The sequence below is a fragment of the Ptychodera flava genome, chromosome 13 (assembly GCF_041260155.1).
Source record: "Ptychodera flava strain L36383 chromosome 13, AS_Pfla_20210202, whole genome shotgun sequence".
Classification (NCBI taxonomy): domain Eukaryota; kingdom Metazoa; phylum Hemichordata; class Enteropneusta; family Ptychoderidae; genus Ptychodera; species Ptychodera flava.
The window spans coordinates 9,478,835-9,550,923 of NC_091940.1; the positions used below are offsets into that span (position 1 = coordinate 9,478,835).

Genomic DNA, 72,089 nt, shown 5'->3' on the forward strand with positions numbered 1-72,089 from the left:
TCTGTAGACCTTCCCACTAAATCTTCGACGAATACTTCTACTTGTAGACCAAACGCAGGCTCTGCATCGACCAAATCTTTTCAGCAGTCTTCAACCATGCTCTGCTACCAAAATGGCGTGAATAACTCTTCAAAACGACGATAATTTCTTCTAACAGCGTTAATGCCAACACGGACAGAGTATTTTATACAGACAAACTTAAGAAATACAGAGTAGCATAAAGCTATACAGAACGTAAATCTGTCAACGGTTTTGTGCTTAATTTGCATATACGTTGTGCTTAATTTGCATATACGTTCATTGTACGTTTTAAACATTCATACCAAGTTAAGGATCTCTGTTATTTAAATATATTCAAAGTGTATAATTCATTCATTTGCTAAAGGGTCTCTTTCCATACACTACATTACATCAAAAACTTTTGTATCACGCTTTTCATCCATTATTCATGTCTAGTTAGAGCTCATCGGTCGTCCTATGGTGACATATCATGTTTTGCTTGTTAGAAATAACAAGCAAACATGGCCCCGAAGGAAAAAAATGTATGAATGACGTTTGAGCCAAAGTGTATGTTCGTACATTATGCACGGATCTATTCTGCCGTTGTAATGTATTTACGTGACTGAACGTCAAGCCTGCGTAAGGTATATACCGAGTTCAGTAAGTTATTATGCTCTTTTCAATATTCTTTGGTCTCATAGAAAAAACGGAGGTTCACGACAGGACTTGTAAAGCATCGTGCAATTATCACATTTCTAAATGCTTTGAAATCCGGGTTATGTCTATCAAAAGATATATATGCGCAGTGAAAACGGGAAAAAGCAGGTAGTGTTTATGATTTATGTGTCAACATTCTTGGACATAAACATAATGTGACGGGCGCGGTGTTTGTTCATTTTGCATATAGATATTTCAACATCACTTCAGCTCGTCTTTTCTTGTTATTTCCGTCTTTAATTTGATATTATCACAGAAATACTTCATCAATAATTATTCGACGTAATCTCAAGTATACTGCCTACCCGATAAACAGTAATTGCTTCGTGAAAATTTAGCAAAAACAAGTTCACACACGTGAAAATGTGATGAAGAAAGTATTTTCTCAGAAGACTTTAGAAATACTGCAGATAATATCTATGAAACATCACATTTTTTTACATTTTAGCTGCTTTATTGACGTTTGTTCATGTTAAATTTCGCAGCAAAAGTTGTTTAGATTCTTACACCTGTATGCTGTTCCCTATATGCTTGCCTGTCCCAAGGTATCACAAGTTACATAAACTTTGTGGTTTTTAGTCAATTCTTGCAATGATAAAGCTGTAACTTCGAACGTTATCGCATTGTTATCAAGTGCCGCCAGTCTATGTTGAGTTAAGACGACAAAAATTCACTGAGTTTCTACTGAAGATACATGGATTGTATGACGAACAACCAACAAGTTCTATAGATTAGTGCATTCAGTAAATGTACACAATAATCGTCTAAGGTTTAGCACATTCGTATGATGCACGTTTAAGATTGGTAATCCATACAAAATGGTGTGACCATGCAAAATATCAAAGTACTGTTGAGATCGGTATTTTATATTTGAATAGTAAACGTATCGATGAAATGAGACGTTAATAACAATAATGCGTGACAAGTAAAGCCTAGTTTAACTCGATTAACAAACTCTCAGTGAAGAGTGTAGAGGCAATTGTCACCCGTTCTTGGTCAAACCCGGCTACAGTTGCATGCAAGAAACGGAGCAAAATGATTTCTTTCAAAGGGCCTCTGAACAGCATTGGCATAGACAGTCTGGGCTAGTCTGGGGAGCAACACATCACACACGCCGGTAGAACTTAATTAACAAAATAATAAATGTAATGAACAAAAATAAATTTCAACTAAGTGGTTGATCTCCTATACTCTGTCAACACACTTTCAGGTATCGGACCTCAAGAGGGCGCCGTAAACTCTGATAACCCAACGCTCATCAACAGATACAATCTCCAAAATGCATGTGTAAATACACCCGGATAATAGTAGCTCTCTGATCTTGAAAATTATAGACACTGAAACATGATATCTAACAATTATGAGTATCATCAACGTATGTGTAGTTTTATCTTTGCTGTAGAGAATATCGTTGACTTAAATCCTCCACAATGAATTAAAACAGTTGCAAAATGTGTTGATTCTACATTAACATGAATTTCTCCGTACATTCTAGACGAGGTCTTTGGCATATGGTTTAGACAAAGTACTCCAAGTGTTGACAAAAGTGGTGAAACTAGAACATTGTTCTTAAGTTTGGTCTCCTCAACAAAGGTACTTGATTGTGAAACGGGAGAGGGTACAGAAATATGGATAACACATCTTTGCTATCGATTCTCATAACCATATCCTAATGAAATGTATAACAGCCTTTGTAAAAATTTTCAGCTGCCCACCTTGAAGAGCAGACGGGCATTTTAAGATATTACATTCCTGCACAAAATTGTAAATTCTTATTACAACATATCTGATGTACTTGCACAGATTAATATTTATACTCCCCCTATAGCTCTGCGTCATACACCTCTTTTTAGACCTGCTTCTTATCGTTCGAATATTTTAAAAATTTTCTTTTTTATCGCCGAACCAAAACTTTTTTGAACAAAATTTAGACATTTTAGGTAATTTTATTACTTTTTAGATGCAATTTACATCAGCTATTGATTGATTTATACACGCTGTTATCTGTTTTTACTTGTTTGTTTCTTGTCTTAGTTTATATTTTGTTTTCATTGTCCATTTTTGTCATGTTTGGTTTTGTTTTTCATTGTCATTTTTATATTTTCTCTTTTCTTCAGGAAATGAACCTGTAATTTGGGCAACCTGTTGGTTCATAAATAAATTAATGAATCAATCAATCAATCAATCAATCAATATGAATTTAGACTCCAGTCAAAATATTATTTCCTATTAATGTTAACCGTTCCAAGACAGAATTTTTGCTTATATATCCGGTTCTTGAGGTAGCTGTGCATTACTGCAGGGCACTATCTCATGCAGCCTTTGGTAGATTAGAGAATAAGTCTTGAATATTCCAGTCGCACGCTCTAGTCATTCAGATCATTCAGCTCATCCATGCTACTATATTGGTCACTCGTCCTATTGCTAAATCTCTCTTTAAATGCTTCAGTGAAGAATCTCTGCAAATGATGAAAAATATGAAATGCTTTGAAACATAAATAAGCTTACACAAATTATGGCAGTACATATCTTCTACTCTCACACAATTTGCGATTGTTTTAAGTGTTTAAAATGACAAAGACATCTTGGAGAAGCAAAGTGGTGACGTACTTGAGATATGTTCACTTGTGTTCTTAACATATATTCGAACTCAGCTATTAGTTGGTCTGGTGTTGGGCGCTTGTACCTGTCTTCATGCCAACAGCGCTGCATGATTTGATATCTACAAAAGACGAAATATAACAGTCTACAATGATAAACATTCTTATACCGCCTCTAGACATACTTAGTACACTATTGGTACTCTTAAATCATGATAATTTAATGTTGGTACGGGCTGGAAGCTAGAAAATATGTGGACTGTTAATTGCTAGCTTTAGTGCTATTGGCTTAACTTTGTCGGCGAGTGGTATTGGCAGAAGGATATAACAAAGCCACATTGTGATTCAAGACATAAAAATTATCATAAATTATGGTTCTATGGAAAAGAATAAAAAATGCCCACCTATTAGTTGAGTTTAAGAAAAAAACTTTCTAAACCTACATGTACCGGACCAAATATTTGATTACTTACGCTCTGTGCGTACACCCCTCTGGTTTTATTGGTCTATTGCCTTGTTGTAGATACTCAAGTAAATTTTCAACTGCAACATCCATCATAGGAGAACCGCCTTTTCAAAAGACAAGTATGTAATATTAGACTTAAAGCTTATGTGAGATAAAATTTGTGCAAATGTTTTATAACGGAAAAATATCAATGTCTATTGTGTGAGCGCATAATTCTGTTTTCAACATGGTGATCGTTTGCACTTACCAAGCGAACCTATTTCCCAGAGTAGTATTCCGTATGACCATCTATAAAAAACGAAAAATCAGACACTTAATTGCCTGGTTGCAAGATATCAGAGCATTGCTTAATATATGACAAATGCAGCAATGAGTGAAAATTAAGCCCTTCATTTCCTTTAACTTTTATACGAGAAAATAAATCTATATATATAGTCATCGACAACTTGTTTTTACTTGTTATATTGAATGTGCCTTGACACACTGATATTTCATTTGGAAAAAAGTGAAATAGTTTTTGAAAGGTTTCATTGATAATATACAGAGGAAACAGTATCAGCGTTCCATTCATTTAGCTAAAATAATATGCTTCGTTATTAATCACATAATTTGTAAACGATATACATCTTACCGGTCTCCTTCAAGTGAAAACCTTCCCTCGACGAGAAACTCTGGAGGCATCCATCGTACAGGAAATCGACAATTTTGATTTACCTGTGTAGAGATATATCAGGAAGGTTGTTTTGAGTACGAATGAAATGTAATCCATGTAACCTAAGGAGAACCCTCTTTCCGCCAAGAGACCTCTGTAATGTTGCAAATACACTGTTACCATGGAGGAAGATGGAAATGGATAAATAGAAAATGGCTTGGGCATATTGGCAGATTATCAGACAACAGAACATAGAAACGATCAAGACAATACAAAAGAATACAGCAAATGAGATGTAGAAAGCTTATAACAGCATGAATCCTAAACATGTATGAAAGAAATAATAGAGTCTCATTAAACATGTTATCTACTTGCATGCATACACCATAATATAACCTTTATGTCTTTGCAGTGGAACATTAAGAATTATTGCCTCTGCCAGTTTTTCAAAGATTGGAAATCTTTTACTAGTTTTTTAAAAGAACATAAAAAGAACAAAAATATCATCATACACCCACCCAGATAAGTGAATGATAATCACTCCCAAGTCTTTCGTAAACATCTCGTCCAAGTCCAAAATCTCCAATCTTGGCTGTGAAATCTTTCGTCAGGAACACATTACGAGCAGCGATATCTTTGTGCATTACACCTTTGGTGAACATGAATGACAGTGCCTTGGCAATGTCTCTGGCAACTTTTATCAATACTGTTTCACTTCCTGTGCTGAGTAATGTCAGCGATATAAGGTAATTCTTCAGATCCCCATTGGATGCATATTCTGTCAGTATGTATTTTGGCTCTTGGAGTTAAGAAAAGACCTTGTGTTAGTTACATAGGATTTGATTTCATCATTGATAATATGTTGCGAACAGTTTTTTTCAAAGGAACATTTCTCATCTCAGATGACAGGGAAACCCTCATACTATATATTTTCAAAAAGCAGAGAATCTAAAGTTTAATATGGTTGTAACAGTTTACTCGAAGGATGAAGTAGGTGTATATTTGGGGTAAAAAACCTCAATTTTGGTATCGATGATAAAAATTGAAGTCAAAAAGTTGACACTATTCTCTGAAATGTAATATTTCATTCGGAAGAAGAGCATATGTACAAAACACGACTATTTAGTTTTGCATTATCTATGCTCATTCTAAAATGGCATGGGTTGAAAGACTGACACTCCAAAAAAGTTATTAAAACATGAGCAAACTTAAAATGCCCCTTATTCAAAATGTAAGAACTTTATTGCCAAATAAAATAGTCGTTTTGTTACATAGCATTTAAAGAACATAATGTGAAAATTTCAGAAAATTTGACCCAGCCAGAAAAGAGTTAAATTCTTTGGAAATATTGGAATTGAGAGAAAAGAGAAGCTCGGAAATATGGTGATTTGCATAAATTTCCATAAATTAACACTTCTTCATCCCGTAACTTACGACTGTTTGATAATCTAAAAGGTGAACCCATCCAATACTTTTTATCTTGGGTAAACAAATTAATTAAAATTGAATGAATATTTGCAAAAAAAATGATTTTGGAGCAAAATGCACTGTGCTTGGTGCAGCGCCCCCTTAATTCTCACAACAAGGCATTAATACAGAACAAATGTTCACTGGAAAATCAAAACTGGAAAATTAAAAACCATGCCCGTAACGACCGTATGTTTATCAGTCACATTCATTTTCACTCAATTGCTACTTAGTTATATGCGAGTGAAAACCAGCGCAAGTGATGTTACCAACTTGCTTGTCAGCTTGAAGCAGTTAACGCATTCCAAAGCTACATGACCCGTTGACGTAGCTCAGGCATGTTCAACTCTGAGGTTAGCGGCCTGGGTGTCAAAACAACGTTGGCCGAGATTCTGGCAAAAGTTTTTTTAAAATACTTTGTTCCTGTGAAAATTGCTTTTTAACATATTTATTATTTTTGGGAGCTCTACATTTCATGGAGGTAGAAGCAATCAATGTCACATGGTTGACTTCCGAGACCGGTAGCTCGACTTTGATGAGGCTCATCCGATAAAAAATTGGCCAATGTATACCTTTTTCTTTAATTAACGTGTACATGTAAAAATGTGCTCTAATTGTCATGGCCAGCCGAAAAATAATAATGCTGTGACCTCGTTTTGAACTCTGTTAGCTGACGTTGTCACAAGGCGATTACGTCACTTCCTCGTTTTCATGGCGCCTGCAGCTCAACAGCGAGAAAGTGAAAATGAATGTAACCAACAAGACAGGATATTTTAGGGAAAAACAAAGAAAAAAATAATGTAAAATCAGCTCGGTAACTTTACTCGTTCATCTCCTTAATTGATTGTGATCCTTCACTGTATCTAATTTAAGTTATTTGTTTAAATATTTGGAATACATTTTCTCCTATTGTAGCAGTAAGCGTAAATGTGAAGGTATATAATATAGTCTTACCTCCAGTATGTGAATGCAAGAAAGGAGATAACATTAGGGTGACATGCTAATTCTAGCAGACACCGGACTTCGTTTACGAAATTTTTTCGGCTTGTTGCATCTGAACGAGCTGAATTGAAATGAAAGAAAATTACACTCATGGTAAAAACATGATAATGAGATTGCACATGAAATGGTGCCCCTACTCTAATGCGTCACGAAGATCTCGTCTAAGTTCAAAAACTTTCGGTTAACGATCAACCAAAGAACTCACTTTTATAAAAATATTATGGACGGAAAGGTTTTCTTATGATAAATCTTTAAAAAAAATATTTCACAGTATGTATACAGATTATCATACTGTACAGTGATTGTGAGAGTTCCTATCTTTTGAATATTTACTGTCGAAAATGTTATTTTTTATGAGAAACTTCTCTGGCACAAATTTAGGTGAAGATGGAAAAATGCAAGCATGACACATTACAAAGAACTATATTAACTGTGAACATTCAGTTATCGTAATACGTATATTAGGAGAATTTTGACCCACTTTCGCAGAGAGTTTTAGCGGCGACTACTCGTTCTCTTCCATTTATTCTCAATCTAGCTTTGTAGACTCGTCCATACTCCCCGACGCCAATGGGTTCGTCCTCTAGTATCTTCAAGGCTTTTCTCTCAACATTCCAAGCAAACGCTTCTTTTGGTAAATGTTCCTAGTCAGAAAGAATAAATATAAAACAGTCTTACCGAAAGCAAAGTGAATAAAAATTAACTTTTAAAGAAATCGGGTTCTCAATAGCTTTTCATAATCCACAGTCATATATATAATTCTTGTTTTATAATTTAGATACCGTAACTCGAAAAATTTATGTGTTAAAATATTTGCTATAGACAAATGCCGCCCAATTTTTTTGCTTAGTCTTAGCGAAAGTACTACATATGAAAGAAAATAAACTTCAAACATGTGTAATTAGGTGCTTAGTAACGCAAAAGGTCATCACTTTATGTGCACCTATGGTGTACTGCTTTTATTCACCACTTGCCTGAAGATAATCTTCAAACTCTCGGTCGTTTCCATCTACAGATACGTAAGGCCATTGCTTTTTCGCAATATACACCAGCAGGATTAGAATAATGACAACCATACTCGTTAGTATCATTGACCATACATAGACTGGTAAATATTTTGTTCCACCTGGAGATGACAAGTTTGCAGGAAAAAGTTTCAGTTTTTGCCCAATCACAAGTACTGATCAGTCATGCACTAAGTTCAGCATTCTTTCTGAATTCTTTACATCATTCTGCTAATTTGCCATCGTATTACAGTACGGGACGGATGATTATTATCGGCACTGATACATGGCTGTTATGTCTTGTTGTGTTTCTGTGGAGAAAACACAGCCTACACTGGGAGCCAGACATTAAGGCAACTCAAGATAAATGTTGTTCAAATGCCGTGTATGATATCTCTCCAATACAAATGATTTGGGGTTGAAAATGTCACCAAATAATGTTATTTCATATGATGATGTTCTAAAAATTAATTTTAAAATTAAGGGTTTACGGATGGATATAATAGATTCTTCAATCAAATAAATGTACAAATTGTAGTTCAATCAACAATAGAACATTATCTTTATCTTAAAGTGTTATAAGTTTCATTATACAGTGTAATTATAGAACTTGTAAAACATCATACCGTTTTCTTCGAGTCCAGCAACAATTACCGAAAAATTGCAAAGCGCTGTATTATTGGACTGATCCCAAGCCCACATGAAGATGTCATAATTTCCAATGCTAAATCTCTCCCCTGATTCTCGAGTTGATTCTAAAAGAACTGGTTGACCTGAATTGTCAATTATTGTTGGGTTCGTCCAGCTGACTATGGCGGAGTTGCTATCAACTTCTGCCAACACTGTTTGGTCCATCGGGCAGTTAGTTATATTTGGTGCCTGGATGTCTGTTGGGTAAAATTTGAGGCTTAGTCAAGCGTGTTCCAATTTCAAAATGTCAAAAATTCTGATAGTCCATTTCAAAATTAGTGTGGAGTGAGGGCGAAAAATGAGAACAAATGAAAAATAATCTGAATCAACAATTTAGATAATTAATACTTAGTATGCATGAAGGAACGAATATTTTGAATTTGTATAAATCAAGAAATCTCACCAAAGGCGCACGTTTTCCCAGTCCATCCATCTAGGCAAATACAGCCTAATGATCGATCACATCGTAAGGCGTGCTTGCAATCGCATGTGCTGTTGCAGAAATCACCAAATAAGTTTTCTGCACAACCTATCAAAAGCATAGCCACCATTCATTAATTTATAAGGCACCGTACAGTGTTCAGTAAACTACATTCAGTTAATATGATCAACAGCAGACATAAATACCAAGTTCTATAAAGATAAGACTGATATGGAAACCTTGCGATCAATATGGCTTATCAAATATTCAAAGGTACATCAGCCATACGGTGCATTGTGATATATTTTCCCGAGTTCCTTTGTCAAAAACAGTTTAAGTACGGTTTCTTGACCAGCTACAATGTCAAATGGAAATATACAGTGTTAAACTCAACATCGCTGTCTGTATATGTTCAATAATGATTTGGAAGGCTACCAACTTTGTATTCAACCCAAAGTTCAGTGAGAAGGATAGGAAAATGCAATGGTTTAAATTGTTTTTCCTTTAAGAATACAATACTAAAAAAACTACAAAACACAGTGCTCCTGTGAACAAGAGGAAACGGTACAATGCATTTGACGTTGTTCATGTTTACGATCAGGTGTTAAATTATCAGGTACATTTTATCAGGTACAACAATAGAGACTAGTTACCTGCATACGTAACAGTAGCTTCAGCAGTGTATTCTGCTCCATCTTGATCGGTAACTGAACATTTGTAAGAACCGACTCGCTCCTCGTTGAAGTGCAAAATTTTTAGTCGACTGAAATATAACAAAGGGAATTAAATGTGAAGTCCCTAGGTGACGATACAATTCGGAGCTGTTTGAAACTTTGAAAATTCTAAATTATACTGTGTAATAGTTATATTTTGTAGCACATGACTTCCTCCTGCCATAAAGGACTTGTCTATTGACCTCTCATTTCTTAATCCATAAGTATTCTTCCCTACGCACTTAATGTAATCTCTCGAAATTTTACGCTTATGGAAGATTCTTCAGAGCTGTTCTAAAACTCCCGCGACATAAGGAATGGTGATGTTGTAGCGATGCTGCCGGTGTCCTCAAAAACTTTCGCATATGCACATGTAGACTTTGTTTGAGGCCTCAGAAAGAAAGAAAACTTTGTGAAAAGTTCAATTACAGTACTTGCAATGGTGAAGGATGATGTTCTTTATTACCAGAACATTTTAATGACTTATTATCAAATTATCCGAGGAATATGTCTAATATTAACAAACTGTTGTTGATTACATGGCCATGTCGATTAAAGATATATTTCTGTCTCTATTATTCTTGTTCAAAACAAAGTAAAACGTTATATTTAATTTTTGTAAGTTTCAAATTCTACTCAAATATCGAAACACTGCACTGGCAAATTCATTAAATAATAACTATGGTTCGATGTAGTTCGATGCAAAATAAAACAAACAGTGTCAAAATCTTCAAAGCTGAGCTTCTCAACTTCACAATCAAATAATTGTTCTAAAATTATTTCATTAGTCTGTTCCATACAAAAGGAACAGACCTCTTTTATAGTTATCCCGGCTTATATGTCAGACAACAGGCTTTTATATCAGACAACATCGCCCTATTTGAAATATACTAACCTGCTATGCGGTTCATTAGATATATGCTCTCTCGGACCCTGTAGTATTCTGCTAGATGAACCATTAAAAAACGTCCAGATTGTCCCGTATGCAGAGTTGATTTCAAAGTTGTAGTGACAGGAAAGATCAAAACCTTGACCATAGATCGGCTCACCATCTGTATGTAGTATCCATATCTCTTTTGATGCTGCAATGAAAGAAATATGCGTGGTATAACATGGAGAGTATCCAAAGATTTGTTTACTACATTGCACCATGCTCTTTGCATTAAGATGGGTAAGCGTTTTTTCCTGTTATTTCTTGGATCAATTGTGTTCTTCGTACGGACATGCAACGAACGTTTATAAACAAAATAATGAAGCGTTACGTACTGCAAGCATGGGGCTGTAACCTTTATAGTTATTATTCCCAGCATATGACGATGTCATATTTTTAACGCTGAGCATTATGTTGTCTTTGTATTGCGTCTATATTTGAACATGGAATTCAGAAAATTGTATCTGTCGGATTCGAAATCAGAACAAAAAATACTTACTCATCCAGCAAAGACGTCGGTGACTAGTACATCCAATAAGGCGATTAAATATTCAAGGTATGTATTTGCAGTCTAAACATTTTGTTTTTTGTGATTTGGGTTGGCTCACGGGTTAATCGATACTATGAATCCGGACCCGCATAGGAATCAAATTTACTTACCTATATCGCAGGCTGGTCCTGTCCATCCTTTAGAGCATTTACACGCACCATTGAACCCATGACAAGTAGCACCATTCTGACATATGCAATCTTTATCACATAGAAAACCGTATCTACCTTGTGGGCAGCCTATAAAACACAATGCCAGAAAAATGCATAAATAAAGAGTTTGATAGATTTCAAAAACGTATTCAAATTTTCAACTAATTCGGCAAACGGATCTGTGTTTGGTGGCAAGCAGACGGCCTTACATTTAGTTGGTTGGAAGTTTCATAAAAGTAGGACCAGCTTTTCTCTGCCCTGTATCTGTACATGGTCTCAAGTAATTAAAGTGGATAGTTCGTGATATCTTACAATGCCCCTCATATATACCTTTTGAGCTTTAAAGTTAACACTTTCGTACCTAGATGCTTTATCTTTAATATGAGGGTTGTATGCCCCGCGAAATGTGCTCAGGGTACTATATGAGGGCCAATTTAACAAACTTAGTTCCAGTCAATTGCTCTTCCATGCAGTACTTGAACAAATACCAGCTTACACTGTTAATACTCTACTGTTGTCAAAAAACACTTTATAATAAAGACATGTATCATTAAGAAAGCCAGTCGCCAAGTTCATAATCATTTTGAACTCTTACTCCGTTAACGGCATTACAGGTGCATTAGGACTATATGCGAGCACCACTGCATGAGTTGTTTATCCACAATCCATTCGAACTCCATGAATGAATAAAGGGCGACACGTGGATCATTATCGCCTATTACATGGCTTGGTATGGGCGAGTGGAAAACCAAACGTTAACGGGCGAAGGAACACCTAGCCTGTTCAGCACTACTAAATACAATTCTATCAAATTAAATTTCGTTCAGCATTTTGTACTTCTTATTGGGACAAAGCTCTTGGACAATGAAACAGTCATTAAAAAGTATTCGTTCGTCATTACTCACACATGCCGTAATTTATCCTCAAATATGGTGCGAGTAATACATTGTAACAACCAATTTGTATCCACCCATTTTCTTAAATGACATTATGTCATTTAACTGTAACCCAACAACTACTTGAATGAAGAAGTCCATGTGACATTACTTTACAAAGCATCTGTATAGTACATACAAGGATGACATTAAAAGAAAGTAATAAAATGCCCTCGATTTTTCTAATGTTTGCAGCTCACCTTGACTGATAAGTAATACCTGAACTGTGTAAACAATTACATCATCGTTTCAGGAACAACAGATATGAGCCAACCCACAGGTGCGCTGGTAGAATAATGCTGAAGATGAAGCTCTCCGATACAATCACCGAGTAACGATGGATCGTTGGAAAAGTTCCTGGGAAAAGTATTCTAGAGGAAAGCGAGCATTCGTAAGTGATTCCTTGTACCATCCTCTCTCTCTCTCTCTCTCTCTCTTCTCTCTCCTCTCTTCCTCTCTCTTACGCTCTCTCTTCTCTCTCTCTCTCTCTCTCTAATACATATGTTTTGAATTTCTGATATCTTGTTATAGTTTATTACTTGAAAAGCAGTGAAATGAACACTGAACTCGAAAATATCTAATACTGTAAGACAATGCGCTGTTTCAGTGATATCATTGGTTATGCCAGTATCCCTTGCCCTTTTCATGGGGGAAATACAGTTCACTTATTGCCCTCTTGCACATATGTGTACAAATGTTTTTGCCATTATTATGTGGAAACAAATCATTTTTTTCTCAAAATACATGATGGTACGTACCCTGTCATTGTAGATCTTGACTTTAGGTTGTGGAATTGGTGGTCCTTCTAGTTGTTTGAATTTGTAGTTTAAATCACAAAGAATATCGAATGGGTCAAATAAATCTAAAAAAAGATCTCCGCCACCTAGTTAGTTAAAAGATATGTGAAAATAGTCATAAGCAGAGTTACCTTGTAGGTTAAAAGAAGTGTTCAAAATGATCATTTAAAGAGTTACATTACACCATGGGCTTCGAGCACGGTCGGGGTTGCAGATGTGACGTAATGGAATGGAAACCTTTGTAGACTTGTGTACAGCAATACTGTGGCTATACGGCAATACTGTGGATCTGCTGTCACTGCCATCATTGCCATTACTTTTTACGTGGCTATCAGTTGCTGTACATTACACGTCTTCAGCTGTACTGCTGTTACCACTGGCACTGCGCTTAAGAAATTATATATTTCTATGGATCTGTAATTAGTGTGCCAGCTATAGCTTTTAATCTATGAACTAGAGCAATTTCACAGCTACTACGCGTTGTTTTCAGGAGGATGTTCAAAGCAAGTAGAAAGACTCGCCGTTCAGAACTTGCATTTACAGTCGTCTTGACATATTTGCCATGCAGAGAAGGGAAAGGAACAAAAGTTTGTGAAAGTGAATGTCGCTTACAATTTGCCGTGGTTGACCCATTATCTCTCAGTGAATTTTGGCCCTATTGCTTGCTGCACAAATTGAGTTTATTCACTGAGAGTTCTTCAACTAGCTGTACTCATGAAATAATTGACTAAAAATACACCGCCAAGAATATTGAGTGCAAGAGTTGATTTGTGACACAGAAAATATGTTCAAAAGAGATGAAAACGTTCGTATGAAATGCGACTGTGAACATGCTGAGTAGCCGCATGCGCAATCATTGTGTGGCAGCCATTTGCAATTGATCAGCCCTCTTAAGGTATCCAAAGAAGTACCTAACTTTATACTATAGAAATAACGGGCGACACGATGACCATTAACGTTTATTTATGGGCAAGGGCGAGAGGAAAGCCAAAAATTAACGGGCGAGGCTTGCCGAGCCCGTTAATTTGGCTTTCCTCGAGCCCGCGCCCACAAATAAACGTTAATGGTCAGAGCGGAGTCTGTTATTTCCATTATATTAACAGCGAACCCAAGAAAACCGTCAAAATTTCCGAAAATTTCAGGAGCGAACGACAACTGGGCCCCAGAAACTGAGCAATACGCGACGCACTGTCACGCGCGCTGTAAAAAATTGGCAAATCCGGAGATGTTTTCAGAAAAAAGTATCTCAACTTGACCTACAAGTGCTCCATTTTATTTTGTGATTGATCATGATTTACGTTTGAGCTGTAAAGTTACGATACTTTGAGTTGCTAATCTTATTATTCATATTCACGGGCCTGTAAACAAACCATTACTGTGTATTTGTGGTCAGTCACGTGGTTCAGCTCGACCAATCAAAATGCGACGGGCAGGGCATGGTAATATAATGACAGATATACAAATGTAACTACAAGCCTTTTAATTTTTACGTTAATAAATACCAAAAACAGATTCAACTAGAAATGGGCCAGCATTCTTTGACATTGACAAAATGCTGATATCTGATGTTAACGAATGGATGTCAGCAATACAATATTTGCGTAGAACAATGTTCTGCAGTACCATTTGTTGATATTTGTGGCTTCGATTAGGCCAAAAATATAATGCTTGCTATTCACCAAAAGTGATGCGATGGTGTGATTTTCTTTTTTGTCTTTTTTTTATTCCTAACAATGCTGGTTTGCATCATTGTTGTCTTTTATCATTGGCTACAAAATACTTCCGTTTTCTCTTTAGCTTTTTGGACATGCAAACAGGGATATCAAGAATAGCTGTACTGATGAGTATGTAACCCCCAACAAGGACATGACGGGCAGTTCCTGAAATGACTATCTAAGCATTCAAAATCTAGCCAGCGATGTTCATAAGTCCAAGAAGTCTGGGGGACTTGTCATTGATTTAAGATTTTTGTGTTCAAAATAATTGTTAAGTCACTTACAATGGCCGTTGTTGGTGTCCGCTGCAAAGATTATATCCAAAAATTCAAAATCGTACGTACGAAGTTTCGCTTCGCCAATGATACAATCGAACAAGAGATAACCGGCCTGAAAAAGAAAAAAGTGAAAACTTAAATGTTATAGATTATTGGCCGCCCTCCCCTCTCTGAAGTATTAACTTAACAGGTTACATACAAATTGTTTAATAAATCGAGATTGCATCAAACAAATATCAAGAATATAGTGGCTTTTGTCGAATTTATCCTATTTGAGTTCCAATTTTAAGACCTAATTGGTAATTATAATATTACAACAATGAAGAAGAGACTGGGATACGACGGGCCTCATACATGCACATGTACATGTCCCCGAGGTTATCGTTCGCCCAGTTAAAGCGATGAAATTGTTTCTTCGCTTCGATAAAGTGCGTATGTGCGATGTATGATAGTGAGCATGCGTGCATGAGTGCTTCACGAACTCTACAACGTGTTGAGCGGTCTCAGTCAGAAAAATGTAACAACTCAGCCGGCTATTGAACCACTCTTTTTTGGGAGTGGAGATTTAGCCGAGTGGTTCTGTCTGTGGCCTCTCAGCTAGGCGACTGATGCCGTATGTTGTGGGTTCGAATCCGATTGAAAACTAGCCGTATTATTATCATTCCTGTCGGTTACAGTAGTACACAGTCAAGCAATCACTTACAGGGTCTGTGGGAGGGCCCGTATACACTGGCGTTTCACACGTTGAGTTGTAATATGGTGGCCAGTCACTCTCGTTTAGGAGATTCACTCCCAACATCGCTTCACTTTGTCGTGAATCTTCCTATCACAGACATGGACAAAACAAAATGAAGATGTTATGAATCTTAGTTGTGACTCATTTACTTTTTTGACTCCGGCGGTTAAGCAGACCCACTTCCATGCATGCATGGACCTACAGTTACCGCTATAAAAGCAGAGATGGTACAGTCTCCGAAGTCTTCGTGACAGCAAATTTTCATAAACTACAATAAAAAGCATTTTGGACAACGAAAACGGGTAATTGTTCGTATATTAAAAATAAATAAAGGAATTATTTTCGTAGATAACTTGCACCTGGTCAGGTTTTGCCGCTGCTGAAAGCGCATTATGTACGTCACCACTTCAATGCTTGCATAGCCGAAAACATTTTTTCACAGAAAAATTGCATCAGACTCAACATTTCTAGACATCGTCAATATCCATGCAACTTATATATGATATTAGAGTAAAATATTTAAGTCCATTCCAAATTTGGGTCAGTCCAAATTCCCAGTTCTAATTTCGAAGACGTTGGTTTCTAAATTATTTTAATCGTCTGCCGACTATAAATTCTTTCAGCTGGTTTGGCTGTTCTAACAGCTGTGCTGTTATTATTGTATCAGATTTTAAGGCCCTTTGTCATAGGTTTCCCACTCCATGGGTGTACAAGCTGTCAAACGTTGTCAGATGAATGATTTGTATACACATCGTAAAGTTATACCACTCTCCGCCTCGTGCCCATTGTTCTAACCATACTCTCTAATTTCCATAACCGAATATTTTATTATATACCACCTGGCTTTCTTTTGTTTAAAAAGTGTCCGATTTACAAGTTCTTTTGTTTAAAAGTGTCCGATTTACTAGTAAATCGGACAGTTCTTTTGTTAAAAACTGTCCGGTTTACTAGTAAATCGGACACTTTTAAACAAAAGAACTTGTAAAATGGACACTTTTTAAACAAAAGAAAGTCACGTGGCGACGAGTAAAAAAAATCAAATGCGAGACATTATACCAGAAGAAATTTATTTCACCATCAAGTACAGAGTAAAGACACTTTAAAAGAATCACCGGACTGAATTAATTTTGCACGACTGTACATCTCAAAATCAATTACAGGTCACCGTGAAATAACGGTATTGATTGCAAATATCACTTCTGTGTTAAGGTTATTGTTATCACGATCATTCGAAGCTGAAATTTAAGACTTCAAAGTCAGTTGTCAAACACTGAATATGGAGATTTCAGTCGCCTTTGGTAAAGTTAAATCTAGCTACAGGCAAACACACACGCAGTACCACAGTCATTGTGGATCTACACGTATTTTTTTGTACTTGCAGTTTCTGTTGCGCCTTTCTCTGACGTGGCTGTGTAGCTTGGTCTTCCGATTGTGGCCGTTAGCACTGGCGTGACAGGGGGACTGTTCTTTTCCATCTTTGGCTTTGGTAGTTGAAGTGCACCGGATACAGCTTTCATTTGTACTTCATCCGCCATATCGATATACGTAGAGCGACTCGGCAATTGTGTGTATGCTGCTCAAAGTTTTCGACCCAAATGAGCAAAGCGTGACTCTAACGTCGATCTGCAAACACCTTTTCACTTCTTTCAATCAACCAATCAATCAAACATAATTCGTACAATTCAAATCAAACCAGGTGCTCAACCACGTCATCGCACACAATAGCAACACATGTCAACTTTGTTTTATCCAATCATGGGTTATTTTTTTATACTTTCGTTCAACAAGGTGTCAAAACGCGTCAATGTTTTCCTGCCAAAGTCTCATCTTGCACTGCACTAAAATTACAAATAAAAACTTTCGGCGTGCAAACAAGGCTCTAAAACTCGGCAAATTCGTGGTATAACACGGTCAGCGAACTCGTAGTCGGCGGTTTAAGGAATTTAACGTACAGTTTGCCATAAAACTCCTCGGCCCTGCGGGCCTCGGATTTTTACTGGCAAACTGTACCGTTAAATTCCGTAAACCGCCTCCTACTCGTCCGCTTACCTATAGATAATTCGCGAAAGAGCGGTGCCTACTTGAACTGTAGCCGCAGTATATCAATGAAAGGTTAACACACTTATATAAGCACATGTGTGCATGTTGTGTATCAGTTTTGGGTGAACAAAGATTATCCAGTTACTTACCATGAATGAAATGTTAAGCTTGTAATGAGCGACTATATCACAGTCTAAAAAACCTTTTGTGACCAAAGTGCCGTTGGGACTTATCTTGAACCTGTCGTCCTACGAAAAGCAATTAAGGAAAATTACTGACTGAGCCCACAGCTTGATAAATGAAAGAAATATTTGTAAACGTAGGAGTTCTTCTGCGTGGTTCCCGTCAATAATTACCACTTAGAGCATGGTGTGGGGTGGCAATGCTTAAGGGTGCAAAAGTGCCAAAGGAAAATATACAAAGTCTCCCTGATTTTAACGATAAATTGCTGGTATGTTGACTGTGTGGGCTGATTTTAAAGCTTGTTGAATAATGAAGTTTCCATGGCCCTGTTTGTTTTTAAATCGGAGAGTCATTTCCCCTTGCAGATTATATAGAGGTATAGCGCCCACTTTGAATTTCAGACTATCAGTAAATTTGGGGGTTGGGTTGTTTTACTAGTTCAAAAATTCGCAAGGTGGTCCCTTATTTTTATCTTTGATTTTGAAGGAGATTAATGTATACGCAGAATCAGTCTCTCATTTTCTCAGCAAGTATTGCCTAAACGCAATTGACACTTCCAGCACCCACTAAAACTGGCCGCCGAGTCGTAAATCAAGTTTAGCCTACACTTGTCAAAGAAATCCAAAATTTTACATCTATTTTCATTTCGTTGCAACATTTTGGATAATTTTGAGCCACAATTTCCCATATTCCGTGTATTATTCAGCACGACTAAACTAGGGCTTGACGGTGGTGAGTCCATTACGTATGGCTACTTGACCTGAAATAAATTACGGTCCATTTCCCATAAATCTATTTGTGTAACTCAGAGATAAAATACTTAAGACATTCCAAACATCAACCCAACATACATTTACCTTGTTTCCTGACAGAATCTGGAACGTATGGACGTTGTCTCCCAAACTGTCTTGAAAATTAAATATTTCCTTGCCAGGCTTTGAGCTCTTAAACAAACAGAAAAAAGTTCTTTAAACCTTCAAATACACTGTCGACTTTTGCAAGCTATTCACTGTCGTAAACGTTAGTCAACACATTAGTTGTGATGGCAAACGTGCAAAGATGACTCTTCATGTTCAAAATATACTAATTTGTACATAGCATTTACTATGCATCAGTATTTAGCATGCCTTTCGCATGCATTCAGAACAAATTCAAAGGAGATCATTAAAACGTCCAAATCACAGGAAACATGCTGTAAATCAGCTCGTAGTCTCAGGGGCATAAACCATTTAGAGGGAAGTGAAAGGCTGCGCTCTCATAAACATCATTTGTCATTCTATCGCTCCCATAATATCACTGCAAACATACATTTGAAATCTAATAACTTCTCTGTCCAGAATAAGATTTCGTTTTTGCTTTACGTCAAATTTTCAATCCATAGTATCTAACAACAGTCACTATGGTTACTTAAAATGATCTTAAAAGTTCATTGAAAATTTGGGTCAAAGGGTACTATAAACATACATTCCTACAGTATATGCAAAACTAGGGTGTGTACGGCAAGGATTCTAATACATGTGCAGCACGCTACGGTACAGGAACTGTACAGTAGTACGGCACAGAGACGGGAGATAAGATACAGTACGGCAAGAAACCATTACAGGTAAAGGAGCATTGATACCCTACTGTACTGCACTGCATTGTACTTTACTGTACTATGCTGTACTGCATTGCAATTTAGTCTACTGTACTGCACTGCACTGCACTGAACTGCACTGTACTGTACTGACTGCACTGTACTGTACTGCATTGCACTGCACTGTACTGTACTACTCTACTGTACTCTACTGCACCAAACCGCACCAAACCGCACCAAACCGCACTCTACTTTACTCTACTTTATACTCTACTGTACTCTACTGTACTGAACTTTACTTTACTCTACTGTACTGAACTTTACTCTACTCTACTGTACCGTACCGTACTTCACTCTGCTCTACTCTGCTCTACTCTACTCTACTGTGCTGTAAGCTTACTGTGCAAACGTAATAATTTTGGGAACAGTTACGGATATCAGACTTTATTAGAAAGAAAGAGTCACGTAAGGCTTACATATTTTAAGCTTGGTGTCGCCAAACCTTTTGCTGGTAGGTCTTTTTTGCCAAATTACTGTGGGCTAGTAAAACAGTCAATAAAAATGGCAGACAGTGTCAGATGGATATCGCTAATATGTACATGTATATCAGTCATGAAGAACAACGACATGACTACGTGAACTGAGTGATGCATTGTTAAAGGAATGCGTACAAATTCCCTTCGATATTCTCAGGTTTTTAATTTGAAATTATCAAAAAATTGACATGACCGTGACCGCGGTGTGATGGATGGCATAAATCATTTGTACAACATGACCAGCAGGGGAATGGTAATAGATATATATGTATATTAGGAAAATTATACAATCACACTGTCCAAAAGCAAAAGAGCGCACAGAAGTACGTCGTTAGAAAAGATTTGATGTATAAAGAATACGTTTTTGACTTTTCTGTTTTCTTCTCATCCGTATCCGAAAATAGTTTGTCCTCAGGCTGGTAGGTACACTACATTGCCTGTACACTTCGTGAGCATTGATTCATGTAGTGGATGGTCGCTCGCTTATTTAGACGACGACAGCAAGCATCGTCCAGCTAAAAAAACTTTGGCATCACGAAAATGTTCAAGGTTAGTGCTCGTACTTATTTAGACCACGACAGAAGCACGACGTCATCGAACGTGTTCTGCCACAAACGATTGACATAATCAAGCATATCCTTAGAACATTTTCTACTGTTAGATCATTAGCTACAAAGTTCGCATTGTCGGCGGGCAGCCGGCTAGACAAGACTAAGAGTAAGTTGACGGTGATCGCCAGTTTCAATCTGTACTTTATCATCCGCATGAAAGCGATCGTATGAACACATTCGCATTAACGATAGCAAATCGATGTATTTGGCATTGTTTCTGAATCAAGTAGTGCCTTACAACATGCACTTTACTGAGAGAAAGTGTCTAATCACCGCCATAATATAGGGTTATTCACAAAATACGGCCCTGTATGGACGAGGGCTCAGTGAGTGACGTATTGGACGAGCCGAAGGCGAGTCCAATACGTCACTCACTGAGCCCGAGTCCATACAGGGCCGTATTTTGTGTATAACCCTATTATTATACACCTCCCTCCATTAATCGTCCGTATAAACTAATTCTATGGTAAATTTTGAGGGATGCGGCACGCGCGATATGAGTGGAACGCGCGCGATTGTTGAAATAAAATTGCTACAAACCCCTGAAATTGCGCGTCGCGCGTCTCCCGTATTCGGGACTCCGCGTACTATACAAAATACGGAAAGTTATTGGACGGTCAAACTCCCATAGGTTACGGCAGTAGGTGTATAATAATCAACGGTACTGCACCGGAACGTATTGTACAGAACGGTACCGGAACGCATGGTATTGAACAGTATGGTATTGTATTACCAACAGAACGTGGCTTTTATGTTGATTTAACGGCGGTTTGAACATTTTCAGTGAAATTTGTAAACGTACTTTTTACTTGATATCATTACGCAATTATTCAGATGATTCAGATTACGGCTTATATGCAAACTTGCGTACATATTTCATGAAATGGAAAGAAGCTCCAAAAATAATTTTGTTGTTCCGATGACCCGACCTACCCATTTTTTTACCCGCCGACCCTAGACGTTTTAGATTTATATAGACGCGGAAGTTAAAAAAAAGAGAAAAAATCCCACAAAATCACGCACGCAAGAAATGAAGAGAAAATCACGCGAGAACTAGCGCGAAACCCTTGACGTCATTTATTTATTATTTTTTATTTTTATTTTTATTTATTTATTTAAATCAGGCTCAAGGCCCATAGACGTTACATAAAAAAGGGAAAAAATGGTAGCAGAAAGTACAATTGTTCACATTCAAAAACCGACAAAAATACTAGCTAGTATAAAATATTTCTCCAATGCCTGCACTGATATGAATCTATATATGTTCAATTATAAATATTCTTGACGTAAAAATTTGTGCATTGTTGTATTCTACTGATAAAATTATGAACACACTTACGCATTAACTCGCCAAATGATAACACAGAGAACGTAACAAACATAGTACTAGCACTACATCGCCTAGAGAGATTAAAAAGCCGTCTGAAACAGTTGTTATATGCAACACGAATTTTGTGTATGAACTTAATTTAAAATTTGACCAAAGATGACAACAATATAAATTTGTACAGAAAGACTTGAATAACTTAACTTTAACTTGACTAGAGCAATATGCAAATTTTCTGAAAAGAAAGTTGCCACGGATATAAAGTAAACGAACTTGTCTGCTTATGTCATCGTCATCCATAAAACTACTTAGAATAAAAACACCAAGATACTTGTATGAATTTACAAAAGTGAGATTCAACCCATTAAGATGAACAACGGGCACATTCAGAAGTTTAAACCCACTCGGAATAATCATCATACAGACAGGGTTTTTTCTGATTATACAAAATATCGTGTTCACTAGCATAGATCTCACAGACATAGATAAGTTTCTGCAAGCCTTTGCTTGAGGGACTAAAAATGATTAAATCATCAGCATAGCAAATATGATTTAAAATTCTACCGCCAAATAAACAACCAATTATACAAGTCGACAAACGAGAGCTCAGCTCATCAATATATACATTAAACAAAAGTGGCGAGAGAATGCCTCCTTGCCGAACACCGTTTAAAACATTAAAAACAGGGGATACAACAGATCCCCATTTAATACAAATTTGCTGATATCTGTACCAAAAGGCAATTAGCCTTACAATGATAAGTGGAATTCCTCTTAAAATAAGTTTCTTAAAAAGTGTCCAATGGTTAACACGATCATAAGCTTTAGAAGCGTCCATGAAACACAAAAACATAGGACTCTTATGAGACTTATAAAACTGGATTACTTCCTTCAGAAGATAAATACACTGGTCTGTGGAATGTTTAGCTTAAAGCCAAACTGATTATCTGACGTGTACAAGTAAGACTCAATATGTTTTAACAGAACATGTTCTAAAACCTTTGAGAAAACAGAGGATAGGGCGATAGGTCTATAGTTACTCTTGTCAGCCACATCACCAGCTTTATCTTTAATAATAGGCACCAAGACAGTAGAAATCATACTTGGAGGCAGGTACCCATGTGTCATACAAGCATTGAAAATAATCGTTAAAAGTACAGCAAGTCTATCACCAGCATATACAAGATGCTCAGATGAGATACCATCAAGTCCAAATGCCTTACCATTGTCCAGCTTTTCAATAGCACATTTGATATCCATAACTGTAAACATACAATTAGATGGCTTAACATTCAATAAAGCGTCTTCTACAAATGTTTTATTGCACTCTGTCCTGACTGAAGAGAACAAATCTTTAAAGTGGTCATGCCACATGTACGCTATGTCTTTATGACCAGTGGCTCCCCCTACTGTGTTAGCAAGTGAGACACGACTAGAAGACTGTTGTTCAACATGCTTCCAAAACTGAATATCATTCTTATTAATCAGGTCAGCAGCAAGGGCGTCTGCCTGAGCTGTACGTTCATTATTTTTACACCAGCGCAAAGCATACTTTAGTTGCACATACGTAAAAAACAATATGGCGGCCAGCGATACGCACAACGTGTACTGTATTACGTACGTTTTGCAAATGCCATCATTGCAAGGAAGATAAATGGGAAACGGAAATTCGAACAAATTCTTGAGCAAAACGACCAAGGTTTTTCCTTCAAGTCAAAGACACTCCTCTCGATTTCACTGAGTTTGCCAGTATTGCGGCTGGGCCGTGGTTTGAAGTCCAGCAGATAAATATCCAAGTTGGCGATGCTACAATGAACTTCAACGTGAAATACATTCACTCAGTGACCGTGATTCACTTTTATTTTGAGCGACTGCGAAAGTTGAGGAATTACGACAGCCAAGAAAATGCATTTCAAGTTCTAATGGCGGGCGACCGGCAGTTTGCACCACCAATGGACATAACCATGCACCACCGAAGACAACAGGTCTGAAACCGGACTGTGCTTTAACAGTACAATTTGCTGTCAAAGAATTATGACCAGACAGTTCAGTTTCTATGACATTCAAACAAACATACATGTCAACCAGTAATCCAATCTGATGATGGAACTGTTAACAGCTACAGGGTTTGAACCCCTGAAAAATGCGTATTTAAAAATAAAAATATTTTGTAAAAAAATCCCTACCAACCTACCTACCCTTATTTTGACAACCATGTTATCGGAATACCACAATTTATTTATTTATTTGGCCTAATGTATCAAGAGCGTGAAATATTAATTTTCTTTTGGAGGATTATGACATGGGCCTGTTTCGAAATAGAAAATGACCTCGATTTCAAAATAATGCGTCCATTTCGGAGTTGAGGATATATCACAATTTGAATTACAATTCTTTAAAAGAAAGTTGATACACGTGTGATTCAAAATCATAAAATACATTATCGCTATTAACCTAAAATAATTTGTAGTTTCCTTTCTGTATTTTAATGTTGCCTCTCGTGTTTACTTGTGCCCTCAGTTATGCAAATCAGCCTTTGTATGAAATCCAATTGTTTTACTTTCGCTAAACATTCATTTTTTATTCTCTCAAAACCCTTTAAAAAGTGTATCATCCAACAAACAAAATGTAGGCCTATTATTTTACGCACTTTATAAATCACACTTTTTTTCTTACGAATGAGAGTCCATTTGATAGCCATTTTTCTGCAAAGATTTGTGGAACACCAATGCTTGGTCTCCATTTCCGTTTTACGCTAAGCAGGCGTGATTTTCTTGTCAGTAAGATCAACGAACAGGTTGAAGAGATGGTCCAACGAAGACGCACAAAGTCAGCCATCCGAATGCCTACACGCCTTTTACTATTATTCTTCGAGGCCAAACGAGTCCAATTATTACCCGCCAAAGACGCTAGGATTATTTAGGTTATACCAGTCATGCATTTTATGATTCTGAATCATACGTGTTTCAACTTTCTTTTAAAGAAATGTACTTTGTCAACTCCCAGGGAACGGACATTTTATTTTGAAAATGAGGTCATTTTGTATGTCGAAATGGGCCCATGTCATAATCTTCCAAACTGGCGTTAAGAAAATCAATATTTCCCGCTCTGGAGACTTAAGCGTCCACGGACGAGATAAATCCCGAGCAATTCCTCTCTAATTGGACTCTAATAATACTGGCGCCACGAAATGCCAGCACGGTATCGACAACATAGTCTAACTCGTTTACACATTTAAAAATTCCCCAGAGTAACTTGTCCCTCATGGAGTTACTCTGCGTACTACCCCCATGTTGTATTTCAACCACTTGTTATATTGAGCTGTTGTTATCATTTTAATTTATTCATGGCGTGGGTTTGAAACAAAAGAATTGTAGCATGCCACACACGAGCAAGTGATAATTTGTACTTTTGTATCTTTTCTAACGTGGGTAGAAATCAAGGTATTACATGTCATCTGATTGTATTCTTTATGGCGTCGGTATCCACATAGCCACGTTACTATAAATGGACACACTAACTCGGAAAAACTAACTCAGGCCGACTCACTCAGTCAGCCACAATCACTCAGGCAGGGAGACTCACTCACCCAGACAACACCGACTCACGCAGCCACACACTCACAGGCAGACTGACAGACTGATGTATCAGTGGCTGGGCCGTGAGGCCTAGCCATGATTCCGTATTCAATAAACAAGTTCTAGTTCTAAATCATCACTCGTCGTCAGTTCAAGCTTCTTTCTATGATACGACGCATGCACCGGCATGACAGTGATACCATTCAGCCAAACATAGAAAATAGACTATTCCCCCCCCCCCCCCGAAAAATCAAACTACGTCCCTCCTGCTAGCAGTAACTAAAATTTAGAGAGATTCCTCAACATGGTAGAGGGTGATATCTTAAACCCCACAACCAAATCCTGGGACAACTTGTCGGAAGACGAACGGAAATCATTCACACAACCCTAAAAACAGAGTTTATATTGCAAACCCAACCGGCTGATAAAGGAGGCAGCATCGTTGTCATGGACACCCTCACCTGGTACACCACCGAATGTCGAAAAAAACTCCAGGATACCAAATTATATCAACGACTTCCAAATGACCCTACTGAACAAAACAACGACCAACTCCCGAAAAAATCAACCTCTGGAAGATAAAATGTTGGATCATTAAAAAAAGAAAGCTTCACAACTTCTACCTCCAGAACCCAAACCCGATCATATTTACGGACTCCTTAACGTGTATGCAAGAAGGACAACCTGCTTCATCCCATAATTCCATAGTGTTCAACTCTCACTACCCAACTCGCATCGTTCGTCGACCACCATCTTCAGCCTATTGTCAAATCTCTACCATCCTATATACATGACACTAACCACCATTGCCAAGGCTTTGATCAAGTCACCGCCCCTGATAACGCTCTTCTCGTCACCATGGATAATCCTTGCATACCAACAATACCACATGAGTTTGGTTTTAATGCTGTCAGTGATGTTGTCATAACTTCCAGTACAGACAATCCGGAACTTATGCGAAATGCTAGAATATATTCTCCATCACAACTTCTTTGTTGTCAACAAAACCTGTTATGTACCTGCAAAAACATGATACAGCCATAGGGTCAAAGGTCGCACCATCCTACGCTACCTGCAGTGGCCGTTGGCAAGATTGAAAAAATCAATCTTACAAGGTTGCGTTTTTAAATCTCAGAGATGGAGAAGGTTTACAGATGATAGCTGTTTGATTTGGATTTACGGGTTAAATGAATTGCAAATTTTCCACCACTCCTGTAATCAAATCCACCCACTATAAATGTCCCATCCCAGTCACTCATCCTTCCCTTCCAAGATAAAATTCCTACGTCCATTTACAGCAAACCCTCAGATCGTCACACCTACCTCTGGTTCAATTTTTGCTACCCTAAACTCACGTTTAGATCTATCTCAGGGAGCTAAACTATTCGATTACGCCGCATTTGCACCACGAAACTATTTATGACAGTGCCACCGAACAGATGAAAGAACATTTCGTCGACAGCGGTTACATTATTAATAAAATTGATAAACATATTAATGCAATTAAAGCTATTGATATAGAACTGAGTTAATTACGCCAATATCCACTGACGCCAACAAACTTCAAAAAAGAATTCCTCTTTTTTCATCTTTAATCCCAGTCTACCTAAAATAACATTCTCGTCAAATCGCACATGATAAAGAAATCACCAAAGCTATTACTAATGTACCGATTATTGTCTATAAACAGCCATGCCACCCAATATAAGAAAATCTCTTTTACGAGCTAAACTCACAAGAACTCCAAACTCCGTTTGTCCTGGCTCAACTGGACGCTGTGATTAATGCAGCCCGGAATATCTATCACTTAAACCGGTAACATCACCTGTAACACATGCAATTTAATGTATGTTATCACCTGCCAAAAATGTCTAAAACAATATGTTGTGAAACGAAATGAGAGCTTAAAAGACTTATTTATGGGCATGTGTACACTATTCGGAATAAAACACGCACTGCAGTATCTAAACACTTCAACAAACCCGCTCACAGACGTTTTCACCTTCAAATAAGCGGCATTTGTAAAATGCATTCTATCAGCACAAAAATAGATCAAAACGTGAACTTTCATGCATCACCAACTTTGAAACATTGTCACCCATTGAGGTCAACCGATGATTTCCCTTCTGCATTTCTCACTATCAGCCCGCTTTCTTTTTCTCCAGATTGGTGGTCTTATTTATCAGACATTTTTTACATACCTATGGGTATCACCTAACATTTCAGTTTCCATCCAGACCTAACACGATCTGGGTTAGCATAGTCCACAGACAGTTACTCTTTCGTTAGAGTGACCTTCAAACACAAACAAGCTAGAGAAAAAATATCGTTTTGAAATTATAATTGAAAACGTGCATTGCTTTTATACCCTTACATATTCACAGGAATAAACGTGTAGGGTGCATGCATGCACTGGTCAAAACCACTTTGAAACTAGAAGAGTCTCAGACTATAAAAGGGTAATGATTGACGATATCATCTCACACATTTATTTGCAAAAGTAAACCATGTTCGGTTAATTTTAAGTTAACGCCTACTATCATTTTAGGCTTTATTTTAATTTCATTCGATTACCAAGTAGCGAGTCATATACTCATGACAATCATATAACTTTCATAGGAGAAAGCTATAATGCATGCTAGTGAGTTGAGTCATCTCATGACCCATAAAGAAAAAAGCACAGAACAAAACTTTTCTTTGAAAAATCATAAATGTTTACAATTCGGTGGAATTCCAAAATTTACCCAATCAAAATTGTCTGTTTCTTGGAGTGAAGTCATGAAGCACGATTTGTCAGGCATGCAGTACAAAGGCTACAGGCCTGGACCGGTGCGTGTTTGTATTCTACTCAGCCATGCTACTCGACAGCGTTGTTGTGAACGCTTGTCACATATGTAAGCTTACTTAGATGTCTTCCTTTGGAGGAAATACTGCCATCGCGCGCCGTCAGTACATTAAAATGCTTAGCCTTATCATTGGTCTTTTGGGCCATTTCTTGTCGTCAACTCGATCACAATTATCAATCCTGGTCACCTCTACCCTTTCACCTTAGTCCTTTTGACCACTCATACCTTTCGTTGGTATGAAAGATACAAATTAGTTTCATTTTTCTGGTAAGCACGTCGCCAGTCTTTTTTAAAGCTCATAATGCTTTGCATGGCTTATTTGAAGCGATTTACGCCGGGACAGCGTCGCAGCGCACTGGTCAGGCCATACCAGCGCTGGGAGCCACGGAGATGCCGTGTGTAGTTGTACACCGTGATGGCGAATCATCGCCGCGTAGGCGCTATGGTGTATGCAAGGGGGTGTGAATTAATTTGATCTAAGTGGACAGGGGTCATAGTAGTGGGAGTAGGGTCTTATTGCCAGAAAAACACAATTTCTTTAGGCCTTACCTCCGGTATCGTGACTTCGAAGTTAAGGTTAGCTTCGTCTTCAACTGGCTTTGGAGAGGCTTTTGTTGCAAAAGAAAAAAAGCAATAAGTTTATTTGCTTGTTCTATTCTTGAAATGAATTTACGACTGTTCTCGCCAAGCTGTGTGAAATAATATAAAGTATGTTAAGACAATGTTATTGCTACTTTGGATATCTATTCTTGTCGAATGGACATTAATGATGTTGTGATGATTTTGTACAAAAGTCTGCAGACATTAAAACTATGAAAGAGATTTGGAACATGTATTAATTGTCCTCAGACAAAATGTCCGGAGTTCCGAGAAAACGAGGAATTAAACCGTGCCTACGAAAATGATTCAGTTATGATTCATAGGTTTGCTAACATTGACAGAGTTTTTAAATCCTATGTACTTTTAATATAAAGGACAAAACTGTTAATCTCAAAAACATTGTGTATTCTATCATATCCCCTTTGAAGACTATGATAATGACTACGGGCGACAGACGGCACAATCTTTAGATATTTGGGATCACGGAACAACAGAATAGGCGTTCGTTAGCAATAAAAGAACACTGCGACAAAATATATCACGCAGTCAACCCTAACAATCCAAAAGTTCAGTTAAAGAAGACCGCATTATCAAAGGAAGGCATGGAATCAAAGGAGATAATCTCCATGAACGTTGATCATGACCAAAGGAATTTGATGTTAAGGAATATCTCCTTTGGTCGTGTGACTTGCGTGTTTCATGTGACGAACATTTACAGTGATGTTTGAATGTCATATAAAGCACATGTACAGCTGATGAAGAGCGAGTGAAACAGAGAAACTGAGCATCCAAAGATATCAGAATTCTTTTGTTGTTCCCTAATTTGTGTTTCTCTTGAGCTGAGAAGAAGCGAAAATTTTGATATCAGAATGTTGGCACATTGTTTTTGATTGGATAACTATTAACAGTGTCAATGAGATCGTCGGGCTTAGACGTTTTACAGGCAGGCACTGTAAATTACCAATATTTAACGAGCCAAACCGAGCCTTGACGACACACCATGCCGAGTAAAGGACATCAGTGACTCTCAGACAGCTATAAGCAATGACGAGCCAAATTCGTGCTATATACTTACCAATGCAGAATAATGTGATAAGGCAGCTTAAACACAAAACTCGCATCTCCAGGTAACACACTCCTTGCCGGACCATCTCCAATGGACCCCTTCTACATTTAAGTAGGAGATTAAGATATCGTACAATACATCCACACAACATGACCATGTGGAAACAGAAATGCGGAATTTCCTGTGTACCTAACCTTGTTTCGGTGCTATCAAAATAATTTTACGAGTGTCAAAAGGACAGAAAGGGGTAATTATTTTCTATAGCAACAGTGAAATGTTCAAAAGTCTTTTGGGGGATAAAGGTCGTTCTAAATGTCGATAAACAAGTGTAATAGTAGAATATACATAAAAGAACAAGTCATTGTAGATGACATAGTCCCACCTATAAGTTAGGTGATTTGATGAGACGTAACTGAAGTCAAAATAATGCGCCTATTAGATATGTGACTGGTAAACATAGGTATGTATAGTAAAAATTGTATGTCAAAGTTCTCTGTCCTTGTGTCATGTGTAGACGACAGTGTTCTTTTCATGTCGGAGTCATGACTCTAGCTGACAAAATTAAAATAAAATAAGTAACTGACAATGACATACTCTCCGTTTGTAATTGGGAATTTTTCAGTGGAAGTAACAAGTTTGAAGTCGATGTGAAGCACATGAAAAAAGAAATGAAGGTACAAAGACCTGTCTGTGACTGATGCCCACATTCGATTTACAAAAAATTAACACTTCTTTATCACGCAATTTACGACTGTTTGACAAGTTAAAAGGTGAGCCCAACCAATATTTTAATCTTGGGTTAATAAATTAATTATAATTGAATGAATATTTTCAAAAATGATTAGTGAGCAAAATATGCTGTGTTGGATGCAGCGCCCCTTAATGAGCCATCGATGTTTCCAAATGCATTTCTTGACTCTTAAATCTTTGTATGATAACATCTGCAGCAATTTTCATCAGATTCAGTGCCGTCATTCAGGATATAGATCTCCAATGAAATATCCTTTCCCTGTTTAGAGGTCTGACTTTACTACAGAAAACCATGGGTTGGTCCATCCCATGGTGGTGAAAATGTAAAGCCAATCTGGGCTGCCACCCTAATTACCAAAGGTCATATCACCTGTACCACGTTTCATAAAATTGGATGCAGTGCTTCTGGACATTCACCTTGAAAAAAAATCATTATATGTACAAATTATCAATTAATTTAATCAATACTGCCAAATTCATTGCATTCTATTACAGTCTTGTGAGATCAACATCTATACCAAGTTTCATCGAATTTGATAGTATTTCTGGACATATCCCTCTCATTCGGAAAGTTTATTAAATATGTAAATTAAAAATTTATTGACATGACACTGATAGACGTCTTTATTCACTGTTAAAGCAATGTGAGCTCAACATCTGTACTAAGTTTCATAAAATTTGATGAAGTATTTCTCGACATCGATCCAGTTACGAAAGTTCATTAAATATGCAACTCAGCTGTAATTTACATGATACTGCTAAATGTGTTCGCATGATATAACAACGCTGGGAGATCAACATCTATACAAGCTACAAGTTGCTGCAGCATTTCTAGGCATATCACTCTAATTGTGAAAGTATATAAAATATGCAAATTAGTAATTGATTAACCTAATACTGCTTAATGTCTTCACACAGTGTTAAAGTACTGAGGGATCAACATCTGTACCACGGTTCATCAAAATTGATGTTGTATTTCTGGACACAGCATACTAATCAGGAATGTTCATTTATCATGCAAATTAGCAATTAATCAACATGATAGTGCTAAATTTCTTTGTACACCATTTTGGGACCGTTTGCTTAAGATCTGTACCATGTTTCATCAAATTTGCTGCAGCATTTCTAACGAATCACCCTCATTACAAAAATTCATCAAATATGCAAATTAGCAATTAATTGACATGATCAAGCTAAATGTCTTTGCACACAGTTACAGCTCTGGTATATGAACATCTGTACCAAGTTTCATCGAATATGAGTCAGTATTTCTTGACATATTACTGGAATTATGAAAATTCATTAAATATGCAAATTAGCAATTAATTGACAAAATACTGACACATATCATTGTGTGCTATTAGAGATCTGTGCGACCAACATCTGTACAAAGTTTCATCAAATTTGGCACAGCATCCCTGGAAGCACAGCTCTTTTTCGAAACCACTTATTATGCGAAATAGCACTAATTATGCATGTTATACCCAAAGCAATGGACTTGCATATGTATGCCACAGTGTATTATCCTTGTACCAAGTTTGAAAGGAATTGGCTCAGGTATGTCTGAGATATCTGCGTGGACGGACTGACTCACGGACGCACGGGACCAAATGCATAAGTCCCCCGGACTTTGTCCACGGGGACTAATAACCACCAGATGGCCATATTGGATCATATAATATAAAACAATTCATGTAAATCTGTATTTCACGGTTCTACGTTATTGTGCCAAGTGCTATAGGAATCGTTCATGACACTCTGAGCATGGAGGTACCAAAAGAGGTACCTACATGTTACAACCGACGACTTGTGAGTCAGCTTCAGTTACTGAAAGCATTGCGACCGAGACTGATTGTTTAACTCTAATACTCCAAAGGTACAGCCATAATAAATGAGGTGATAATAGCATAAACGCACACATGTTTATCAACGGGGAGTCTTTTAATGCTCGTCAAAATTCTATCATCGTTGTCAGGTTTCGGACCCCGAAGTTAGTTAATAATTATGAAACAAGTGATAAACGAACTGTAGTATAGTTGTAATCGTTAACGACATTGAGATGTTGTACCATGGATCTTCTTGAAGATACGACGGGTATTCAAATAAAAACCTGTCACCTTGAACTTATGTAACTGTTTTGTTTCCTTATCAAGCTAACTTGTCATTGAGGATTGAAATAATAATTTCTAACAATCAGAATTGAAATTTTGAATTGGAACTGGTTGTCAGGCAATTTAGTAATCTCGATACGAAACAAGGCTCGTGTTTTTGTTTGTTTGTTTGTTTTCTGTTTTAGGGGTGTGAAATTACGGTACATTTCTTGTGATATGTCACATATTCATAAGTAGCAGTTCCATCGTTAATCGCCTATTCGATGACTTACCATCTTTAAAATGTTAATAAGGGATAGAGTACACTCAACAAGTCTTGTCACATGTCTGCTTCGTGAGCGTAGTTCGTTGAGCATCGTCGTGTCGTCTGCTCTCCATAGCTGATTTACGGTACGATTCCAGCATACAAATAGAAGCAGTGACAGGCTAGATGTTGAGGAAAGTACAGTGATGAAAGTAATGTTGCAGGTGAGAGAAGAAAAAACATATAACTTTAAGGGGTTAAAACATAGAAACAGTAGGAGACATTGTAACAGTTCTTACTGTTATTGTGATTATGGTATCAGTTCAATGTGTCAGTAACCAGCAGTAAAATTCACAGCCTCTGACTCTCCGGCCCTACAGTTGCTTATTCATCTTTGTGTAAAAACAATGACTACGTGATAGTATAACGCCCTCCCTGTAGAGCTTTTACCTGGAAGCGTTCCTCACGTGGCAAAGGCACGTAAAGGTTTGTTCAAGATCGTACGAGAAGGAGATAGGAGATAGCGTCAGACTTAATTAATATTGTAAAGATTCCGAGGAGAACAATCGAGAACGGGATATTCCATGTTTTGATCTTGTTTAATCTTAAGCAACAATCAAAGACTGGCGGGAAATTTCCACATAATGATTATACCACAGAATGCTTCAGCCATTATTCACAACAGTCTGCATTTTGATTCAGGCACAAAAATGTCTTTACAAAAATATTTCACATTAAATTTCAAACTAAACAAGTATCCATGGCAGGTATCGAAACTTCCATATAGTTATGTAAGTTTATAAGAGTATATAAATTTGTAGCGAGGATACACTGACGAGCAGATTTTGAGACGTAGAGTGCCATGTTGCCATTTATGAATAAAACATTAAGTGATGCTTCAATCATAGACCCTAGGGTCTATGGTAAATCAACATCTAGTGAGTTAACTTCAATTACTGGAAGCATTGCGATCCAGACTGGTACCTTAACTCGTATCCCCTAACTACGAGCGCAACAATATTTAGATGTATCTAGCTTTATAAGCTAATCAACAGAATAAGCTGTTTCTCTCAATAAAAAGTCACGATAGAAAATCAATCAACGAGGAGATACTTTATTAAGGACTATCTCGCTCGATCTTTCAGCAGTTTTTCCTTGAGACGTCCACACACTTCTCGTTGACATCGTGACTCTAAAGCACTCTCATGCCTTAAATAACTTGATACAGGACAGCGATTAGCAATTTTTTCACGTATAGGCAAACCGTTCTCGCAGAAGTACGTCAATCGGTGAGGGCAAAACACGGAATTCATCCTCAGGACCAACTGGCTGGATCACCCAGCCCTACTTCGCAGACACACTCCGATTCGTTCACCATGAGCTGATGATAAACTGCTATTCATTTGTACTAACTAAAATCGAACAGCTTTCAATGAAATTATAAAGTCACTCGATTTCCTGAGACTTGTTTCATTCACCGACTTAAGCCAAGTTTAGCATTGTACCTTCCAATAAATTCTTTCTGATTCCTGTAAGAGATACCCCTCTCAAATTAAGTTTATTTAGGTCAAAGGGGGCTTCAAGGAAGCGTCGCAAACAGTGCTGATGATGATGATGATGATGATGATGATGATGATGATGATGATGATGATGATAATGATGACGTATGAAAGCTTAACTGATTTAATTTCGCGAGGTTACGTTCTGTTACTAAATTACGATCGTTTTTACGTCGTATTTACGACACAGCATGATGTTAATTAATGAATTACAACAGACTGTTTAAATACGAAAGAAAAATTCAAAGAGGATATTCGGGGAAAACACGTTTTAGAGCAGATTGAAACTGTGACAGTTAGAAGCAAGAAAAGTTAGATTGTGACCTAATTTAATGGTACGGAATGTGTCGGATTAGAGAAGTTCGGCCTAAATTAGAAGTTTTTGAGCAACAGTAATGTTTCTGTCCAAACTTTACCCATTAATGCTACAACTTTCTCCAAACAAACTATTTCTGATCTGTTATGTTCCAGCTAACCTTCCTTAAGGTTGGTATGATGACAACACTTCACTGTGAAGGAAAAAATGTTCTGACGGCAAGTTATGCTATCGTTTTATTTGCATTTTCCACTGAATGTTCTTTTGGTCATAGCAAATAGAACAACTGTACTGCATTGCCATGGTAACAATCTTTATCATCCAATTAGAATGACGTTCTATTTACCATACAGTGACATAAAATCTTTCATAGCCAATCGGGAAGCATTCCGACGTCAGTGGCATTGATAAGTTCCAATGTAGTGGTTTGTTCAGAGTGTGCGAATCTCTCAATCGAAGACCTCCAATGTCGTCGCTTGGATACCTTGTGATAGCGTTTGACATGTTCGAGAACATGGTAAACAGGCAAACCAACTTCAAATCTTATTTCTCCGTTTAGAAAAGAAAAAACATCTTGGCCGAAATTTTTCTCGTTTTTCTGTAAAGGAGTGCACAGCTATGCAAACAAAGCTTACCGTGTACTATACCGTGATAAATAGCGCATTGCACACAACCAAAAGGGGACTCGTAGTGGTAAATGGACGTAGTTTGCGAAGGGTGCCAATTCAGACAGAGTTTCTTACATAAATTATTAACAAAAACATACCAACTTAAAATAGAAACAATCGCAGCGCCTATGATGATATGAGAAGAGACACTACAGATAATTGTTTCATTTATTGTGAAACGAATAGAACCCTCAGCGTTAGTTAAATGCCTAATGTTTAGGCAAGAAGCAACGACGGTCCCATGCTTTTGGGTTTCGCCGTGCGACAGTCATGGCATTATTAGAAACCAAGGTCTTTCTCTTACAGAAAACTGTAGGTCGAATATGTTCAAAAGTTTTGAAAGTGTTATTTCCCTGTTTTTTATACATTAGTAATTTCTGCTTGAATAATGTTTGAACATAAATCAGACATATGACGAATTCTGGATATCATGCATCAGTAAAATATATCCAATGATAACCTAATCGAATGTATTGTAATATCGCCCGACGATTAGGCCCCTAATAAGTATTTTATTCTTTGAGTTTAGCTTAAGGACTGACAATGACTCAGAGTGAGAGTAACCCTTCCTACGCGTGATGCACCGTTGAAATGTAGACACTCTGAGGTTTTGATGTATTGACTAAGGCTTATTTGCGCGCCAATTGCGCAGTGTCTCCGACTGCTCTCGCAGTGAAATTTCATGTTTTGCGCAACTTTAGTCTCAGTCATTTCGATCGGTAGTTTTGGAAACGATAACTCGGGGTGAAATGTGCGATCTCGGCGTAGATTTTACTTCCGCGTTTCGGGTTTAGCGCCCGTTGGTGGCGCAGTTGCCACCAACGTTCATTGTACGTTGTGACGTACCTCAGTAAATTAGCATATACATGAACGGACCCAGCTGTGAGACAATAATCCGACGTATCTCAAGTTGCGCACCCTCTTGAAACCTCAGAGGGAACACTGCAAGTTCAGTGAGAAACCCAGTCTGGTTGACTGCTGGTGGATCACGTCTCTGTAAACAGTTAACATTTCTAGATATCGTAATCATGTAGAAGTATCGTGATCAAAGTAATCACGGCGTACCACCAGCCTGCATGCACCTCATTACCTGGCACCTTATGCGAGTAACCGGGATAGCAACGACCATCACAGTACGAATCACATACGTAGCGGGACGATTACGACTCACTCCCACTCGACCACGCTACGTGACAATATGAAACGATGACAGGAAAGGAAAATGTGTGTTGAACAAAGGACATTCCTACTTGTCGTTTTTAATTTTTTTAAATGCAGTTGACGCTTTTTCAGTTCAGCTAACTTGTTGAATCAAACCGTGGCTTCACTGTTACTTAAAACGCCTTAATTTCTAACTACCTGACATTTTTTAGTGCAAAAACCTCTGTAAATGTATATTTGCAAAGTTACCTGAGACGAGAAATTTCATGAGTGTAAATACAATATGGGTATCGTTACCTTTGCAGTCGGAGTTCTTTTTATAAAAATACTGACATGCGAAGAACAATAAAGAACCTGAGGCTATCACGGTAGGAAGTCATTTGATCCATCCTGACCGGGGTGAACTCCGACTGTGAGGAACGATTTCACCTGGTTGTGTTACATGCCTGTACCCGTATTAAGAACCGGGCCATACTTTTGTACAGTGCCGTGAAGCCACGTGTCTTGCGGTTTCAGCTTCAGTCATATTAGTCTAAACCGAGGCTGACCTCACAGTTAACACCATCCAGGAGAGCACACATTTCTAAAATGTTTAGGTGAAGCTTCTCGCGTCATTGGGAGGTCAATGGCGGGAACAGCTCCCTCCTCCAGTTGTTTTAGTCGGGCCAGCATTTCCTTCAACTTGTCGGGCATTTCTGCGCTGAGATCAATGCGCTCGGTCGGGTCGTCTGCAGAAAGACAAAAATAAAACAAAATACGTGCGAGAGAGAGAGAGAGAGAGAGAGAGAGAGAGAGAGAGAGAGAGAGAGTATGATAAAACGTTACTGTGTTTATCATTTTTGTGCAGAACGTGTGTGGATGCGTCTGTGTCGTGTTCATCGATCACTTGATGTGGTGTGTCGCCCTCTAGTGCCTGAAGGGAGTGTATTGGAACTATTCAGATTGTAATATCATCCTATTAAACTGGCATTGCATACCATAGACACAACATGTTACAGGGATAAATATGCAGTGATATGTTTCTTTGTATCTTATGACGACCTTCTCAACATCAACCGTGAACGAAAACAAATTACATGTACACTGTGCACTGTGTGATGCCGACAGGTTGTACACATTACCCAGTTAGTAAAAATGTTCCGCCATACTTGAAGTTATGAAACCGCTCTCTATCTCGATTCTGCTCTAGAGGTCTTTACCACTGTTTCAATTTTCCAACGATACTACTGACCTCTAATATGAAGAACAACTGAAACAAATAATGTCTATATACAGACTCTTTATTATTTGTGAACAGGGCACAACGTGAGACGTGAGAGAACTTTCCAATAAAACTGAACGACAGTTAAAGTATAATATTGAAGTACCCACCACGTAGATTGAAGAGCATTGTATAGTGTCCCGTAAGAAGCGTAGTTGTGTTATTGTGAGTACATCCATTTTCAGGAGGAGCTATCCAGCCACCTTTAATTTGAAAGGGAAAAAAAACAAGATTCATTCGGTTTTTGACATTTTGTCCCTCGCACAATCAGAAATATTGAGATAGTGTGTCAGAAAATTATTAGTAATTTAAGGTTTCGGGACAGTAGTCTAAATTCAAATATTCCAAACGATGAAATCTCTGCAAATCATTGAGCCTGTAACCTGTTGAAAAGTCTATTTTATGACAGCTAAGTTATTGTTGAATACTGTGATTATATCTTGTAATCATGGTTTTATTTTCTCATGCACATTTCCGTTCGAAATTGGGTTATGGGCTCATTGCCTGCAGAGAATTCATGTATTTGTTTCATGTATTTGGAGGACCCAATACTTATCGCAATTTTATTAGTTTTAAATCCAGTAATACGTAAGAAAACAAGCATGAACCTATGAGATATGAATGAACTCAAATAAAACAGGAAAAGTAATAGTATATTCTTACTTGGACTACCAGCTTGTCCATGTATAAGTTTGTAATCGCCTACCCTACAGAGTAATGCAGAAAATTAAGTAATCATGAGTGAATGGCAATAATTGCAATCATTATTCCAATGCAAATGTTTTGAAATGTTGAACTGTCCCTACACTGTTCTCTCAAGTGTGGACGATGTTTTGTTGTTAGATTTTAGGCATGGACGTTAAGGGAGGGAAGTATTTTTAGCGGAAAGCTCTAAACTTGTGTCCTGAATTAATTAAAAGTTACATTGAGATGGACGTGAAGTAGTGGTGACTAATCTGAACTGAAATTGATCACGTGACGTTGGGTTCTTAGATACTCTTCTACCGTAATCCGCGGAACGCTGAATCTGACCTTATCCCGTTGTTAGCCAAGCTTAATTGTTGGTGGGAATGTCCGGGTTGTTATTAGTCAATGGCATGGCGTCATTGTTTTCATACCGTACAACGGGCCAGCAGATGGCGTTAGAAGATGGTCTGAATCACCTAAACCACCCAAACTCCCGCTTAGCCCAATTGATGGTGTTGGAAAGTCCAGATGGAAGTATCAATTGGGATATTACCGTCCTGATTCAATTTTGTGGCAGGGTTACGCTGAGCTGTAATGTATTGCCGAAAGGTTTGCCACATGTGGCTGACTATGAACAATTTACCTGATTGCCCGATGCGGAATTAAGTTCATATCGTCGAAATTGTAAACAAATTCCGTGCGAGGTGAAGGGTCACCCTTTGATATCGTATTCCACATATCAAGACCGTCCATATCTGGATCTGAAAAGTAAAAACAGACTGAGAATGAAAGTAGGATAAAAGAGATTATAAAATGTCCCGCCATAGGTATGAATTTTTAAAAGAAATTTACCAACAAAATAGGAAAACTGAACAACTCATTTGTTATTCACTTCAATCGCGTTGATTTGTACAAGTAAGATTTATTAAATGAAGCTTTGTTGTGAGATCATCAAACAAAGGACGAAACTGAACATAATTAATATTTATCATTCTTGTCATGCAGTGTCGAAGAAAATTCTGTTGTGGGCGAAATGTCGAAAGCCAATATAAGGTTTACCACTGCTGTTGAGTAAATTATACGGTTGACTACTGACTGCATTAACTAGCTGTCCTTTCACGATATAATATGCACTTTACTATATTTAACTAGGAGTTGTCCTTCACCATATATGTGCACAACATGATATTTATTTCAGGAATCAAGCTGTACGAGATAGTGGTAATCTCTCTCGTAAAATCACACAAGCTGTGACCAAAGGACATCCGTATATGTATACATGGTGTCACATGGCAGTGACCGGAGTCAGTGACTTTGATAGCTACGCCGGTCGGTGGGAAGTTATAGTCGCGTTTGCGGAGCATAATCATCTGTTAGTTCGTCGACAAATGTAAATTACTTTCCATAATATAAGCCTGGTTCTAAGTACGAATTATCAAGTTTCTGCCTAAACTTCAATAAAAATTTAACGACTTTCGTAAAATTCTCAACAATATAGATAGATGACTCATCAGTATTTCTTTGTTACACATGATGGCTATCAAAGATCGGGTTAAATTTTGCGTCGCATAAAAAATTGCCAATTTCTGACAATAGCTAGTAGTAAATTGTGTAATCTTCGATATACTCGACATTTGTGCGATTTTCCCAACACGCACCATTTTGCCTCGTCCAAGAAATGAAGGTGTTAGAGTCTTGCAGAGGTCTTTTCATGATTAACCAATATAAGCTAGCACGTAGCATTAGGCCTTCGGTCACAGAGAATACCACTTTTAAAAGTACATCAAAGCAGCCATGATTATCAATGCTTACCTGTTTCACCGCCGACCAAGCTGACTAAAGTTGGATACCAGTCTACGATGTGAATTAATCTACAAAGTAGATGAAATCAATTTTCTCATGACAACAAAGTACACCGTCTGGGACCATTGTTAATTTGAACATGCTTACGATAAATGAAATTCATTTCTATTGACCTTAAACCAGCACCCTCATCCCTAAACGAAAGTTTCACAGTCCGAAAATCAAAGGACGAAATCGTGATTTGAAGCCCTCTCTCTATTCCCATAGACTATTAACAGCAGATAGATTCAGTAGATTTTGAAATTCTACATCGTTGAAGGTTTTAACGCTCTTAATTGCTCGCGAACGCAAATATACAAATTTCAATCGATACACGGATAAAGCCCATTTTCGCTGGGTAATCGATCGGTTTATCTTTTATTATACTACGCATTCTGATGATATCTGTGTCTAACATTTCGTGATACACTATACTATACTTGCCAAGGTTTTTTCAGTTTTTTTTTGCTATTTTATCATGTTCTTTTACGCACCCCCCCCCTCGATAACAGACATCTTCCGTCCACATCAATCAAATGGGGAAATCATAACAAGGGAAAGAAATTGAAACTTTGCCGTTAACATTAGAAATATTATTATTTGCTCGGACTGATAACAGTCGTGAAACCTTTGGCTACTTCGAAGTTTAAATACAAATCAAATTTTGATGTGAAAGTGTGCACAGTCAGTGAAGTAAACAAAATAATCCAGAAAGCAATGAGTCTCCTTTGCTCTATGCAATTTTAACTATTGCTCCATGGACCTCGAGTTGAACGGTCTTAAGATGGGGAAGTATAATTATATACTGCCATGATCTGTTTCATGGTCTCAAGGTAGCTGAGATCTTCAATTGGTTCATTCAAAATGAATACTTGGCCATCGTGCGATCAACCATTACTTCATATTTTGTTTTGGAGTCCCCCTTTCTGTTTGACCATTAGCTCTGATTACTTTACACTGGAATCTAGCTTTAAGGACTTATCAAAATTAGAATGTTAATGATGTGTCGTATTACCCGCTGTACATGCTTGCATGTACTTCCCGCCGTAAAATGAAAATGAAGATACTGAGTTGGAACAACACGTGGTGTATGTTTATGACGTGAAGTTAAACCAGTGTATTTAAACAACTCAAATGAGAAACTGCATCGCTTGATAGAGAGTATGGTAATGATTTCTCATGTGAAACTATGGAAAGCCGTAGCTGTCTTAAGTGAAGTAAAATAATTATTTAATGTGCATTTTTATATAGTGATGCACATTTGTTGTATGGTGATGGGTACTTGTTATACAGTGATGCGCATTTGTTATATAGTGATGGGCATTTGTGAAACAGTTACTTTCATTCATTGTAATGATTACTGTGTTCATCTTCTGTACAGAGATAAACACAGAATAGTATTGCTACTGCCGTGGTCTCACCTACAGAAAAACCAAGGGCCGGACACTGAATATAATACACTGTCTTATACCGTACTGTCTTATACTCATACATTAACATTACTATGATTATAAATTGATATTTACATAATTGAACAACTTTTAACCCTGGCACGTCATTTGCTTGTGTACGCTGCTAAATCTGCTTAGGAAACTCATGTAACGTGAAGACCAACTTCCAACGCTTGCCAGAAAGAATTCACACAGCGCGAGAAGCCCATAAAAAACCTACTGGTCATTGTTGTAACCTGTTTTCTCCAACAAGTTGCCATGAACAAATGTAACAACTCTGGTGCCACCTTCCCACAGTGTCTTTTTAGAACCGCGTAGAGGCCAGTTACTGGCGTCAAAGCCCGTGGGGCCGCCGTTCTGAAATAAAATCGGAGGCGAATTTCGAAGGAATCAGTTACGGACGATGGAATCTTCAATGTCGAAGCGATAGACATCCAAAATTTCCCTGACAATGTTGATCTATATTCATACTACACTTCTTTCCCTTTATTTCTCGCAGTGCCTGTTTTTTCTGTCCGTTCATAACACACGTGTATGATTGTCTACATTTTTATTTGCCATTTCGACATTATTGGGTATATATATTAGGTAAGTGGAATATCCATGAATCTGTTTCTGTAGTGGAGTTTTCGTCAAGTCTCTGTTATCGTTCTTCTTGCTTTTGTTTCGTTTTGTTGACCTTGTGACACTATTTCCCTGTCTGTCTGTCTGTCTGTCTACCTATCGATCTATCTATCTCCCCATACACCTTTTAGTCAGTAATTCTAAAACAACTATGATACATACATCTGACATGAATATGAGTAAAGTGTCCTCCCAGAATCCATATTCCTTGAAAGCGTTAACCACCGCAGCGACTGCGTCGTCCATGGCTGTAACCATGGCTGAAACGATATCAATAATATCACTGCAGATAACTTAAAAGAGCTCGAAAACTAAATGGCATCCGGTGTTATTCTCAAAGGTAGTAAAAGGTTTTAAAAAGGTAGAAAAAGGTTTAATGGGCGGAAGATGTAATTTGTATACATACATACATACATACATACATACATACATACATACATACATACATACATACATACATACATACATACATACATACATACATACATACATACATACATACATACATACATACATACATATTGATGGATTGGTCAATGAATAAATAAATATAAATAGATCGGCATCTAGATTGGTAGATCGAGATCAACAGACAGAAAGAATAGTAGAAAAGTTCGTAGTTTGAGATACAAAAGAGCGGTAGCTGAATATCTATGACAGGCGGACTTACAAACACACGAGTACAAAACCCAGTACATGTCTTATTATCACATGCTATAGTAAGTACCTTCGTAAGCCTACCTAACTTCGTTCTTCGCCCTGTATGGTTGATGTGCGAAAACATATCTAGATATTTCTGCGGTGCCTACATGCAGGAGTTAAAAATGTAAACAAACGCACGCTTAAACTCTCTAAAATGCCAGTGTTGATGGTTAAACTTGTTGGAACCAGCATCAACAAAAATCTCTTAAACAGATCAATGAGAAGTGCAGATCTCGCTCCATAGCGAAGTACCTTTTCGACTACACCCGAACATGTTTGAAATACATGTCGAAACTTTGCTACCGATACTTTTTCCCAAACCCGTTATTATTCTTTCATTTTTCCCGATCAAAGTATACTTCAAATGAAGAACCCAAGTCAGACCTATGTAAAATGTGCAAAGAACATTTGAACTGATTTGTAGATTCAAAAACACGACACTTTGCTATTTGCTTTTCCCTACTTTCATTTTAGCAGGTTTTATTTTGTCATTATGTGAGTGTATTGAGATCAGTGGTTAGTTGGGTTATATCTGAAAATTGTCATGGATTTTAGGATGCAGGCCATGGTCTATTTTGGCGGGAAAATTCACTTTCTCGGAATTACAACTTGTGCAGAATTTGACAACCTACCTCATTCGGTTCGTGCACACTTTGTAATGAAAAATACATGAACATGGGATTCTTCTTGTTGTGATTCTTCACATAGTTGACGACTTTGTCGCTAAATAAGTACTGCAGGGAAAGCGACGTAAAATGTTAAGTTAGTCGGGGCGTGAGAGATTACATGGCGCTGATTTTATAAATGTCAATAAAGGATCATAAACCCGTGGCCGCTTTACTGTTTATTAAGCCTACTTGATGCAGTCAGAAAATTTGGGATCACTGCTACAGTGTCTGGGGAATTTGAAATCACTGAACTGCACTGGACTACAACGTATACAATGTGACACACAGATGGGGTATTCATGTCGTTTGATTTTTATTCGATCATTTTGGTGCTGTTTTACGGTGAAACGCGCCTCGGGGAGAGATATTCGGACTCTCAAACTTTTACAATTCTTTTCTGATTTACACGCACAACTTGTAGGGGTTCATGTTAAAGCTCTTGGTTTAGAAAACTTTCCACCGGCTTGTTTTCGAAATTCGAAAATTTTATTTTTCTCCATAGAGTTAACACAGGCATGGCGGTCATTTTGAATTTTAAATATCGGTCAATCTTGGGTTATTTGTTTCTCTAGTACCCAAAATTTGATATTTGAAATCCAAAATGGCCGCCATCCCTGTGTTAACTCTATGGAGAAAAGTAAAATTTTCGAATTTCAAAAAACTAAGACGGTGAAAAGTTTCTTTCACCAAGAGCTTTAAAATGAATCCCCACACGTGGTGTATCAGAAAATAATTGACAAGTTTAAGAGTCCGAATTTGTGTCCCCAGAGCATGTTTTACCTTAATGTTTTCAATTTGACCTTCTTTTTATGACACACAACCGAGTTGACGGTAATATTTCCGTTGACTCTTTATAAACAGTGCAACCTGTGAGTTAACAGGTCTAGTAACAACATAAAGCCCCAGTATTTGTAACTTTTAACCTTTTTTATGTTCGAAATTGCATATTATTCTCTTACATCCATCGTAAAATGTTGTTCAGTAAAGAAATAAGCCAAATTTGTGCTCCTGTAGTGACATACAAACGCTAGATATTGCCCGATCGAGTTGGATTGCCGCGCGGGTTTGTTGACAATTTGTAGGCTGTGCACGTGATCGAGAACGCCGATACTGATGACATCATCGAGCCTGCAACATTCCTGGGCCATGGGGCCTTGCCATGCCACGCCACTGCCCGGGTAATCGCCCATGGTCGCCGGCTGAATGACCTGCGAATGGTTTATTTTGTTCTTCTCCGTTCAAATTCGTACTGCTACTGTGTTTCAGAGGATACAGAACTTTGGCAGAGGAGGCTAACATTCTATTCTGGTACCGTGTGCGTTATATACGGATTATTCAAACTGCAGTCGGCAGTGCACCGATGCGCGCGATGCGCACCCTGCAGTTGGTCACTTAGAACTCCGGGTACCGATGTAAAATCAAGACGACACTATATACACTTGGCTCACTTCTGTAGGCAAATAGCTATCAAAATTGAGTAACTTGAAGTAATAAATTTTAGCTGATTGTCGCTTTAGCGGCAAGGTGATTGCGAAATCGAAGCAACATAGTTTGGCAATGTATGGTAGGCTGTCGAATGCAGTGAACGCGATGGCCTTTGGCAGCAAGTAAGGGAACCGTCAGTATTTACGACCTGGGGGTCATTCAAAAATTGAAAGTTATAAGGGGGTGCTCAAAATGTTTTTTCTTTGTCTTACTCTGTCCTCAATGACATAATGATTAGTTGATTATATATATTTTACTCTGATACATATTAAATAAAAAGAAAATAAATACTCTAACAGTACAAATAAATATCAACTAGATGAAGCAAGGCAAAAAACTACAAGTAGGTGCTACTACTAGCAATACTTATTATGAAAGAGAAGATAGTGACGATGAGAATGATATCGTTGTTCATGTACGCAATGGCACCAGCGACATTAAAGATGAGGATCAACAGTGGTGATGATGATTTCACACAGTGGTTTTCTGCAGTCGTTACCAGGGTTGGAAGGAGAGGCTGGGTCATGGAGAAATGTTCTCGACAGATATCACTATAAGTGCACTGGATCTAGGACAAAACTGAACTGTTGTGAATTCATCCTTTATATTATCATAGAAATGTATATTTTATTTGACTTGAGTTCAACAACCATTTGGACATTTAACCATACCATAATGACATGCTACCCATCCAAATTTAACAATACTATATGGTCGGAGACTGCTTATTAGGTGAGCTTTTATATCTACATATTATTACATGGGCTCAGGTAAGCCAAACTTTCTGTTAGAGGGGGGGTTACTCAAAGTCATCATGGTTGGCTGGGGTGCGACTCAAAATTTCGGAGTTTCTAATGTAATTCCTACGACCCCCAGATCGTAAATAATGACGGCTCCCTAAACAGCTGTGAACGCTCAGAACGATCGGGACCAGTATACGCACTGCTGTATCTCAGCGAAAATTTAGAAAAAAACAATGGAGCTACTGCTAAGAAATTTACAGACTCTTGGCTCTTGATGCATCAGTTACTGATCTTTTATACTGGTAAAAAGGCATTCTGAATACAGCGGTAAATTTCCTCCCAAACGACGCGGGCATTCTGCAATGGACGCTGTCAATTTTACCTTGCTGCAGGCCCCACACCAATCTCGGCCCGGCCCCGCTGCACTTGTGCAGTCTACTACCTCCATGTAGTACAGCCTTACAGGTCTAGTAGCTGGCCAAACACACAAAAAACAACGTCGCAGTATAAATTCCGTAGGTCAGAACCGTTGATCATAAATTTTCAGAACCAGTGATGTTTAAAAGTTTTGTATTGATCACTTCATTTAGGTTTATGTGAATGACTTTCTCATCGAGCTGCGTCTATAATTGTCCCGGGCATTGTCCATGCAAATTTGGGGCCTGCCTTAGCTCCCTCCGAACGTCTGTAGACTACAGCCTGAGCAAATTGTACAGTTGTGAAAGTCAGATATGTATCATGAATTTTATACAAAAATATAAACAACAGAATCAAACCAAGAGGTTAGTTTGCTGTCGATCCGGGTGCGCAGGGGACGACTTTGCAGTGAGGCCGGGATCTCTCTTGTGTTTGAACGGGGTTTGAACTTCCCTCGCATCGCAGCTAGCCGATACTTGTTGTACTAATGTAGTCCTTGTGAGGATTATATACCCGTTACGTTCGATATTATTTTGAAATACTTTTAAATTTAATAAGTAAGACTTTTGTACTGCATTCAAGATATATTTTTCCTTTCTGAGCGTTTTCAATTACGCCGTACGGCAACGATATGCGAAGTTGATAGGCTGTGTTGCCTGCAGCGTAGCCGGCCTGGCCGTACACAAAACTTCGTTTGAGTAGACGGAGCAGAATCAGTCCCGCCATTTATTTTCAACGAAATTTTCATACTCCATAATGGAAGAAACGACTAGTTCAATGATTACAATGGTGAAGTGCTGAATTTTTATTCATATATGTTTTTCTCTCTCAATTCATTCAGCAAACTTGATCTCCGTACCATCGGTCACAACGTGCAGTGCCTTGCATGAAGCTTACAATCGACTGCCTCCGTCGTTAGTTTAGCTGTTCAAGACGTTTGTTTGCACGGCTCATTATAGTCGGAACAATCTGTAAACACTTACATATTTATATCTTTCCGGTATTCACCCAACTTTCGCGCGTTTTTAGCTGAGTCCCAGTTTCGATGGACCAGACCTTTTCGAAGAGCGTATGGTTTCTACGGACGCCACAGTAAAACTTGCGTAGATGTGGTTGAGCATGCGCGGTGGTGTGATTACGTTTCGTTTCGTGTGTCAACAGAGCTGACTTCTGGTCCGGACAAGAAGTCATTTTTCACTCCTTTTACTGTTAATCGTGAGGCGGGCTGGGCATGCAAACCATGCGATTCAGTATTAATTATGGTCTACTTTCACATACTGAGGATGTCATTTTAATCAAAAATATGAAAAAAATTGTTAAAAGTTACAAATACTGGGGCTTTAAATAATGGACTGGCCGTTTAAAATAGAATATTCGGTTCAGTTCAGTCACTATATTTCACTAATAAGAAGCTTAGCCTCCGGTGAAAATGTACAATCTGTAGGCGAAATATTGAATGTGGTTCAAGCGACCAAAATGAGCGCAAAGCTGACGGTGAATGATCATTTACCAGTGATGGGGCTTATGGTCGAATGAAATTTTTTTCATTAGCATCCTGGATGCTGGATCGATTGCAAAACATGACCACACATAATAGTACTGAAAACATGTAGAATCCAGCAAAATAAGAGCGCAAACATCATACTTGATAAACATCTGACGTCGTGTAAAGCGTAAATTGTCATACAAACACAGATACTGTGCTGCCCTTACAACTGACAGAGAGTATTAAATGGCGATTAAGGAATTCGAGGTCTGTTCTTCCCCCACAGCTGACAGAGAGTATTAAACGGCGATTAAGGGATTAAAAACAGCTGTACCTCGTAATCTATAAATACAGTAACTTCAATGTCTAAATAGATATAAGCTGAAAGTGTAGAAAATAGATAGGGAGGAACTACAACGTCACATTTGCTTCGAGATTACAGTTTCATAGTAAATTTTGTACGGATGTTGAAATATTGAAGCTGAACGGATCAAAGAGAACACGGCCACTGTCCATAGACAAACATACATTTTGCAGAAACGTTGCAAACTAAATCTAAGCCACTTCAAAATGTTTTAACATAATCGAAAAAACGATTGGAATTAATTTGGGAGAATAGTATTAATAGGGAGGAAAGTAGTAAAGTTAGTTTAATCAGCAAATTTAAGCTCATCTATTCATCTACTTATCGTTTTCTTTTGCAATATACTTGTTTTAATGGGTAATTTGTAAGATTGTAACTTTAAGTTACAGTGCACCTAACAATTTTGATAAATTTGAACAACTGAAACATCCTATTCTCCTAAATTTTTTCCAAAAGTGTTAAAAGTGCAAAAGAGCGACAATGATTCAATGAACAATCCTTTGTTCGCCCATGACATAGCATAAACACTTTTGATTACATACCGTTGAATATACACCATCTTGATCCCAATCAGGTGTGAAATCTTCTCGTAAGTCTAAGTATCCTCTGTCTCAAATTTTGATAAAAATAACAAACTATTAAGTATTAAATCAGGGGTTCTCCTTTTGAACTCTGACAGACATGCTTGTGGTGATTATGGTGGTGGCGATGATGATGATAATGATGATGATGATGATGATGATGATGATGATGATGATGGTGATGGTGGTGGTGGTGGTGGTGGTGGTGGTGGTGGTGGTGGTGGTGGTGGTGGTGGTGGTGGTGGTGGTAGTGTTGGTGGTAATAACGAAAGTGGGCACAGGAATCAGCAGTAATCATACAATCCTCACAAGATGAAACGGGTGACTAACCCTATTCTTTCATAGAATATGAAGCCGCCCTCGATATAAGGTAGTGTATCAGAAAAAATGATTACAGCTCTGAATAGTATGACGATGACGAGATGGTGGCGACGACTATAATGACGATGACATGTTTGTTTAGTATTCGTCGGCGGTGACAATGATAACAATACAACCGTGACGGCGCTTTGTCGTAAAAGTTGTCATTGTGAAGAGGAACAATGAACTGTCAGTTAATTATCAGGGGTGGGTTAAAGGAAATCGGCGTGCTCCGTCACATACACAACATGTGAACCTCCAAATCCGCTGAACTTAAAATCTTCCAGCTTTCCCAACTTGTAATGCATGACACTCCTCTGCTCCAAACTTGAAAGTTTTAATATATAACATCGATGGAACTTTTGTCACCGTGTGACATCATGTCATCTTGTAAATATGTATTAAATATTGAGACTGATTTGATGAATCGATATTCACTGATTTCTCAGACGCGTTGTGTGTATGAAACCTTTCGGAATTTCGTTATTCAAACTCCCTTATATTAACGATGACAGCGAGAATTTTTTCTAGTCGAGCCCACTTTACCTGATAGTGTAACTTTAAAGATATGTGTAATATCAGTGTTCGTATTGTTATTGTTCTAAAAATTTTCTCAGAGCTGCTAACAACACACTGAAAATTTAGATTCATCGTAAAATTAGAATCTTAATTTCTTACCCTTACTTCCCAAGGCTTAATTAGCAAAAGGCAGGTTTGTAAAATATAATACTCCAAATGCCTCAGGCTGACCTGCCCGTGATGACGAAAATCTCTTTAATAGACAGTCTCTGAAACAATGCTCACCAAATGTGTGGCTGAAATAACCTTCTTGGGCACTGTAGTAACCATAGAAATGATCAAAACCTCGTCTGTTTGGCGTGTAAGCCTTCTTGCAGGAACCAAGATGCCATCTAGGGGTTGTTAAAATGAAAAAAAAAAGTAGGAGAAAATGACTGAAGGTATTCTTACCAGGCTTGCTGTGTCTGCACAGTATTCACTTAGTCGGTAAATGAAAAAGGGTGCAAAATGAATAAGGTTGGCATGCCTTACCTATTGCAAAAAAAAGCGTCAAACTATGAAGCACGAAAAAAATTACATGCTCCATGTTAGTGTGTTTTTTATAGAATGAAGAGTAGAACACACTGCCCATTCATCCTCAATACTGTCTGTTCTTATGTCTTACTTCGTCTCGTGTCTGACGCAGCACAAATGACACGAACGTTGTAGGAAGAGGCGATATTGGCTATTAACCGATTTATCATGTACCATGGCCAAGAATTTTACAAATGATAGGAAAAGCCTAAAATTTAGGGGATTTACTTTTATTCCGCCGCCGCGCGCATAATTATTGAAGTACGAAGGTTTCACTATAAACTATATGACGTATTTCCACAGAAGTCAATACCACGCGCGACATCTTCTTCCATATCTCAATGAACACCATCAGAACCAATAACTGGACTCAAAAAAGGGAAGAACATTTTATGACACTATAGTTTTTATTTCAATCTTCACCAATCCCAACTACCCTCTGATTCAAACTCTCCCAAATTCGATTGCGCCCTATAGTCGCATGGAGCGATGAGAGGCGGTCAATTTGTTTGTTTACATTGGGAGTTGATATGTCAACAGGTATCCTCGCGCGCGACGTAACTGTTAGGCACTGGTTTACTACCTGCTCGGACTGAGATAGACCATGCAGTGCGAGCGGTAGAATGTTTGCTACAACCTGACCAAAGGACTAGACATGCAATCCGCAATTGAATGACCATAGGATAACATTTCCCCATTCAACTTAAGATAGTATACGCCTCGAAATTGAAAAACTTAAACTTTTGCTCAGCTTTCCTCATGGAAGTTTTCGATCATTCTCTTTCAAATTCACGAATAAAAATCGGGGGTCACCATGCAATTTTTGGTACTGAGAAACATATCACCAAGATTTACCAAAGTTTTGAATTCAAATGGCCGCTACTCCAGTGTTATAACTCAAAGGAGAAAAATTAAATTTTCGATTTTCGAAAAACTAAGACTGTGAAGATGTCTTACTCCAAGACTTTAAAATGAACCCCCCCCCCCCAGTGGTAGATCAGAAGAGAATAATTGTAAAATTTTGATGTCTGTCCCCGAGGCGATTTCTACCTTGTTGTAATCGTAATTTAGGCACCCGAAATATCATCGTTACTCAAAACCTTTAACATTTTTATCTCACAACATCGCATCGTAGGTTGAGAGCGGTGGCTACTTTGTTTGTTTACTCTCAAGTAGCAAACGCTGTTTGACAACAAGTGCACTCCAAAACCGATGACGTTCATCGTGCATACCTCAACGTTACCGTAGAATACCACGGCTGATGTTTCACGGTAAACGTCCCCGGGATGAAGCGATGTGGGCACGGGTATATGATAAGGACCGTTTTCATAGTGATATAACAGGGAAAGAAAATTTAATCAAATGCGATAGCGAGCATTTAGAAGAGCATATATGAGACTAAACAGTATTTATATGCATATTGACGTCATCATGAAAAGTACAAAGTTCGAGTGAAACAAATGTCGCCTTATCAGAGTAATTGCTCAGAACACTGATAAAATTTCAAATAAAATATAAGCAAGGTGACTTTATTGGATCTTATCCTAAAAAGACAGTGATATAAGTATTTGTCAAAGACATTATTTTTACTCAGCATTTGAATCAAATCGGTCAAGGTATATTTGAGCGATGACTCTGCCAGAGAAGAGACAACTTACTTTCCGACGATGTACGTTTCGTAGCCTTGTTCTTTCAATTTCTCTGGAAGCAGGGTGAAGTGCAAAGGCAAACCTGTTGCCCTGTTCTGCAACGCGACGCCATGCTGTAAAACGAAATCACCAAAATAGCTGGCGTGTCAGTTTCTTACTGGAAAAACGTAGATCTCAAGACAAACATGAGCCTTATATTGTGTAGAAGTATTCCTGCGTCCAAACGTCATATACAGAAGAGTAAAATTGTAAATATATATCTATATCTTGACATGTTAAGGTTCATGTCTTCTTATCTATCTGTCAATGTACTCATATATAAAATGAGAAGATGTGAGTATATGTATGTACTGTACTTTCACTGACTTCATTTGTTTGTTTAAATATAATTGCTCATTGATCATCCATGACTAAGAACGCAGATTTGTGTGGAAACCAAGAAAGAATAAGGTGAACGAAATACCTGAAACCCAAAACGGTAGGCATAGAAACCGGTCATTAGCGATGCCCTGGAACTGAACGTGTGAAAAGGAGGTGGGATTAGTAACGCTGGTTTTATTTTATGAGTTACAAAATCAGAGTTGGGAAACTTAATTGCGTGTAATCTATCATCAAAAAGGAAGAAAACAAAACAAACAAACAAACAAACAAACAAACAAACAAACAAACAAATATCAAACAAACAGCGGCACAAATAAACCAAAAATGTCCAACAGAAATAATGCCAACGTCATCATGGCTACTTATTATATAAATAATTTGCATAATCAGTGCCACCTTCAACACTCTTATAACCACCACCACTATAATGTCAACATGTTCTCAGAAAAACAAGACTTGCAAATGTGGCTAATTTCTGCCAGGGATCATAAATTTCGATTTCATCCCGGAGGAAATAATGACGAATGCAATACGTACGGAGAACACGCTGGGAGCGCATAGGACTGTGTGAAGATGACCCCTCTATTGGCAAGATCATCAATTGTTGGCGATTTGACTACTCGATTGTTGTATCCAATATCATTCCATCCTGAAAACATATTTCATAACTATGATACCATTGGTAATGACAAAATAATAGTGAGATATATAATTATTGATCACATTTATATGTAGATTAGTATCACGAGTGAAGAAGCCCTTTCATGATTGAAGAGGTATCTGTACGAAGGAAAGGGTGTTTTATCTCCACAAGAAACAGTAAGGACTGAAATTATTACATTCACACGGAAGCATAACTTTACCAGCTCATAGCAACATTATCTTGGTCTGTTATCATCACCACCGCCACATTAGTAAATCACCATTGCATTAATTTTAATCGTAAGTGTAAACTCCATCCGAAGGAAATGTGCTTTTGTGATCATCAATATGACACTATCAGTCCTTTTCTCCAAGATTCATCTATCGCTTCACTTATTGTTCAAACACATTAAATATCTTCTCTTTCATGGAAAACTAAGATTAGGAAAGCTTGAAACCCCTGTCATGAAGTATAAGTGGCAGCATACATCAAATTTTAACGATGGGAATCAAAGTTATTCCTTTTTCGGTATTAAAAACAGCCAAAGGGTATTTCTTCGATGGCACGGATGCAAAAATTCCACAAGTTTGGCAATGAGTTCCAACCACTTCACAGAATGACGTCAGATGAAGTTTAATACTCTATGAATCTCGCACCAGACTATATGTTTGCTCGGTTATCGTTAATAATTTGTTGGAAACCGTAAACATTGTGACAACAAATTCTTCTATGATCTCAGCTTTTGTTTGCTTCTCAGATAACTGTGTAAATTGGATCGATCAATAAATTCTCCTCAAACAGGCAAATCGTTTTAATATCTATGTACAAGTACTTTGAGCTTTAAGGTAGTTCGTGCCTTGAAATGAAAACTTTAACTTTTTCTCAAACTTTTCTCGGGTAAACTTTCAAGCATTCTCTTTCAAAATCAGTAGTAAATAGTTGGGGGGTTACCGCGTAAGAGAAACAGATTAATCAACTCAATATAGTTACCGATATTTGAAATCCAACATGAACGCCATCCCTGTTTTATCTCTACGGGGGAAATTACAATATCTGATTTTCCTGATTTTTACAAACTTAAGCCGATGAAATATATATTTAGTCTATAAGCTTCAAAATGATCCCAAACAAGTGAGAGATCAAACGTTTCTATAATAAGATATGATGTCGAACATGTGTTGACTTTTATACGTTGCCCTGTAAGGTCAGATATTAATGCATGTTGTTCAATGATTCATTTATATCTGAGAACTTCTTTCATCGAAACGGAAAATGGTTACATGTCTCTGGGATATTTCATGTACTATGGACCTGTTACAGAAACAATGGTTAAATTTTCTTATGTGATAAAGATGACGCACGGCATAAACAATGGCAAACAATGATGAGCATGGCGATCATAAAGCAAGGGAGACGACATTAATCAAACACACATGTTTGGTATAAATGTTCAGTGACGAGTGTCAAGTTAATGATACCAGCTGTTTTGCCATGATGTCGTGGAACAAACACCATCTGTAGTCTCCCGGCAAAGCTTTGCAGAGTCAGAATAAGGATGCTACCCATGACTTTTGATTGCAACATTTTAACAGCCTACACAGCCTGTTGTCAGATCACAGGAGAACTGACTCTTCCCTTGGAACCTTTATGACACGGATTTTGGCAGAATGTTTATTTTATATTACTGTCGTTTTAATCAAACGTAAAATAAGTTTACTTGTCGTCAGGAGCTTGTTTTAGTTGGCCTGCTGTGCCTACATTGATTAACTCTTCATCTAATTATATTTCCTTTTAATAAAAACTGAATGATTGACATATGACAATTTTCTTGGCGCAAAAACTAGAAACAAGGTGAAATATAAAACTGGAAAAAAAATTAAAAGGTGTTTTAAAGATTGAAAACATCACTGCGCTGTTATTACGATTTAAAACATGAAGAAATTTAGCAGAGGGTATTGACAAAACTGCTCACATTTTATGATCGTCGAATAATAATCGAAACCGAAAGTCTCCTTGGCGCTTAACAGTAAGTAACATATGCAGATGTTGCTATTAGTGTCAAATAATCTACAGGCGTCCTCAAGAATATTGTGTTACATCTACTTGGGATCGAACCCATGATATGGAAAGATCATCTGACATTGACAGTTTGACCTTCATTTTTCCGTAGCCGGATATCCATTCTTAATATGCAAATGGAATTTATTTTGCGTTGAGGATGTGGTAACGGTGACAGTCTGTCACTCGGACAAGAAAACAATATGGATTCTTTAAAAGCGTTCATTTTCGAGAACTACACCAGGAGAGATTTAAACTGATCATTTCTCATGTAAAGGGTCTAATATTGACTGTTTACGAAAGAGTCTGGTTCATTAAAGGTTGTAATACCCTCAAAGGGACAAAGTCGGCCATTTTTCATGAATTGTGTTTGATGCGAGATACTACTGATATTGTTTGACATGTTCAAAGATACTGAATAAATGGGTGACCATGCATATATTCGATTCTGGTTTTAGATAAATTAGACGAAACCATCACGGAAATGAATTAATGGTCATGACCATTAATTCATTTTCTCGATGGTTTCATGTATCGTGTCTAAAACTGGGTCGAATACATGCATGGTCATCCATTTATTCAGTATCTTTGAACATGTCAAACAATATCAGTAGTATCTTGCATGCAACAAACTTCATAAAAATGGCCGACTTTGTCCCTTTAACAACTCATTGCATTTTCCTTAATTATGTAAATTATGTAGAGAATACCGCTCACATCATGTGATTTAAAGTTCATTGTAGATTAAGGATTGGCCACAGATTTTTTTTGTTTTTCTGGGTTTTTTGGTTTTATTTTTCAAATAGTTAAATAACGCCGTCTATGAAGTTGTCGAATGGTTTTGAAATGGTCGAGAAGGGCGTTTCAAGAAGGGCGCTTAAAGGTTAACGGAAGCAATGTCACGACAGAGTCACTTTTTGGCAACTAAGTGACGGGGATTAGTCAAGAATTGTATCTGAGTGATTGCAGTGAAACTCGATATATATGAACCTCTTTCAAACAATTGACTGCTTGTCCCAACAACAGTTGCTGAGTCTTGTCAACACGCTTTACATATGCGTGGAACGTAATTTTCTGAGTGGATAAGGTGAATGGATGGTTTAAACAAAATTGACAAGCAAAATGCTACGTATTTCAACGTGTTTAAGAAAGTAGATAGGAAATGCAGTCTTACGGGGAAATACAGGAAAGTACCTTGTTTCAGTTTCTTGGGTCAATCAATTAGTTGACTTTCTCTCACGTACAAAAATCAACCAGTAACAAATTTAGGTCTTGCCGATTTTCCATTTTCAATTTTCAAAATATCAATAAAAGTGTAGACAATCATAGAAAAAGGGATATCGTCAACGATATTTTGAAAACCAGTTTACCTAGTTTTTTTTCGGTAGATGTCGAACTATAGTGGCACAATTTGACAATTTTTAACTATTCGTGCATGTATCAGAAATAAATAGTACAAGAACTGAAATCGACAAAACCTCACTTAACTTTTTATTTGCGTGTTTTTTACAATTGATGGCAAAATTTTGTCGTTTGAATCGTTAAATATTAATGATTGACAAGTCGATGGTCATATCTTTAGGCAATGGAAATGAACCGTACTGAATCTATTCAGATCTATACCTTTCACTCCTCAAGACCTCTACTTTGTCACTTTAATGCATAGGGTCGTTGCTGCAAACTTCTGTATTTCAAATGTTTGAAATGGTGCTATATGTATTGGAAACCAAACATGACATGAAACAGTTAAATGTAACATTAATGAATTTGTTGAGTATAAAGAGTAATTTTCGTCACTTTCTCATTTCTCACTGTTTTCTGCAAAATTACAATCACAATCACAATGAATCGGAGTTTTAGCTCGGATGCCTCAATTTCATCGGCGACCACAACACATTCACTAAATATATCACATAAGTGATCATGGAACGTAAACAATAGCCTCTTAATGTAGTATATAAACAGATTAAGTGTTCGTATATCACGCATATTTCTGTTTATGGTGAAATATGTAACTGAACTTACCCAGATCGTCTGCCAGTATAAATAATATATGTGGACGTTTGGAGTTCTCGCAACTGTGGTATTTGACATAGATGAGGACAACATAGGACACTATGAGATGGCGGTACATCTTGGAGCACAGTAACCTAACGATACACTGCTCTAAACACTGCTCTTATTCTTAATATAGAGTCTTCCCCTGCGCTTTATAACAGTTGGTGGCGGCAGGGGGAACACCTGTCACCACAGGGGCTGTTCCATTCATTTGCTCCCGTCATGGAACAGCATGTACAAGTTCTCGCCAGGAATAGAAAAACTCTTTAAAGCTCACCATTTCAAATGGTTTAATTGCTGTATCGCTTTCAAAATGTCCCTTTCATAAATCTTGCACTTATTATTGTTCAAATGTAACTAAACACAGAGCCGAGATCAATGCAATTTAATGAAAGTCTACTTCTAACGAAGTCAAAACCAGTAGCCCACTTTACCTTTACCAAAAATGTGGAATCTCAGAAATCATAGCTGACGATGAAACCACCACAATTTCGATACATAATTTTCACATTTACGTGTCCCATAGTGTGCGTACGCATAGGTGACGTTTTATTTCAAAAGGTTATCAGTTAATAGTTCCCAAAACAGGTAACCGGTCGATTAATAGCTCTCAAAACCGTTTACCTGTGCCTTGCTCTTACATGTATCGGCGCTAAAATTACGCAAACCACGTGACAAATCAGAGCGGAAACATCTGTTACAAACTTCTAGGCCATCTAACAATAACAAACCCAGGTCATTGACAATAGCAAACTCGGGCAGATATTTCTAATTGTGCATCCATGTTGACAGAGTTTGGCATATCCCTAGCCAGTGATGACAATGTATTCTAAATACGGCAGAAGATACTGTCAAATTTCATTATATGGTTTAGAGAATGTTTAGGGGTTGATGCAATTTTTCAGAAAATTGGGCCCTGTTTTCGGGCCCTGTGCCTGTTGACCCGTCAAATAAATAAATAAATAAATAAATAAATAAATAAATGTTGAAAAGAACTGAAATTGTACAACAACCATGTTGCCTATAATTCTCAATCACTCTATATATCTAAGTGACCTTATCTTTAATGGTGTGGCACATGCACACGACAGTATATTACGCGACGACCTTAGTATAGGGCATTGCCCGAGGCGACAAAGTGGAAGAAGTTTTAGCCAGGGTTGAAGACACGACTGAAAGAGACAAATTACGCGGCCCGGATAAGATTAAAGAGTCGTCACGTAGAGGTTTTTGTGGTACTTACAGTGATTTGTTGTTTTTGGTGGTGTTGACCGTGAAGGAGTTTGCCAGCAGCCATTTCGAAATTTGGAACTGCCGCACACCTATTAGCGGAGTAATCTTCTCTAGTCCGCAACAGTGCAACTTTTAAAAGTTTGCCCTCCAGCAATGTACTAACAATCGGCCCACTGTCGACATCTGCTGGTTCAGATGAGACGATACCTAGTTTCTAGTTCTCTTCACAGTGCTTTCCTTTGATTTTTTCAACACTTCGTTGAGATAACAAATTTGAAAGAAGCTTCAATAATGGTGAATTCTGAGTGGGTGATTCATTTTCAGTCGATGCGTATAGCTATTAAGTAAGATTAAATATGTAAGCATGTCTTTTAAGTTGATCGACTTCACCATTATTTCAAAGTTATTATAATAGCAGTTGTAGTCAGGTCAAATTAACTTGTGTAATATCCTTATGCCAGTAACCATTTAACTTGACACGAAACCGAAAGTTTTTAAGAGTAAACGATTCTTGAAATATATATTCGATGAAAAGATATCCCAGATCACTTACCGTTCCATTAAGTTAAGAAAATTAATGAAACGAGTTTTCCTGTGACATCCCCAAACTAAGATGGCAATGCAATGGCGAAATCGATGTAAGGCGGCCATGCTCACACAGACATGATTTTTTGCTAGACGTTACCGCGTTTCCTTTTGACCGCGCGCTGCGGTAGCAAATGAAAAGCTGATTGGAAAGTTAGAGAAACTCAGTTACAGCCCGAAGTTGTCTACAAAACACAATGAGATAGTCCATGAGAGAGTAAAATGAAAAAAAAATTCACCTATTTATGTAAAAGTCATGTGATCTCACGTTGTTTTGACCAAATTCACACATAGCTGACCTCTCTCAGGACCAATTCACTTTTTCGGCAGTGTCATCTACGATCATGCAAACAACAATTTCAGCATGATGCACCTTGTTTTCAGGAAACAACAACACACGTCTAACCGTATTCCGCTATTAAAGTGTCCAGAACTCATCATTTTCAAGCACGGTTTGTGCGGTGTTGTCGTTTTGATTACTGTATTCCATACCCTTGTCGCATGGCAGCATAGATTAGAAAGAAAGGTCAAGTTCAACGTCTTCTGAGGCTAAATAACTCACAAAGATAAAGTTAAAGTAAAGAAATCGTTGTCTAATATAGACATAACATTGGACATAACAAAGAGCTAGGCAGAATTCAAGTCGTAGGGCAGGTCGAAAAGTATGGGTAACCTCTTTTCACAAAGTATGTAAACCTTTCATAGAGATCCTACAAACCCGAAACATTAACATGATAATCCAGTGAAATTTGGAGTAATCCATGATATGACGTAATATTCCCTTGGGTAAACCAAGGAAGTCTGCTAGGAGCAGTCATCAAAACTTAAAATCCTGCATAACTAATCACCATAATTCTTCCAACATAGGGTTTCATCAGGAGAACTACCTAGTATGCTGCAACTTTCAACTTAAGAAATTACTGTACCAGCAATGTGGACTGATATAGAATCACCGTTCCTTCTTTTATTACTTAAATCATATGCGCTAGTTATTAAAGGACACCCAGTTTTAGAAGCATTTACACATTTTGAATTTGGAAGTGATCCAATAAGAAATCGGAAGAATGCCTGCCTTTGAAGCATTACAATAATTGCAACTTTTTTACGTATGTAGAGCAAAAAAGTAACAGATAGCGTCGAATCACTTTTCATCAACATTTATTTATAATCAAAATTATTATTATCAAACTTAAAAGAGAAAACAAAATGGCACATTAAGGGATACCTGTAATTATGTCCGGTGGCTCGCATTTACCATTCATATTAGATACAAATTGCTGATCTAAACCATCCGGAATCCCGTCGAACCATACATTGACAACTTATTCGTTATGGTGAGCGTGCAGCGAAACCACTAGTTTTATGATAAGTATGTCAAAGCTCATGCACACGACGGCAACGATGTATATGCAAAATATGAGAGTCATGTTGAAGAGCACCATTTTAGAATGTTATTTAAGGTAAATCGCGACTCGAGGACAGATAGTTGAAACTTTTACAATTCTTTTGTGATCTACCACTGTTGGGGGCTCATTTTGCAACTCTTGGAGAAAGAAAAACTATTACCCTCTTAGTTTTTTCGGAAATCGGAATTTTTTTCCATAGAGTTAACACAAGCATGGTGGCCAATTTGAAAAGTTTTCTTTCACCAAGAGCTTTAAATGAACCCCCACATGTGGTATATCAGAAAAGAATTGTGAAAGTTTGAGAGTCCGAATGTCTTTCCCCGAGGTGCTCTCTCCCTTAAGTCTGTCACTTTCGAGGCGCATACTACCTTAAGTATAGGATAAAGCCCGAGTACGAGGGCTCTTCTGGTATATAAAGTCCAACCCAACGATAAAATGTCGAGGCCGCAGGCCGAGACATTTTATCGTAGGGTTTGACTTTATATACCAGAAAAGCCCGAGTACGAGGGTTTTATCCGACTTAAAAACTATCGCCCCTAACTGATATATTTTCGTTTTCAATGTGTTTACGTCAAACGTCTCCTTTGTCAATGTAACATGTTTAGAATATGATTAAAACTTTTATTTGTGAAATAGCCTTCCAATGTAATGGAACATCCTATAAATGACCTAGGGCACATTATATAAATGCCCTAGGGCACAGCAGATTTTGTGTTGCAGCTGGTTTCCGCTGTGTTACCAAATTTGAATATTAAAACGTACCAGATGTCTACAGAATATGACATGTTCACTTTTGATTGGACAGTACTTTACTACGGCGCTGTCATTCGTTTCTGGAATTTGGTGACCAAGGCTTTACGAGGAAATAAAACACCCTGAATTGAGCACTCTGATTGGTCAATCAACAGTAGATAGTTTTTAATACATTAATACAAAACACATGTTGACATAACATCTACCTAGCAATACATAGACGGCAAATGAAGACATTTTAATCGATATACAGCAAAACGTCAGAGACAAAGCAAACATACAGTATAGTTTTCCATGCTTCCATTAGGAATATGAATCTAAGTTGATATGGTTGTCCTTGTATTTATATGATATCTGATAATACAACTTTCAAAAAATATTCCTGAGGTAGTCAAATCAAGTGCAGACTTGTTTAGCCGTCAGACTTTGAATTCGATTTGATACTGTATACGACAATTCTACATAATGTAATTGTATGTTATGAAGATTAAATTAGCCATGCAATAAAGTAGATAATTTCATCATTTCGTCCGGTGTAGATTGGCCAAGCTGCCTTCGATTTTCCTTTCAGATATTTCGATGGAAAACGTCATTCTGTCAATTCATCATCATGTCTATTGTTGTGTCTCTCTTTGAACGCTTCGGTGAAAAATCTCTGCAAATGTAAAAGATACCTGAAGTTTGAACGCTAATCGTGTAGATACGGAATATATAACCTTAAGTCTGCTTGCAGCTAGGGACGATCAAACATTCAGTTAAGCATTCTACGGTAAGTACCAAAAATCAAGATCTGTGTGCAGTTTTGCCATACATGGCTGAATATACACTGTTCCGTAAAGTTTTTACCTCCTCGAGCTTTTTTAATGAAATCTTAACTGGCGGTGCATAGGGACAGCAGCTTTCCATGAATTGTAGCAATTTTGTTGTCATATGAAGGCAAGTCGGAATAGAAAAAATCCATTTTGTCTGGTGGTTACAAAAGAAATCATCTGTTTGGGTTCAGCAAAGGGGTAATATTTGGCCATTTTGTACTTATTTACCGTCGTCATTTTTTAACTGAGTGACTTCATGTAAGTATTCCATGTTTCATGTTTTCTTGCAAAGTAAAAACGAGCAGCTCTGTCCCTTTAGGGTAGAATGCGTCCATGGGACAGATATTCGGACTCTCCAACTTATACAATTCCTGTTTTGTGTGAGGAGGCTCAATTTGAAGCCCCTGGAGAAAATATAGGTTTCGCCGTCTTATTTTCGTGAAAATCGAAAAATTTAGTTTTTCCTCGAGTTTTAGCAGAGTCAACACAGAGATGTCGGTCATTTTGAATTTCGGATTTCGGTAAATTTCCTGTAATTTTTTCTCTTTTACCAAACTCTGCGCGACAGCCTCTGATATTTATTCAGCATTTTAAAGAGATTGGTTGAAAGTTGCCCAGAGAAAAGTAAGTGCAAAAGTTTAAGTCTTTCACTTTGAGGCGCGATACTACCTTAATACTAGTGGAGGAACGAACGTATACATACCTCAGATGTGTTAGCTGATGAGGCTCTTAATATATTATCAAAGTCAGCTCTGAGCTCGTCGGGTGATGGCCGTTCGTACCTGTCTGATTTCCAACAACGCCGCATAATCTGGTATCTACAAAAGATGAAACGCACGAGTCTATGGTAGGTAACTGTGACATTATCGATAAGCACTCGTCAAGCAGTTTAATTTCAGTATGCTTAACCCACGATGTGCGTTGAGTATGATGTTGGTATACGCATGGATTCAGAAGAAAGATCGAATCAAAATGAAACACAATGAATCATGGGTCTATAGAGGTATTCAGGGTAAGCATGTGCCATTCGTTTTCTTTTAGTTGAGTAATATCATAATTCGGAAAATTGTTTTTGCAGCAGGCATGACTGCATAGCGATATGTAACAAAGTACAGTTGTGCCCTAAGAGACAGAATCTGATAAGGAATGTCATTATCGTAAAAAAGAGAAGATCACCACAAATTTTATTTTTATGAAATCAAGAAATATTTCATTGTATAAGCAATATTGTGACTTGATAAATAAATGACCTATAAGAACTTTACGATGTTTATCACACCAGTCGGTCATAGGATATTAAAAAATGATCACTCACGCCCTGGGTGTACATCCTTCTGGTTTCACTGGTCTTCTGCCACTTCGTAGATACTCAAGTAAATTTCCGATCGGAACATCCATCATGGGAGAACCGCCTTGTCAAAAGACAAGCATCCAATGAAACATATTAAAACTGATAGGAATAATTCAATTAAATATAAACAATGTCGCTTTTTCTCGGACGAAAACTTTGTTCTAGGGGGGAAAAATTACTAGCACTTACCAAGCGTTCCTATTTCCCACAATAATATTCCGTATGACCATCTGTGAAAACGAATAAATTACGACATTCCATTTCAGCAAGATATCAGCGAATGTAAACAACAGGACAATAATATCAATAAGAAAATGTAGGCGCGTTGGTTACTTCTAAAGGACAGATAATGATCTTGAAAATGAAATCGTTGGCATGTTCTTCGTTAGCATATTTCGTGTGACAAGAGAGAGATATACAATGTTATCCAATCATTGTTGTATTTTAGGAATAACATTTTATCTGTTGACGGAGGCAAGGCCGCACATTGATATGTTTCGCTGTAATTACACTTCCTTTCCTAGCCTTCGCTACATTCGCTACAGTTCGATACGCAATGGGAAAGAAGTCTATAAAAAGTTCGCAACTCGGATCTTGCATTGTAAAAACTGAGGCTTTCATCCCGTGCCTGATTAAGCTTATTGCTCATACTTTCTGAAACTGACATGCACCAATACACTTTCCAATCGTTCATCTCTCGACCTGTAAACTTACATGTCTCCTTCGAGTGTAAAGGTTCCATCGATGAGATACTCTAGAGGCATCCATCGTAATGGGAATTGGTACTGAATATTTGCCTTGGAAGAGATGTATCGCGAGGTCAGCCGTGAATAAGCAGTGCTAAATATGACAGACCACCGCATTCAAACAATTGAACAATGGGTCTTTATAGCGATGTGTGTTTACATTTAAATGACCAGACAACAAGAAAGAAGATATACAGGTAGAAATAAATAATCACGGTTACACAGAGTAAGCAAGTGATGCGGTGAAATGAATAGAAAGTGTGAAGAATTCCTACAGACGCTTAAAGCGGACAAAACCGAAAAAGATTTTGAAAAGCTTTAAGGCAGAATGTGCCTAGAAGACAGATGTTCGGGCTGTCAAAATTTGCCAAAACATTTCTGTTTGCCCACTTGTTGGGGCTCATAATGAAGCGCAGTTCAGTTTTCATCGTCTTAGTTTTGTGAAAAAAAATTAATTTCACCCCACATAGTTAACGCTGGGATGGCGGCCATTTTGAATTACAGACATCTGTAAATACAGAGTAATTAGTTTCTCTAGTGCCAAATTTTGCACGGTAGACCCTGATTTTTTATTCTTTGAATGAGAATGGTTGAAAGTTTCCTTATGGAAAGTTAAAGCAAAAGTTTCAATATTTCAATTTCGAGGCGCATACTACCTTAATAGTTAAACATGTCAGTTGGCCCAGGTATACAGCGTAGTCTAAGCCTTTGATCATCGCAATCGACATTCAAAGGAACCGCGGCCATCACTTTTTCACGGAGTACAATATTTATCACTGTCAGTGAACAAACAGTGGAATCAGTTATTCTTATATAATCAACAACCTACCCACGTAGGCGAATGATAGTCACTTCTAAGTCTTTCGTAAACGTCTCGTCCAAGTCCAAAGTCTCCAATCTTGGCTGTGAAATCATTAGTCAGGAACACATTGCGAGCAGCGATGTCTTTGTGCATCACACCTTTCATGGACATGAATGACAGCGCATTGGCGATGTCTCTGGCAACTTTTATCAATCGCGTTTCAGTTTCTGTGCGGAGTAATCCAAGCGATATGAGGAAGTTCTTCAGATCACCTTGGCATGCGTATTCTGTCAATATATATTTTGGCTCTTTGGAATAAAAAGGAAAAACGTTGACAGTTGCAACAGTGAATTGGAGGTCTCCACGAATGACATGGGTGATTGATCACAAGCACAGTGTTATCCAAAACTAATGTTAGAAATGTTTGTCTGAAATTCCAAATCAACGAAAATTTATAAAACAACCGAATTACTAAGCACGTTCAGATTATATATATATATATATATATATATATATATATATATATATATATATATATATATATATATATATATATATATATATATATATCATAATTATATAAGAAATTGTCATAATATTTACCTAATTTTTGTGCTACAAAATTTTTGTCAACTAGGTTAATGATTATGTAGGAACCCTTACCTCCATTGATCACAATGCCAAGGAAGGGAATAATATTTGGATGGCATGCCAGTTCCAGAAGACATTGAACCTCGTGTACAAAATTTTTCCGGCTTATTGCATCTGAACGAGCTGAATTGAATTGAGAACATCTTGGTCAGTGTAGCTCGGTCATATAAGTGACATCATCATTCACATTTCGTATATTTATATATTTTGAAATTTGCAGTGCTATGAAAATACAGGTTCGTTGGTCTTGTATTGCTATAAAATACAGAGTTGATTTTATCTTTACTCAAATGAACACAATGAAGGGTTCCGTTTCAGTTGTTTAAGCAGGAAAACACATTCCCTGATACTGAGGTCGTTCAAGAACAAACCTTTCTTTCTTTCTTTCACGTTTTCTTCTCGACAGCTGTATATTTACAGTATTTTGAATCTGCGAAAGATTTATACAAGTTTTGGCCAAAGAGAACTGGCATTTTTGAACACGAACCTTTGCAACTTTCAACTTGTGTTGGTGTTGACTCAGTGGCTACTGAACCAGTGTACCAGAAGTTACAGGTTCTTTGGAGTCCGTGTAAATATGTAATTCCTTACTGTTAGCTTGATACAATGAATTGTGTTTTAAATCTTTGCAGAATCACAGTGCATGCGAGAAGAAGAGATCTGCATTGCTGATGGTTCCCACGTAAATTTGCATCAGAGTATATCTAAGTCCCTTCAGTACTCACTTTCACAGAGCGTTTTAGCAGCAACAATGTCTTCCTTTCCACGGACGGTCAATCGACCTTTGTACACTCTGCCATATTCGCCAACACCGATTGGTTGTTCCTTGAGAATCTTCAATGCTGCCCTGTCAACGTTCCAAGCAAATGCTGCTTTCGGCAAATGTTCCTGAATAATGCAGACAAGAGACTTACAAAATCAAAAGCAATATAATGTAAAAACAAAACGAACTGCTGTAAACAGATAATAGACCCACTTTATGTTGGAGCCGAAAGCCGCTGTTTCCGTCATAAAAATGCAATTCGGCTAATCGACTTCGGAAGATCAAATTAAACTACAGAAACCACCTTTGCTGTTAAATGCTTTTGCCTTATCATGGCTGATATCTCTGATGAAGCGGGACAAAACGATACGCTTATGTAAGGAGACATTTGGTCAAAACGTTATATGCACAAACTGGATATGCATCAATATACGTTTGCACAATTAAAAGTATGAATCTTGCCTGCAGGAAATCTTCAAATTCTCGGTCTTTTCCGCTCAGAAGTTTGTAACGCCTTTCTTTCTTTGTGATGAATACACTCAGGATCACAACAGTGACAACTGCAGCCGTTATTATGATCCACATGTAGAATGGTATAACTTTGATGCCAACTGTCGATAAAAAGACGGGTAAATATGAGTTTCATTTCTTCATCGCTAATATAATAATGTTAGTGGCACCTTCGTGTAGATTTTTCTAATTTCATTTTAAAACATTTATATAACCACAGTCCCTCTATCCACAGAGGGACTGTGATATAACCGTCCGCGGCTTGCTTATTATTTTTAGATTTAATGCGAAATGCAAGACTGAGATAGATCTGAAGATGGCCGCGGTTGTATACAGAAGCAACATCCTATTTTGAAAGCTTCTGAAAGGATAAAGCTTGGCATGCCACAAACTTTGGGCGGTTGGTCGTGCATTTAAAATTGCAATTTCTCCAACCAGACCTGCGACCCTAATTAATTAGAAAGAAATATGGAATAATTATTTACCGCTATGCAAAAAGTTAACATTATAGAACCTACCATGTTCTAGTTTCTTTTTAACAAATACCGAAAAGTCGCAAAAAGCTGTATTATTTGATTGATCCGAAGCCCACATGATGATGTCGTGCTTCCCAACACTGAATTTCTCCCCCGCTTCTCGATTTGATCCCAAAATGACCAGCTGATTGGAGTTGTCAGTTACTGTCGGACTCATCCAACTAACCGCAGCGGAGTTTTCATCATCTTCTGCAAGCACAGTTTGATTCTCTGGACAGTAAGTGATATTCGGTGCTTGGACATCTGAGGGAAAAGGAAAGAATCAGCCGGCACACGTCTCCAATCAAAACTGCCGAAATTTGTTCAGGGCAGGTATGAATATCATTGTATGGAGAACAGTCAAAACTTTGTAGAATCACAGTGCATGCGAGGGCCCTTACGCGTGCGATATCAAAAATTCATCGCCATTTGTGTTTATTTTTCTGATAAAGCGATGGCTTCTACCCGTCGCGGATTGACATATATAATGACGTCATTTGTTTACCTGAAGAATTTTCGAATGCGCAAAGCAACATACGTACTAGTACGTGACCAACAGAGATCCAAGCTGATATCGAGGTGTAAGCGGGACAAAAGCGTGATGTCAATTTACTGTAATTTATACTGAAGGGACATGCACTCAGTATACGCAGGATTTCACTCGAATTTAGAAATATAAGCCGATGGCACCGGCCTGGCTCCATGTCGCCACGCACCACTACGATCTGAGCCAGCAGACGTTTTTCCTGGCTTTGTGTATGAATGGAACGTTTGCGGATAGCACCGCGCGTAGTAATCAGAATCGAGGTAGTTAAGGGATGCACGCGATTGCCCATATTTGGGCATCAGGCCAGGTGTGATACGTAAAAAAATGCATGGATGTGAGGGCGCTTTCCCCATAGCTTTACTGGCACGTGAATGTAGGTACATGACAATGGTGATGATGATGATGACGATGATGATGATGATGATGATGATGATAGCTACATTTTGATGTAAATGCTCACCAAGGTCGCACATTTCTCCAGTCCACCCCGCCAGGCAAACACAGCCCATTAATCGATCGCATTTATTAGCCTGTTTGCAATCGCACGTCTCGTTGCAGAAAGCACCGTAGAAATTGTCCACACAGCCTATCATGAAAATACAATGCATTCATATGATGTCTTCGACACGAAGAGGATGTTACTGGATAGACAGTAGATTGATTGAATATTACTACATATGTCAATACCCTAAATCATGATATTTATGAAGGACACACATACCAACTTTCGGCGAAGCTGGTATTTTTTTTCTTGGGTAAATGAAACTTGTGTGGTAACAAGTAAATTAGTATAGGCCATTGTGTGAATGTATACACCCACTTATACTTTTGTAAAAGTCGCCTTTAAACAGCCATCTTACCCCAGGGATGTGGCATTGTTGATTTAATTAAAAAACGTGGCACTTTGACATCAATTCTGCATAAAGGTCAACGATCAGGTTCAGGATTATGAACGATGTACGATAGCGATACGGATGTGAGAAATCAAACAAGCAAATAATTGTTCTGGTGTTTATGATCTTAGCCATTGATATAAACCTTGGCAACAAATACGCCATTACTAACTAGGGAGAGGCACCTAATGATGAGATGGTAACTGTATGTAAATACCCACTCAAGAAATTGTATATAGAAGGTGTCTTTACGAACACAAGCATTCAAGAGAAGGGGCAACGCCTGGCAGGATGTAATATCTTGGTATAAGAAAAAAACTGTGTTTACTTTTCCATCTTTAAGAGCTTGCTCCGTATACCCGGATCCTCCATCATGTAATATAGCTCACCGTCTTCCTTCGGGGAATAGCTAGCGAAAGGACGTCGGGATACATAAACAGTGTAGAGGCTCCAAGTTTTCGCCAAGGCTCATATCAACGGCCCAGACCATAAACATCAGAACAATTATTGTTTGATTTCTCACATCTGTATCGCCACTGTACATATTTCATAATCCTATACTTGATAATTGACCCTAATGCAGAATTTATCCCAAATTGAATGACCTTTGTAACAATCTTAAACCGTTTGCCTAAAGCACAGACCAGATAAAATCTATAGGCAGTTTTTCTCATGAATACAAGCAGGGAAAACGTTTTGTCATGGTCGTCTTTATTTGTATGTTCGTTTGATGCTACGATGATCGAGGAGACACACAATTACCTGAGAATGTAACTGTTGCTGTGGCGGTGTATTTTACCCCGTCTTGATCGGTTATTGAACATTCATAAACGCCGACATCCTCTTCGTTGAAGTTGTCAATTATTAGTCGACTAAAAGACAAAAAGTCGATGCTACCGTCTTGCTCGAAAAATGTAAGAAACATGGCCGGCTTGGTATGTTTGTATAATGCAGCATATTTGAAACAAAATTAAGCTTAATAGTAATATATTCGTGCCATACTGTCTTAAAACCAACTTCGAACAAAAATTAGTTGTCATCCATATGAGAAACTGCCTGAAACATGGCATGACAAATGGTCGTCGGGCGGCAATATCGGAACATGTGATTAATAAAACTAATATGCATATAGGCGTCGGTAAGAAGTTGGGTGAACACTCAAAGAATGCAGCAAAGGGGCAACCTTTCAGCCGTAATTGATTACACTGCTCAAGAAATTCGCAATCATAGTACACGTTTGGCAACCTTGAATGGAATTGGTACAGATATGTCTAAATAATTGCTTTGGCCTTGTGACCATATTGACGTTTTTACGAGAGACAAGTCCAAATCGGCCTGTGCATCAGGTTCCTCTCAATAAAATCGAATTTGTCCACAATGCTACCATTGTTAAAACAAACTTTCGCCTTCCGTGCCTTTCCGATGATGCAAGATACACACTTTTAATCACTTGTAGTTATTACAAATACAGTTGTGTATTTGATTTCATTTCAACCATATCAATCGTTAACGTTCATGAGATATCAAACCAAAGACACATACCAAACATGTACGGACACACACATGTACAGTAACTAATACCACTTTCCAAAGTGTTTGTTGTTTTGTTTCTAGGTTGCTAGGAATGTGCTAACTGTTACATATGGATTATGTAAAATTGGCAATTTTGACATGTAAACTGTCATTTTAGCTCCTATTTTTCGTATAATAGCAATACTATGATATTCTTACATTTCAATGTGATGTGAGACTTAGAGGAATTTAATTCAATTCAATTTACAGTCAGTTCATAAAAACAAAAAATTACCGTTTGGCTCATCGAATAAGCAACAAAATGCAAAACAACGACAGTCGACAGCACATGATTTACAATAAGGTTTAAATCAACAGAGCTGTAGGAATAAAAGACTTTCTAAAATTAGCTTTTCTACCAGTCGGAGACATACAGATTCTCCCAAAAGGTATGCATTTGAAATTGACAATAAAGAGGACGAGTTCAATCATCAATGGTATTTTACGCCTTCCTTTCCACTGCATAATGGTATAAGGGAACAGTTTCTTTTGTTATCACATTTACAACGCTCTGTTGTCACGTCAAAGACATAACATGACATCCAAGATACGACTGCTTCATTTGTAGGACTTTCATTACTTATTAATGTCTTGGTGAGTGAGATGGACCCTGGATGACTTTTAGATATAACTATTTTATCGTAACTCTCATTTGGCATTGGTATGTATGTGATTGAGAGCTTATGTAGTTAATTGAGAGCTAATGCCGTAGTCTGTCTGATGTATCTACAATAGTATGTTTGTATAAATTGTATTTCTGTCTGTCTGTATGTATGTATGTATGTATGTATGTATGTATGTATGTATGTATGTATGTATGTATGTATGTATGTATGTATGTATGTATGTATGTATGTATGTATGTCTGTCTGTCTGTCTGTCTGTCTGTCTGTCTGTCTGTCTGTCTGTATGTATGTATGTATGTATGTATGCATGCATGCATGCATGCATGCATGCATGCATGCATGCATGCATGTATGTATGTATGTATGTATGTATGTATGTATGTATGTATGTATGTATGTATGCAAATGGCTAAAGACATTGATGGATGGATGAATGGACATAGATATATAAAGGACGTCGCTATATTGTACATAGTGACCTTTACCAAGTAGATGAATATCAATCGCAAAATACGCATGGCTTGGCTACTTCGACACAGGTTAACTAGGAGTGAACAATTTAAGAAGTATTATATTAATAATCATAATTGTGAAACATCGATATTGTCAATATAATATTTTGGCATCACATCAGGATTGTGCTTCCTTTCGGCTTTGCAATGCGTGGAAATTCACGCAAAGCCCTTATAGACGTTGCCTTCTTGAAGTGTACAGTGCATACATAGCACAGCTCTCAGGAGTTACGTGATTAGCTATTCGAGGACCTTTTACAAC

At 37.7% G+C, this 72,089-nt stretch overlaps 4 protein-coding genes across 4 annotated transcripts in view; all 4 read right to left on the bottom strand.

Annotated features, from left to right (window-relative positions):
• Positions 1-1,849: 1,849 nt before the first annotated feature.
• Positions 1,850-11,448, bottom strand: LOC139147345 (fibroblast growth factor receptor 3-like). Its single transcript, XM_070718402.1, has 13 exons — positions 11,324-11,448; positions 10,628-10,814; positions 9,673-9,782; positions 9,002-9,127; positions 8,535-8,795; positions 7,386-8,030; positions 6,857-6,965; positions 4,954-5,234; positions 4,415-4,497; positions 4,031-4,071; positions 3,791-3,887; positions 3,328-3,439; positions 1,850-3,176 (listed from the first exon to the last, which is right to left on the bottom strand). Exons 7-13 carry the CDS (start codon positions 6,888-6,890, stop codon positions 3,084-3,086), a joined length of 741 nt encoding a protein of 246 aa, XP_070574503.1. The 5' UTR covers positions 6,891-6,965; positions 7,386-8,030; positions 8,535-8,795; positions 9,002-9,127; positions 9,673-9,782; positions 10,628-10,814; positions 11,324-11,448; the 3' UTR covers positions 1,850-3,083.
• Positions 7,366-30,335, bottom strand: LOC139146984 (uncharacterized). The gene is made up of 12 exons (XM_070717838.1): positions 30,199-30,335; positions 29,073-29,131; positions 18,907-18,993; positions 18,016-18,114; positions 15,794-15,913; positions 15,097-15,202; positions 13,059-13,183; positions 12,541-12,671; positions 9,673-9,782; positions 8,535-8,795; positions 7,879-8,030; positions 7,366-7,548 (listed from the first exon to the last, which is right to left on the bottom strand). Exons 1-12 carry the CDS (start codon positions 30,272-30,274, stop codon positions 7,366-7,368), a joined length of 1,509 nt encoding a protein of 502 aa, XP_070573939.1. The 5' UTR covers positions 30,275-30,335.
• A 6,661-nt stretch (positions 30,336-36,996) lies between these two features.
• On the bottom strand, positions 36,997-57,658 carry LOC139148661 (arylsulfatase J-like). Its single transcript, XM_070720154.1, has 15 exons — positions 57,518-57,658; positions 53,329-53,440; positions 52,874-52,925; positions 52,420-52,523; positions 50,474-50,580; positions 49,271-49,338; positions 44,198-44,299; positions 43,605-43,668; positions 43,026-43,123; positions 42,460-42,596; positions 40,759-40,817; positions 39,590-39,707; positions 38,923-38,966; positions 38,370-38,462; positions 36,997-37,726 (listed from the first exon to the last, which is right to left on the bottom strand). Exons 1-15 carry the CDS (start codon positions 57,624-57,626, stop codon positions 37,554-37,556), a joined length of 1,440 nt encoding a protein of 479 aa, XP_070576255.1. The 5' UTR covers positions 57,627-57,658; the 3' UTR covers positions 36,997-37,553.
• A 4,040-nt stretch (positions 57,659-61,698) lies between these two features.
• Positions 61,699-72,089, bottom strand: part of LOC139146986 (uncharacterized) — a 22,161-nt gene continuing 11,770 nt past the window's right edge. The window contains exons 11-22 of the mRNA XM_070717839.1: positions 69,880-69,989; positions 68,685-68,810; positions 67,681-67,941; positions 67,115-67,263; positions 66,615-66,777; positions 65,902-66,012; positions 65,266-65,546; positions 64,405-64,487; positions 63,880-63,920; positions 63,655-63,751; positions 63,043-63,157; positions 61,699-62,182 (exon numbers count right to left, since the gene is read on the bottom strand). Of these exons, the coding sequence (XP_070573940.1) occupies positions 62,117-62,182; positions 63,043-63,157; positions 63,655-63,751; positions 63,880-63,920; positions 64,405-64,487; positions 65,266-65,546; positions 65,902-66,012; positions 66,615-66,777; positions 67,115-67,263; positions 67,681-67,941; positions 68,685-68,810; positions 69,880-69,989 (1,603 nt within the window). The 3' untranslated portion in view covers positions 61,699-62,116. The remainder of the gene's footprint in view (positions 62,183-63,042; positions 63,158-63,654; positions 63,752-63,879; positions 63,921-64,404; positions 64,488-65,265; positions 65,547-65,901; positions 66,013-66,614; positions 66,778-67,114; positions 67,264-67,680; positions 67,942-68,684; positions 68,811-69,879; positions 69,990-72,089) is intronic.

Excerpts from the sequence above, each read along its gene's own strand:
- LOC139147345 (XM_070718402.1), bottom strand. The coding sequence starts at position 6,890 with ATGTTATCTCCTTTCTTGCATTCACATACTGGAG. Across the intron at positions 5,235-6,856 it reads CTTGCATTCACATACTGGAG|AGCCAAAATACATACTGACA; the intron begins GTAAGACTATAT and ends CTTAACTCCAAG. Across the intron at positions 4,498-4,953 it reads ATTATCATTCACTTATCTGG|GTAAATCAAAATTGTCGATT; the intron begins GTGGGTGTATGA and ends ATCTCTACACAG.
- LOC139146984 (XM_070717838.1), bottom strand. The coding sequence starts at position 30,274 with ATGGTCCGGCAAGGAGTGTGTTACCTGGAGATGCGAGTTTTGTGTTTA. Across the intron at positions 8,031-8,534 it reads TGCTGGACTCGAAGAAAACG|GTGGAACAAAATATTTACCA; the intron begins GTATGATGTTTT and ends TGTCATCTCCAG. Across the intron at positions 7,549-7,878 it reads AGTTTGAAGATTATCTTCAG|GAACATTTACCAAAAGAAGC; the intron begins GCAAGTGGTGAA and ends CTTTCTGACTAG.
- LOC139148661 (XM_070720154.1), bottom strand. The coding sequence starts at position 57,626 with ATGTACCGCCATCTCATAGTGTCCTATGTTGTCCTCATCTATGTCAAA. Across the intron at positions 44,300-49,270 it reads AAGATGGTGTATATTCAACG|TACTTATTTAGCGACAAAGT; the intron begins GTATGTAATCAA and ends CTTTCCCTGCAG. Across the intron at positions 43,669-44,197 it reads GTGTGCACGAACCGAATGAG|GCACCGCAGAAATATCTAGA; the intron begins GTAGGTTGTCAA and ends TCCTGCATGTAG.